The sequence below is a fragment of the Oncorhynchus keta genome, unplaced genomic scaffold (assembly GCF_023373465.1).
Source record: "Oncorhynchus keta strain PuntledgeMale-10-30-2019 unplaced genomic scaffold, Oket_V2 Un_contig_2918_pilon_pilon, whole genome shotgun sequence".
Classification (NCBI taxonomy): Eukaryota; Metazoa; Chordata; class Actinopteri; order Salmoniformes; family Salmonidae; genus Oncorhynchus; species Oncorhynchus keta.
The window spans coordinates 82,632-154,720 of record NW_026286426.1 but is presented as its reverse complement, the minus strand read 5'-3'; the positions used below and the strand labels follow the sequence as shown (position 1 = coordinate 154,720).

At 44.5% G+C, this 72,089-nt stretch overlaps 2 protein-coding genes across 4 annotated transcripts; one reads left to right on the top strand and one right to left on the bottom strand.

Moving 5' to 3' along the window:
• The first annotated feature begins 3,984 nt into the window (after window positions 1-3,984).
• Window positions 3,985-14,175, top strand: LOC127923291 (zinc finger and SCAN domain-containing protein 21-like). Its single transcript, XM_052507256.1, has 4 exons — window positions 3,985-4,315; window positions 4,651-4,748; window positions 4,874-5,051; window positions 12,029-14,175. Exons 1-4 carry the CDS (start codon window positions 3,985-3,987, stop codon window positions 12,268-12,270), a joined length of 849 nt encoding a protein of 282 aa, XP_052363216.1. The 3' UTR covers window positions 12,271-14,175.
• An 8,297-nt stretch (window positions 14,176-22,472) lies between these two features.
• On the bottom strand, window positions 22,473-54,211 carry LOC127923293 (zinc finger protein 436-like). Of its 3 annotated transcripts, none has more exons than XR_008113997.1 (4): window positions 53,673-54,211; window positions 53,209-53,337; window positions 52,911-53,088; window positions 22,473-24,073 (listed from the first exon to the last, which is right to left on the bottom strand). XR_008113997.1 is itself a non-coding variant. In XM_052507257.1 (4 exons), exons 1-4 carry the CDS (start codon window positions 53,989-53,991, stop codon window positions 23,337-23,339), a joined length of 1,341 nt encoding a protein of 446 aa, XP_052363217.1. In that variant the 5' UTR covers window positions 53,992-54,208; the 3' UTR covers window positions 22,473-23,336. The 3 variants fall into 3 exon arrangements, 1 of the variants encoding a protein (XP_052363217.1); XR_008113996.1 differs by having other exon boundaries at window positions 53,241-53,337; XM_052507257.1 differs by having other exon boundaries at window positions 53,231-53,337; window positions 53,673-54,208.
• Window positions 54,212-72,089: the final 17,878 nt, after the last annotated feature.

Genomic DNA, 72,089 nt, shown 5'->3' with positions numbered 1-72,089 from the left:
ACTTTAAACCATATGGTCAGGTCAATGGAATCACTTTAAACCATATGGTCAGAATGGAGATGACTTTAAACCATATGGTCACAGAATGGAGATGACTTTAAACCATATGGTCACATCAGAATGGAGTCACTTTAAACCATATGGTCAGAATGGAGATCACTTTACTATATGGTGCAGATCTGGAGAGTGGCTTTACTAGTCTGGTCACATCTAACATAGTGACTTTACCAGTCTGGTCATTCACTGTTAAACAGAGTGACTTCTACCTCTGGTCACATCTAACCTCTTCACTGTTAAACCACTATGGTGCATGAGTCTGGTCAAACCATCTAAACAGGAGATGACTTTACTAGTCTGGTCACTCTAATAGAGTGACTTTACTAGTCTGGTCACATGCCAGAATGCAGAGTGACTTTTAAACTAGTCTGGTCACATTAAACAGAGTGGCTTTAACTAGTCTGGTCTCACATTCCCTATAACAGAGTCCTCTTTATTCTGATAGTTCTGGTCCTCATTCCAACAGAGTGCCTTTACCCCTCCAAACTGGTCACATCTAACAGAGTGGCTTTACTAGTCTGGTCACATCTAACAGAGTGACTTTACTAGTCTGGTCACATCTAACAGAGTGACTTTACTAGTCTGGTCACATCCTCCAGAGTGGCTTTACCATAGTCTGGTCACATCTAACAGAGTGACTTTCCTAGTCTTCACATCTAACAGAGTGATCCCTTACTAACGGTCACATCTAACATAGTGACTCCTTCTTCTTTCCCTATAACAGCCTCATCTTCCTCATTTTCATTCTAACAGAGTGGCTCTAGTCTGGTCACTTTCTAACAGAGTGGCTCCTCCACATCCCTTTACTAGTCATCTGGGACAGCTTTACTAGTCTGGTCCATCTAACAGAGTGGCTTTACTAGTCCCCTCACATCTAACAGAGATGGCTCTTCTTTCTGGTCACATCTCAGAGTGGCTTCTTTCAGTCTGGTTCAGCCCCAGAGTGGCTTTCTCCGTCTGTAGATCTCATCTTCTTTACAGAGGGGCTTTACTAGTCTGGTCACTCATGGTCAGAGGATGTTAGTCTGGTCATCTAACAGACTGACCTTGCTAGGCTCAGTATCAATCTAACAGAGTTTGCTAATCTGGTCAAATTTACAGTAGATGGTAAACAGTTGTGTTTGAAACACTGCGATTCGCGAATGTAAATAAAACAGAGTGACTTTAAAGTCTGCACATCAAAGAGTGGTTTTACTTAGTCTGGTCAAGCATCTAAAAGAGTGGTTTAAAGAGTCTGTTGTTTGTTCTTGAACAGAGTGACCATTTACGTCACGTCTGAAGCCCCTTTCAGTCCATCTAACAGAGTGACTGACTGACTGGAGTGGGTAACGCAGTTTGGAAAATATTTACAACAGTGTTTACATTAGTAAAAAAAAAAGGTCATTTTTAAACAGAGATATGTTTTCTGGTCACATCTAACAGAGTAATTTACCTTCATATCACAGAGTGAACCCTTTACTAGTCTGGTCACATTTTTTTAACAGGTAGTTTTCACTTTCGACTAGTCTTTTATATTTTATTGTACAGAGTGGCTTTACTAGAAAGGTCACATCTACTAGAACAGTGGCTTTACTAGTCTGGTCACATGGTAACAGACTGCATCTTTACTAGTCTGGTCACAGACAACAGAGTGGCTGTACTCTTGCAGTCTGGTCACATCTAACAGAGTACTTTACTAGTCTGTACATAGGTATAGTGGCTACAGTCTGGTACAGCCAGGTACAGCCAGTTACAGCCAGGTACAGCTAACAGAGTTACAGCCAGGTACAGCCAGGTAGGTACAGCCAGGTACAGCCAGGTACAGCCAGGTACAGCCAGGTACAGATAGGTACAGCCAGGGTACAGATAGGTACAGATAGGTACAGATAGGTACAGCCAGGTACAGATAGGTACAGCCAAGAACCCTTTTTGATTGGCAATTGCAAGAAGACATCCAACAGTTCCCTGGAGAGGAAACTGGGAATGGACAACATACAGTGGGGCAAAAAAGTATTTAGTCAGCCACCAATTGTGCAAGTTCTCCCACTTAAAAAGATGAGAGAGGCCTGTAATTTTCATCATAGGTACACTTCAACTATGACAGATAAAATGAGAAAAAAAATCCAGATAATCACATTGTAGGAAATTATGGTGGAAGATACGTATTTGGTCACCTAGTTCTGGGACACTGTAAAGTCCATGGAGAATTAAGAGCACCTCCTCCCAGCTGCCCACTACTCTGAGGCTAGGAAACACTGTCACCACTGATAAATCCACTATAATTGAGAATTTCAATAAGCATTTACGGCTGGCCATGCTTTCCACTTGGCTACCCCTACCCCGGTCAACTGCCTGGCACCCTCCACAGCAACCCGCCAAAGCCCCCACCATTTCTCCTTTACCCAAATCCAGATAGCTGATGTTCTGAAAGAGCTGCAAAATCTGGACCCCTACAAATCAGCCGGGCTAGACAATCTGGACCCTCTTTCTAAAATGATCTGCCGAAATTGTTGCAACCCCTATTTACTAGCCTGTTCAACCTCTCTTTCGTATCGTCTGAGATTCCCAAAGATTGGAAAGCTGCCGCGGTCATCCCCCTCTTCAAATGGGGTGACACTCTAGACCCAAACTGCTACAGACCTATATCACCTGTCTTTCTAAGGTCTTCGAAAACGAAGTTAACAAACAGATTACTGACCATTTCGAATCCCACCATAATTTCTCCGCTATGCAATCTGGTTTCAGAGCCGGTCATGGGTGCACCTCAGCCAAGCTCAAGATTGTAAACTACATCATAACCGCCATCGATAAGAGACATTACTGTGCAGCCGTATTCATCGACCTGGCCAAGGCTTTCGACTCTGTCAATCACAACATTCTTATTGGCAGACAATTTCTCAAATGATTGCCTCGCCTGGTTTACCAACTACTTCTCTGATAGAGTTCAGTGTGTCAAATCGTAGGGACTGTTGTCCGGACCTCTGCCAGTCTCTAAGGGTGTGCCACAGGGTTCAATTCTCGGGCCGACTCTCTTTTCTGTATACATCAATGATGTTGCTCTTGCTGCTGGTGATTCTCTGATCCACCTCTACGCAGACAACATTAGCATCATTGCTAACAGCTACACATAGTGGTAGACAAATGCACTCAGACAGGGGCATTTCCTGGCTGTTTCCTCTTCAGAAAGTTGAAGGAAACTACAAATCACTGAGGCTAATTTAAAGATGGCTTGCAGACAATGAATATAGAATAACTATAACAAAAAATGGATCCAAACTATACCACCACCCAAAATCACACTTTAGAGACAGGAAGGGCAAAGGGGCATCTTTCTCTACACAGGTAGAGTCCTATCTGTCCATGTTGCCTTTTGCAAAGTGGGCACTGCTTCATGTGGCAACATCAACACTCACCTAAATAGCCCATATGCCACTGGGTGAGAGAAGATTTCATTGTTTTTGGGCAGCATTATGTGAGGTGTTGTTATTTGTTGTTAGCGATGAGCCTTGGTCAATTTAGCTTGAATATGCCACCTAATCCTGTCTAATGGGCAGGTCAGCCCTGGAGTAAAGTATTGGCTGTGAGAAGTAAGAGAAAACAACATCTGGTTGTTTTTAAATGACTACTTATGGTATTGCTTGCCAGAATAAACATTGTAATTAATACGTTTCCAATCTGCGTTACCCACTCCAGTCAGCAGGAGGCTGATGTGAGTCTTTCACGTGATGCTTCTTGCGTGACGTATAATCTAGTGGACGGAACTGGAAGCGTCTTCAACAGCGACAAAGGGCTTTCTGATTCACCCACCGCGGTGGTTTGCTAGCGAACCTAAAACATTGATGTGTATATTACTCTTGGTGTTTAGAACATAATTCTGTTTACGTGTTTACGTTTCTACTAGTTCATTTAAACGTGATTTGATACGGCACGAGGCTAATCGCTCGGAACATGAGCTCACTAAGCTCGACGGAGAAAGAAGCTCTGGTGAAAGGAGAGGAAGAAGCTTTCAGGATGAAAAGAGAGGAAGAGGAGGCTATCACATTGAAAGAAGAAGAGGATGAAAGAAGAAGGGGTATTACAGTTAAAGAGGAAGATGGGAAAGAGGTTGTCAAAGTGGAAGGGGAGGAGGTAGAAGCTTTCAGAATCAAAAAGGAGGAAGATGCCATAACATTGAAAGAAGAGAATGAAGTGAAAGAAGAGGAAGAACCATTTGGAGTAAAAGAGGAAGAGGAGGATATCTCAATAAAACAGGAGGAGACTGAAGTTCCGATTTCCACCAGTGAGTACTGTCTTAAAAACAGGGGCACAAACTACCCAGTTGTTGAACTGATGTGTGGTTTTAAAGGGCCATTCTGCTGAATATCTCCTCTTGAATATGTTGTTCAGTACTGTAGGAATTGTTGAAGGGGCGATCTGCCTTTGGTACATATGTTATGGGACTTCGATGTATTTTATTCTCATTCTCCATGTGGTCTATATTAAAGTTCCCCTCATCTAATATAACAGGCTTTTAAAACATTTACATTTTTAAAATTCAATGTTGGTGCATCATTTCTACTTAAAATATCATAAGATCATAAGTTCACCATCTGTTTGATGTTCTCGTTCACACAGGAGAGAGACATGACTATCCTGGATCCTCTGGGGGGCCTCAACAACATCCTGATGTTGACGAGGCAGAGAAGAGTCTCTCCAGATCAGAACACCAGATGGTACAGCTTGGTCTGGTCTATCAGGGGTCTGGGCTGGGTTTGGGTTTCTGTAAAGCACTTTAGGACAACAGTGACATCAGCATCCATAATGATATGTGTCTGTGTCCCCTCTTTATCGTTACCAGGACAAAGCTAGCCCTTCCTCCCTCCCAGAGTCCCCGTGTCATGCCTCTCCCGGTAGCACTTTACTGCTGGGTATGAAGAGGTTGTCTGTGCTGCTGGTGGACTGCAGGAAAACAACGGAGCTGACTGGAACTGTGAGAGGAGGAGAAGAGAAGGAAGGATCAGATTTGACACATCAAAGTAAGTGCTGTAGTTTAGTTTGAACAAATAAATAGATCTTTCGCTGGTATCTGTTCCCAGTAGGGCTGTCCCCGACTAATACAAATACAGCTTTGCAGACTCTTGGCATTCTCTCAACCAGCTTCACCTGGAATTCTTTTCCAACAGTCTTCAAACCAAACTTTATTTGCCACATGCGCCGAATACAACAAGTGTAGACTTTACAGTGAAATGCTTACTTACAAGCCCTCCAGTACCGCTTGCCGTGGGGTAGCAAAGAAAACAGTCTATAACTTGGGTGACTGGAGTCTCAGTCGATTTTAGGAGGAGTTCCCACATATGCTGGGCACTTGTTGGCTGCTTTTCCTTCACTCTGCCATCCAACTCATCCAAAACCATCTCAATTGTCAGGACACCGTTAAACGGGTGTCCTGACTCTCTGCGGTCATTAAAGATCCCATGGCACTTATCGTAAGAGTAGGGGTGTTAACCCCGGTGTCCTGGCTAAATTCCCAATCTGGCCATCAAACCATCACGGTCACCTAATAATCCCCAGTTTACAATTGGCTCATTCATCCCCCTCCTCTCCCCTGTAACTATTCCCCAGGTCGTTGCTGCAAATGAGAATGTGTTCTCAGTCAACTTACCTGGTAAAATAACGGATACATTAAAAAACGTAAAAATTAAATTGGGTTGAGGCCGGTTGATTTGTGGAGGCCCGGTCATCTGATGCAGCTCTCTCCAAAAATCTCAAATTTGGACTCAGACCCAAGGACAGATATCCACCGGTCTAATGTCCAATGCTCGTGTTTCTTGGCCCAAGCAAGTCTCTTCTTCTTATTGCTGTCCTTTAGTAGTGGTTTCTGTGCAGCAATTCGACCATGAAGGCCTGATTCACGCAGTCTCCTCTGAACAGTCTCCTCTGAACAGTCTCCCCTAACCAGTCTCCCCTAACCAGTCTCCCCTAACCAGTCTCCCCTAACCAGTCTCCCCTAACCAGTCTCCCTAAACAGTCTCCTCTAAACAGTCTCCTCTAAACAGTCTCCCTAAACAGTCTCCTCTAAACAGTCTCCCTAAACAGTCTCCTCTGACCAGTCTCCCTAACCAGTCTCCCTAACCAGTCTCCCTAACCAGTCTCCCTAAACAGTCTCCCTAAACAGTCTCTTCTAAACAGTCTCCCTAACCAGTAACCAGTCTCCGTAAACAGTCACCAAACAGTCTACGAAACAGTCTCCGAAACAGTCTCAAACAGTTCCTGAATCCCCCCATCCTTTGTCTCCCTAACCCCCAAACAGTCTTAAACTGAAACAGTTCCAGACAGCTGATCCAAAAAAGTGCAGGTGGAAACAGTCTACTCTAAACAGTCTTCTAAACAGTCTGACTCAGGAAACAGTGCCCACCACCCCTACCAGTCTTCCCTGACCAGTCTCCCTAATAAGTAATATAATATATGCCATTTAAACAGTCTCCTCTAAACAGTCTTTTAAACAGTCTCCTCTAAACAGTCTCTTCTAGTATAAACAGTTACTTAAACAGTCTCCTGGAAGAACAGTCTCCTCTAAACAGTACTCTAAACAGGCTTCTAGTCTGACTCAGGAGGCGTGCACACCACCCACCTCTTCTGAAGTATTTATTTGTGGAAGAGGTGCTGTAACTCTGAGTAACTGGGCTTCTTTCTGACTCAGGAGACGTATCATCACATCTTCTCCCACTCTTGTCACAACACAACTGATTGGCTCAAATGCATTAAAAAGGAAAGAAATTAACTTGTTTAACAAGGAACCTGTTAATTGAAATGCATTCCAGGTGACTACTGAAGTGGTTGAGAGAATGCTAGAGTCTGAGCTGTCAGGCAAACGGGAGGAGTGCACACCACCCACCTCTTCTGAGTATATTACTTGTGGAAGAGAGGTACTCCGAGTAGGCTTCTAGTCTGACTCAGGAGGCATGCACACCACCCACCTCTTCTGAGTATATTACTTGTGGAAGAGAGGTACTCAGAGTAGGCTTCTAGTCTGACTCAGGAGGCGTGCACACCACCCACCTCTTCTGAGTATATTACTTGCAGATGTTCAGTCTCTGGATAGTAAAGTTGACGAGCTCATGGTGAGGATTCCCTTCCAGAGAGACATTGGGGATTGTAGCATACTCTTTTTCAAGGAAACATGGCATAGTGTAGTTATTCCCTCTGTAAGGCAATCAAACAGGCAAGACGTCAGTATAGAGACAAAGTGGAGTCACAATTCAACGGCTCAGACACGAGACGTATGTGACAGGGTCTACAGACAATCACGGACTACAAAGGGAAAACCAGCCACGTCGCGGATACCGGCGTCTTGCTTCCGGACAAGCTAAACACCTTCTTCGCCCGCTATGAGGATAACACAGTGCCACCGACGCGGCCCGCTACCAAGGACTGTGGAGATCTCCTTCTCCGTGGCTGACATGAGTAAGACATTGAAGCGTCTTAACCTTTGCAAAGCTGTCGGCTCAGACGGCATCCCAAGCCGCATCCTCAGAGCAGACCAACTGGCTGAACATATTCAACATATTCAATCTCTCCCTATCCCAGTCTGCTGTCCCCACATGCTTCAAGATGTCCACCATTGTTCCCATACCCAAGAAATCAAAGGTAACTATCGTCCTGTAGCACTCACTTCTGTCGTCATGAAGAGCTTTGAGAGACTAGTCAAGGATCATATCACCTCTACCTGACATCCTAGACCCATTTCAATTTGCTTACCGCACCAATAGATCCACAGACGATGCAATCACCATCACACTGCCCTGTCCCATCTGGACAAGAGGAATACCTATGTAAGAATACTGTTCATTGACTGTAGCTCAGCATTCAACACCATAGTACCCTTCAAGCTCATCATTAAGCCTGGGTCTGAACCCCGCCCTGTGCAACTGGGTCCTGGACTTCCTGACGGGCCGCCCCAGGTGGTGAAGGTAGGAAACAACACCTCCACTTCGCTGATCCTCATCACTGGGGCCCCATAAGGATGCGTGCTCAGCCCCTCCTGTACTCCCTGTTCACCCATGAACTCAATCATTAAGTTTGCAGACGACACAACAGTAGTGGGCCTGATTACCAACAATGACGAGGCAGCCTACAGGGAGAAGGTGAGGGCCCTGGGAGTGTGGTGCCAGGAAATTAACCTCACACCCAACGTCAACAAAACAGTTGATTGTGGACTTCAGGAAACAGCAGAGGGAGCACGCCCCCATCCATATCGATGGGACCGCAGTGGAGAAGGTGGAAAGCTTTAAGTTCCTCAGCCTACACATCACTGACAATCTGAAATGGTCCACCCACACAGACAGTGTGGTGAAGAAGGCACAACAGCACCTTAAACCCTCACAAACCTTTACAGATGCACAATTGAGAGCATCCTGTCGGGCTGGTATGGCACCGCCCGCAACCGCAAGGCTCTCCAGAGGGTGGTGTGGTCTGCCCAACGCATCACCGGGGGCAAACTACCTGCCCTCCAGGACACCTACACCACCCGATGTTACAGGAAGGCCAAAAAGATCATCATGGACAACAACCACCCGAGCCACTGCCTGTTCACCCCGCTATCATCCAGAAGGCGAGGTCAGTACAGGTGCATCAAAGCTGGGACCGAGAGACTGAAAAACAGCTTATATCTCAAGGCCATCAGACTGTTAAACAGCTTCTATCTCAAGGCCATCAGACTGTTAAACAGCCATCACTAACATTAGAGGCTGCTGCCCTATAGGCATAAATACATAGACTATTAATATCTATCATAGACTAGGAATCACTGGCCACTTTAAGGAATGAAACACTAGTCACTTTAATAATGTTTACATATCTGGCATTACTCTTCTCATATGTACATACTGTATTCTATACTATTCTACTGTATCTTAGTCTATGCATTACTCATCTCATATGTATATACTGTATTCTATACTATTCTACTGTATCTTAGTCTATGCATTACTCATCTCATGTGTATATACTGTATTCTATACTATTCTACTGTATCTTAGTCTATGCATTACTCATCTCATGTGTATATACTGTATTCTATACTATTCTACTGTATCTTAGTCTATGCATTACTCATCTCATATGTATATACTGTATTCTATACTATTCTACTGTATCTTAGTCTATGCATTACTCATCTCATATGTATATACTGTATTCTATACTATTCTACTGTATCTTAGTCTATGCATTACTCATCTCATATGTATATACTGTATTCTATACTATTCTACTGTATCTTAGTCTATGCATTACTCATCTCATATGTATATACTGTATTCTATACTATTCTACTGTATCTTAGTCTATGCATTACTCATCTCATATGTATATACTGTATTCTATACTATTCTACTGTATCTTAGTCTATGCATTACTCATCTCATATGTATATACTGTATTCTATACTATTCTACTGTATCTTAGTCTATGCATTACTCATCTCATATGTATATACTGTATTCTATACTATTCTACTGTATCTTAGTCTATGCATTACTCATCTCATATGTATATACTGTATTCTATACTATTCTACTGTATCTTAGTCTATGCATTACTCATCTCATATGTATATACTGTATTCTATACTATTCTACTGTATCTTAGTCTATGCATTACTCATCTCATATGTATATACTGTATTCTATACTATTCTACTGTATCTTAGTCTATGCATTACTCATCTCATATGTATATACTGTATTCTATACTATTCTACTGTATCTTAGTCTATGCATTACTCATCTCATATGTATATACTGTATTCTATACTATTCTACTGTATCTTAGTCTATGCATTACTCATCTCATATGTATATACTGTATTCTATACTATTCTACTGTATCTTAGTCTATGCATTACTCATCTCATATGTATATACTGTATTCTATACTATTCTACTGTATCTTAGTCTATGCATTACTCATCTCATATGTATATACTGTATTCTATACTATTCTACTGTATCTTAGCCTATGCATTACTCATCTCATATGTACATACTGTATTCTATACTATATCTTAGTCTATGCATTACTCATCTCATATGTATATACTGTATTCTATACTATTCTACTGTATCTTAGCCTATGCATTACTCATCTCATATGTATATACTGTATTCTATACTATTCTACTGTATCTTAGTCTATGCCACTCTGACATCGCTCGTCCAAATATTTATATATTATTAATTCCATTCCTTTACTTTAGATGTGTGTGTATTGTTGTGAAATTGTTAGATATTACTTGTTAGTTATTACTACACTGTTGGAGCTAGAGAAACAAGCATTAAGCCGCAATAACATCTGCTAAACATGTTTAACATTTGATTTGACCTCGTGAAGATGGCTGAGTGAATGCCAAGAGTGTGCAAAGCTGTCATCAAGGCAAAAGGGAGGCTACTTTGAAGAATCTCAAATATAAAATATATATTTAGTTACTACATGTGTTATTTCATAGTTTTGATGTCTTCATTGTAGAATAATAATGTAGAAAATAGTAAAAAATAAAGAAAAACCTTGGAATGAGTCGGTGTGTCCAAACGTTTGTCTGGTACAAAAGTAGAAACGCAGATGACCAGCATAAGATGACCTGGCCTCCACAATCACTCGACCTCAACCCAATTGAGATGGTTTGGGATGAGTTGGACCGCAGAGTGAAGGAAAAGCAGCCAACAAATGCTCAGCATATGTGGGGACTCCTTCAAGACTGTTGGAAAAGCATTCCAGGTGAAGCTGGTTGAGAGAATGCCAAGCTGTCATCAAGGCAAAGGGTGGCTACTTTGAAGAATCTAATATATATTTAGATTTGTTTAACACTTTTTGGTTACTACATGATTCCATATTGTTTTTTCCTAGTCTCGATGTCTTCACTATTGTTCCACAATGTAGAAAAAGGTAAAAATAATGAAAAACCCTTGAATGTGTAGGTGAGTCCAAACTTGACTGGTACTGTACATTAAATTCCCTGGCAACAGCTCCAGTGGACATTCCTGCAGTCAGCATGCCAATTACACGCTCCCTCTGAGACATCTGTTGCATTGTGTGACAAAACGGCACATTTTAGAGTGGCCTTTTATTGGCCCCAGCGCAAGGTGTACCCGTGTAATGAGCATGCTGTTTGATCAGGTTCTTGAAATGCCACACCTGTCAGGTGGATGGATTATCTTGGCAAAGGAGAAATGTTCACTAACGGATGTAAACAAATGTGTACATCAAATTTGAGGTAAATAACCTTTCATGCATGTGGAAAAATTCGGGGATATTTTGTTTCAGCTCATGAAACATGGGACCAACACTTTACATAGTTTTATTTTTAATCTTCCCAAAATATTTCACATTCTTTTTTTACTTTACCCAAAATATCGTGACATTAATGAAAGTCAAAATGTTAGAAATGTGTGAATTTCCCTTTATTTCTTATATGTTTAAGGAAGTGTTTAGGTCACATCCTGTATCAACCCTTTCAACAACGGGGAGATGTTACTGATGTGCTTTGTGTCTTCGACGTAAAAACAAGTTTTGGACTTCCACTTTAAATGACTTATTATATGTTTAAGGAAGTGTGTAGGTCACATCCTGTATCATACAGCTATGAAGGTTATATATTTAGAACCACCTGCTTGATAGGAATCTAGCGATGTCTGTGTCTTCAGTGTCTTCAGTGTCCTAGAACTGTTTAGTTAACTGAAGGTTGTATATTTAGAACCGCCTGCTCGGTTGGAACCCAGTGATGTCATAAAACAGAATTAAAAATAAGTAATGTAAACATATCAGTAATTACCAGGATGCTCTCCAACATTTGTTTTCAAATCACACCAAGATTGTTTTAAATGATGAAATGTTTGAAAACTGGCCTCGGTTATTGAGGGATCTGATTAAACCTCATAAGGCAGTTTTATCATGTGGAGATTTCATTCATGATAATAATAATTCTGTTCTCTCTTTAAATAAACACTGTCTTTGGCAGGAGGAAAACCAGACTCTGCGGAACCAGGGACTTCCAAACCAGCAAGACAACACCTCTGCTCCCAGATTGGAAAGAGTTTTACCAAGTTAGGAAGCCTGAAAAGACATGAGAGGACACAACCAGCAGAGAAGCCACACAATTGCACACAGTGTGGAAAGAGTTTTAACCAGTTAGGAAAGCTGAAAGTTCATGAGCGAATACACAGGGGAGAAGCCTTACCACTGCTCCCAGTGTGGAACTAGGTTTACCAAGTTAGGAAGCCTGAACAGACATCAGAGGACACACACAGGGGAGAAGCCACACCATTGCTCCCAGTGTGGAAAGAGTTTTAACCAGTTAGGAAACATGAGATCTCATGAGCGAATACACACAGGGGAGAAGCCTTACCACTGTTCCCAGTGTGGAAAGCGTTTTAACCAGTTAGGAAAGCTGAAAGAACACATGAGACTGCACTCAGGGGAGAAGCCTTACAAATGCTCAGACTGTGGGAAGACATATTACTCATCACAGTCACTTAAAAGTCATATGAAAATCCACACATGTATAATAATTACTTCTATTGTGTAAATTGATATTTCACATCTCATTGACTTAAAATTCATCAGGGGACATACACAGTGCTCCTGTTGTCTTATATTGTTGACTGACAATGTGTTTACCTGTCTTTACCAGATGAAATTAAATGGTACAGGGTATACTCAAACATATATTTGTATGTTTTTATTAGAAAACATGAAGTGAATATGGAGTCTGTCAGCTTGAATATAGAGTAGATCAGATTCCAACTGTTTAAATGGTCCTTTTTTAAACTCTGTGTTTATCTGACTGTGTGTGTTTATCTGGGTGTGTCATTCCTCCAGCACTACAGATAATACAGTGATATTTGGATGTGATGCATTAGTTCCATTGTTTACATTTTCATTGTGGCCCACTGATGATTTAATGACATGAAAATATTCACTGACTCGCTCCTGGATTGACCCAAGCCTCCCACTGTATGAATAAATGTTGTTTCCACGTCATTTCAACTAAATAATTCCATGTGATGTTTGATCAATGATATGAAATGAAAATGATTCCATGTGATGTTTGATCAATGATATGAAATGAACATGATTCCATGTGATGTTTGATCAATGATATGAAATGAACATGATTCCATGTGATGTTTGATCAATGATATGAAATGAACATGATTCCATGTGATGTTTGATCAATGATATGAAATGAAAATGATTCCATGTGATGTTTGATCAATGATATGAAATGAACATGATTCCATGTGATGTTTGATCAATGATATGAAATTAAAATGATTCCATGTGATGTTTGATCAATGATATGAAATTAAAATGATTCCATGTGATGTTTGATCAATGATATGAAATGGAAATGATTCCATGTGATGTTTGATCAATGTAGAAAACTGATTGGATTTGTAAAAAGCGTCAACATAAGGTTATTCACTGAACTTGCAATTTAAATCCAATGACAAGTGACATTTTGTGTTGATTTAATGTTAAATTCACTTTAGTTGACGAATCAAAGAAATGTAAATAGAAACTAGATATTGAACTGATGTCTGTGCACAGTGGGCTGGTTTGAATAAGCAGCAGGTTTTGGATCAATATCCACCTTAGTAGCTAAATTTCCGTGCAATTTGCGACAGATTTTCATGTGAATATTCTCAAATCTGCATAAAACAATATATACATTTTCCCACCAGAAATGTTTCTATCAAACAGGTTTATTGCAGATTAAAGGCTTTGCGTGACAAATAAATCACTTTTGCTGTTGAATTCCCAATGGTTTCCATCACATTTTCAACTCTACTGATGGTTTAACAAAACTGTTGTGTGAAATAGAAAACGTGCTCTTGTCCCGTGCACTGTAGTCAGCAGCTCACAGATACAGTGCGGGTAGGCTACCTACAGTGGGGAGAACAAGTATTTGATACACTGCCGATTTGTCAGGTTTCCCTACTTACAAAGCATGTAGAGGTCTGTCATGTTTTATCATAGATACACTTCAACTGTGAGAGACGGAATCTAAAACAATAATCCAGAAAATCACATTGTATCATTTTTAAGTAATTCATTTGCATAACTGTACAGGTGGGAATGCAGGTAAGGCTGTACAGTCCTATTCTACTCTCTAGTAACTGTACAGGTGGGGATGCAGGTAAGGCTGTACAGTCCTATTCTACTCTCTAGTAACTGTACAGGTGGGGATGCAGGTAAGGCTGTACAGTCCTATTCTACTCTCTAGTAACTGTACAGTTACTAGAGAGTAGAATAGGACTGTACAGCCTTACCTAGAGAGTAGACCTGTACAGTTACTAGATCCGACCTGTACAGTTACTAGAGAGTAGAATAGGACTGTACAGCCTTACCTGCATCCCCACCTGTACAGTTACTAGAGAGTAGAATAGGACTGTACAGCCTTACCTGCATCCCCACCTGTACAGTTACTAGAGAGTAGAATAGGACTGTACAGCCTTACCTGCATCCCCACCTGTACAGTTACTAGAGAGTAGAATAGGACTGTACAGCCTTACCTGCATCCCCACCTGTACAGTTACTAGAGTGTAGAATAGGACTGTACAGCCTTACCTGCATCCCCACCTGTACAGTTACTAGAGAGTAGAATAGGACTGTACAGCCTTACCTGCATCCCCACCTGTACAGTTACTAGAGAGTAGAATAGGACTGTACAGCCTTACCTGCATCCCCACCTGTACAGTTACTAGAGAGTAGAATAGGACTGTACAGCCTTACCTGCATCCCCACCTGTACAGTTACTAGAGAGTAGAATAGGACTGTACAGCCTTACCTGCATCCCCACCTTACAGTTACTAGAGAGTAGAATAGGACTGTACAGCCTTACCTGCATCCCCACCTGTACAGTTACTAGAGAGTAGAATATGACTGTACAGCCTTACCTGCATTCACACCTGTACAGTTACTAGAGAGTAGAATAGGACTGTACAGCCTTACCTGCATTCCCACCTGTACAGTTACTAGAGAGTAGAATAGGACTGTACAGCCTTACCTGCATCCCCACCTGTACAGTTACTAGAGAGTAGAATAGGACTGTACAGCCTTACCTGCATCCCCACCTGTACAGTTACTAGAGAGTAGAATAGGACTGTACAGCCTTACCTGCATCCCCACCTGTACAGTTACTAGAGAGTAGAATAGGACTGTACAGCCTTACCTGCATCCCCACCTGTACAGTTACTAGAGTGTAGAATAGGACTGTACAGCCTTACCTGCATCCCCACCTGTACAGTTACTAGAGAGTAGAATAGGACTGTACAGCCTTACCTGCATCCCCACCTGTACAGTTACTAGAGAGTAGAATAGGACTGTACAGCCTTACCTGCATCCCCACCTGTACAGTTACTAGAGAGTAGAATAGGACTGTACAGCCTTACCTGCATCCCCACCTTACAGTTACTAGAGAGTAGAATAGGACTGTACAGCCTTACCTGCATCCCCACCTGTACAGTTACTAGAGAGTAGAATATGACTGTACAGCCTTACCTGCATTCACACCTGTACAGTTACTAGAGAGAGAATAGGACTGTACAGCCTTACCTGCATTCCCACCTGTACAGTTACTAGAGAGTAGAATAGGACTGTACAGCCTTACCTGCATCCCCACCTGTACAGTTACTAGAGTAGAATAGGACTGTACAGCCTTACCTGCATCCCCACCTGTACAGTTACTAGAGAGTAGAATAGGACTGTACAGCCTTACCTGCATCCCCACCTGTACAGTTACTAGAGAGTAGAATAGGACTGTACAGCCTTACCTGCATCCCCACCTGTACAGTTAATAGAGAGTAGAATAGGACTGTACAGCCTTACCTGCATCCCCACCTGTACAGTTAATAGAGAGTAGAATAGGACTGTACAGCCTTACCTGCATTCCCACCTGTACAGTTAATAGAGAGTAGAATAGGACTGTACAGCCTTACCTGCATCCCCACCTGTACAGTTAATAGAGAGTAGAATAGGACTGTACAGCCTTACCTGCATTCCCACCTGTACAGTTAATAGAGAGTAGAATAGGACTGTACAGCCTTACCTGCATTCCCACCTGTACAGTTAATAGAGAGTAGAATAGGACTGTACAGCCTTACCTGCATCCGCACCTGTACAGTTACTAGAGAGTAGAATAGGACTGTACAGCCTTACCTGCATCCCCACCTGTACAGTTACTAGAGAGTAGAATAGGACTGTACAGCCTTACCTGCATCCCCACCTGTACAGTTACTAGAGAGTAGAATAGGACTGTACAGCCTTACCTGCATCCCCACCTGTACAGTTACTAGAGAGTAGAATAGGACTGTACAGCCTTACCTGCATCCCCACCTGTACAGTTACTAGAGAGTAGAATAGGACTGTACAGCCTTACCTGCATCCCCACCTGTACAGTTACTAGAGAGTAGAATAGGACTGTACAGCCTTACCTGCATCCCCACCTGTACAGTTACTAGAGAGTAGAATAGGACTGTACAGCCTTACCTGCATCCCCACCTGTACAGTTAATAGAGAGTAGAATAGGACTGTACAGCCTTACCTGCATTCCCACCTGTAGTTACTAGAGAGTAGAATAGGACTGTACAGCCTTACCTGCATCCCCACCTGTACAGTTACTAGAGAGTAGAATAGGACTGTACAGCCTTACCTGCATCCCCACCTGTACAGTTACTAGAGAGTAGAATATGACTGTACAGCCTTACCTGCATCCCCACCTGTACAAATCAAATCAAATCAAATTTATTTATATAGCCCTTCGTACATCAGCTGATATCTCAAAGTGCTGTACAGAAACCCAGCCTAAAACCCCAAACAGCAAACAATGCAGGTGTAAAAGCACGGTGGCTAGGAAAAACTACCTAGAAAGGCCAAAACCTAGGAAGAAACCTAGAGAGGAACCGGGCTATGTGGGGTGGCCAGTCCTCTTCTGGCTGTGCCGGGTAGAGATTATAACAGAACATGACCAAGATGTTCAAATGTTCATAAATGACCAGCATGGTCGAATAATAATAAGGCAGAACAGTTGAAACTGGAGCAGCAGCACAGTCAGGTGGACTGGGGACAGCAAGGAGCCATCATGTCAGGTAGTCCTGGGGCACTGTCCTAGGGCTCAGGTCCTCCGAGAGAGAGAGAGAAAGAAAGAGAGAATTAGAGAGAGCATATGTGGGGTGGCCAGTCCTCTTCTGGCTGTGCCGGGTGGAGATTATAACAGAACGTGGCCAAGATGTTCAAATGTTCATAAATGACCAGCATGGTTGAATAATAGTAAGGCAGAACAGTTGAAACTGGAGCAGTAGCATGGCCAGGTGGACTGGGGACAGCAAGGAGTCCTCATGTCAGGTAGTCCTGGGACATGGTCCTAGGGCCCAGGCCAGTTGAAACTGGAGCAGCAGCATGGCCAGGTGGACTGGGGACAGCAAGGAGTCATCATGTCAGGTAGTCCTGGGGCATGGTCCTAGGGCTCAGGTCCTCCGAGAGAGAGAAAGAAAGAGAGAAGGAGAGAATTAGAGAACGCACACTTAGATTCACACAGGACACCGAATAGGACAGGAGAAGTACTCCAGATATAACAAACTGACCCTAGCCCCCGACACATAAACTACTGCAGCATAAATACTGGAGGCTGAGACAGGAGGGGTCAGGAGACACTGTGGCCCCATCCGAGGACACCCCGGACAGGGCCAAACAGGAAGGATATAACCCCACCCACTTTGCCAAAGCACAGCCCCCACACCACTAGAGGGATATCTTCAACCACCAACTTACCATCCTGAGACAAGGCCGAGTATAGCCCACAAAGATCTCCGCCACGGCACAACCCAAGGGGAGGCGCCAACCCAGACAGGATGACCACAACAGTGAATCAACCCACCCAGGTGACGCACCCCCCAGGGACGGCACGAGAGAGCCCCAGCAAGCCAGTGACTCAGCCCCGTAACAGGGTTAGAGGCAGAGAATCCCAGTGGAAAGAGGGGAACCGGCCAGGCAAAGACAGCAAGGGCGGTTCGTTGCTCCAGAGCCTTTCCGTTCACCTTCCCACTCCTGGGCCAGACTACACTCAATCATATGACCCACTGAAGAGATGAGTCTTCAGTAAAGACTTAAAGGTTGAGACCGAGTTTGCGTCTCTGACATGGGTAGGCAGACCGTTCCATAAAAATGGAGCTCTATAGGAGAAAGCCCTGCCTCCAGCTGTTTGCTTAGAAATTCTAGGGACAATTAGGAGGCCTGCGTCTTGTGACCGTAGCGTACGTGTAGGTATGTACGGCAGGACCAAATCAGAGAGGTAGGTAGGAGCAAGCCCATGTAATGCTTTGTAGGTTAGCAGTAAAACCTTGAAATCAGCCCTTGCTTTGACAGGAAGCCAGTGTAGAGAGGCTAGCACTGGAGTAATATGATCAAATTTTTGGTTCTAGTCAGGATTCTAGCAGCCGTATTTAGCACTAACTGAAGTTTATTTAGTGCTTTATCCGGGTAGCCGGAAAATAGAGCATTGCAGTAGTCTAACCTAGAAGTGACAAAAGCATGGATTAATTTTTCTGCATCATTTTTGGACAGAAAGTTTCTGATTTTTGCAATGTTACGTAGATGGAAAAAGCTGTCCTCGAAATGGTCTTGATATGTTCTTCAAAAGAGAGATCAGGGTCCAGAGTAACGCCGAGGTCCTTCACAGTTTTATTTGAGACGACTGTACAACCATTAAGATTAATTGTCAGATTCAACAGAAGATCTCTTTGTTTCTTGGGACCTAGAACAAGCATCTCTGTTTTGTCCGAGTTTAATAGTAGAAAGTTTGCAGCCATCCACTTCCTTATGTCTGAAACACATGCTTCTAGCGAGGGCAATTTTGGGGCTTCACCATGTTTCATTGAAATGTACAGCTGTGTGTCATCCGCATAGCAGTGAAAGTTTACATTATGTTTTCGAATAACATCCCCAAGAGGTAAAATATATAGTGAAAACAATAGTGGTCCTAAAACAGAACCTTGAGGAACACCGAAATGTACAGTTGATTTGTCAGAGGACAAACCATTCACAGAGACAAACTGATATCTTTCCGACAGATAAGACCTAAACCAGGCCAGAACATGTCCGTGTAGACCAATTTGGGTTTCCAATCTCTCCAAAAGAATGTGGTGATCGATGGTATCAAAAGCAGCACTAAGGTCTAGGAGCACGAGGACAGATGCAGAGCCTCGGTCCGATGCCATTAAAATGTCATTTACCACCTTCACAAGTGCCGTCTCAGTGCTATGATGGGGTCTAAAACCAGACTGAAGCATTTCGTATACATTGTTTGTCTTCAGGAAGGCAGTGAGTTGCTGCGCAACAGCCTTCTCTAAAATCTTTGAGAGGAATGGAAGATTCGATATAGGCCGATAGTTTTTATATTTTCTGGGTCAAGGTTTGGCTTTTTCAAGAGAGGCTTTATTACTGCCACTTTTAGTGAGTTTGGTACACATCCAGTGGATAGAGAGCCGTTTATTATGTTCAACATAGGAGGGCCAAGCACAGGAAGCAGCTCTTTCAGTAGTTTAGTTGGAATAGGGTCCAGTATACAGCTTGAAGGTTTAGAGGCCATGATTATTTTCATCATTGTGTCAAGAGATATAGTACTAAAACACTTGAGCGTCTCTCTTGATCCTAGGTCCTGGCAGAGTTGTGCAGACTCAGGACAACTGAGGTTTGGAGGAATACGCAGGTTTAAAGAGGAGTCCGTAATTTGCTTTCTAATAATCATAATCTTTTCCTCAAAGAAGTTCATGAATTTATCACTGCTAAAGTGAAAGTCATCCTCTCTTGGGGAATGCTGCTTTTTAGTTAGCTTTGCCACAGTATCAAAAAGGAATTTCGGATTGTTCTTATTTTCCTCAATTAAGTTAGAAAAATAGGACGATCGAGCAGCAGTAAGGGCTCTTCGGTACTGTACGGTACCGTCCTTCCAAGCTAGTCGGAAGACTTCCAGTTTGGTGTGGCGCCATTTCCGTTCCAATCTTCTGGAAGCTTGCTTCAGAGCTCGGGTATTTTCTGTGTACCAGGGAGCTAGTTTCTTATGAGACATTTTTTTAGTTTTTAGGGGTGCAACTGCATCTAGGGTATTGCGCAAGGTTAAATTGAGATCCTCAGTTAGGTGGTTAACAGATTTTTGTCCTCTGGCGTCCTTGGGTAGGCAGAGGGAGTCTGGAAGGGCATCAAGGAATCTTTGTGTTGTCTGTGAATTTATAACACGACTTTTGATGTTCCTTGGTTGGGGTCTGAGCAGATTATTTGTTGCAATTGCAAACGTAATAAAATGGTGGTCCGATAGTCCAGGATTATGAGGAAAAACATTAAGATCCACAACATTTATTCCATGGGACAAAACTAGGTCCAGCGTATGACTGTGACAGTGAGTGGGTCCAGAGACATGTTGGACAAAACCCACTGAATCGATGATGGCTCCAAAAGCCTTTTGGAGTGGGTCTGTGGACTTTTCCATGTGAATATTAAAGTCACCAAAGATTAGAATATTATCTGCAATGACTACAAGGTCTGATAGGAATTCAGGGAACTCAGTGAGAAACGCTGTATATGGCCCAGGAGGCCTGTAAACAGTAGCTATAAAAAGTGATTGAGTAGGCTGCATAGATTTCATGACTAGAAGCTCAAAAGACGAAAACGTCATTTTTTTTTTTGTAAATTGAAATTTGCTATCGTAAATGTTAGCAACACCTCCGCCTTTGCGGGATGCACGGGGATATGGTCACTAGTGTAGCCAGGAGGTGAGGCCTCATTTAACACAGTAAATTCATCAGGCTTAAGCCATGTTTCAGTCAGGCCAATCACATCAAGATTATGATCAGTGATTAGTTCATTGACTATAATTGCCTTTGAAGTAAGGGATCTAACATTAAGTAGCCCTATTTTGAGATGTGAGGTATCATGATCTCTTTCAGTAATGACAGGAATGGAGGTGGTCTTTATCCTAGTGAGATTGCTAAGGCGAACACCGCCATGTTTAGTTTTGCCCAACCTAGGTCGAGGCACAGACACGGTCTCAATGGTGATAGCTGAGCTGACTACACTGACTATGCTAGTGGCAGACTCCACTATGCTGGCAGGCTGGCTAATAGCCTGCTGCCTGGCCTGCACCCTATTTCATTGTGGAGCTAGAGGAGTTAGAGCCCTGTCTATGTTGGCAGATAAGATGAGAGCACCCCTCCAGCTAGGATGGAGTCCGTCACTCCTCAGCAGGTCAGGCTTGGTCCTGTTTGTGGGTGAGTCCCAGAAAGAGGGCCAATTATCTACAAATTCTATCTTTTGGGAGGGGCAGAAAACAGTTTTCAACCAGCGATTGAGTTGTGAGACTCTGCTGTAGAGCTCATCACTCCCCCTAACTGGGAGGGGGCCAGAGACAATTACTCGATGCCGACACATCTTTCTAGCTGATATGCACGCAGAAGCTATGTTGCGCTTGGTGATCTCTGACTGTTTCATCCTAACATCGTTGGTGCCGACGTGGATAACAATATCTCTATACACTCGCCAGTTTTAGCTTTAGCCAGCACCATCTTCAGATTAGCCTTAACGTCGGTAGCCCTGCCCCCGGGTAAACAGTGTATGATCGCTGGATGATTCGCTTTAAGTCTAATACTGCGGGTAATGGAGTCGCCAATGACTAGAGTTTTCAATTTGTCAGAGCTAATGGTGGGAAGCTTCGGCGTCTCAGACCCCGTAACCGGAGGAGTAGAGACCAGAGAAGACTCGGCCTCTGACACCGACCCGCTGCTTAATGGGGAGAACCGGTTGAAAGTTTCTGTCTGCTGAATGAGCGACACCGGTTGAGCTTTCCTACAGCATTTCCTTCCAGAAACCGTGAGAAAGTTGTCCGGCTGCGGGGACTGTGCCAGGGGATTTATACTACTATCTGTACTTACTGGTGGCACAGACGCTGTTTCATCCTTTCCTACACTGAAATTACCCTTGCCTAACGATTGCGTCTGAAGCTGGGCTTGCAGTACAGCTATCCTCGCCGTAAGGCGAGCACAGCGGCTGCAATTAGAAGGCATCATGTTAATGTTACTACTTAGCTTCGGCTGTTGGAGGTCCTGACGAATCGTGTCCAGATAAAGCGTCCGGAGTGAAAAAGTTGAGGAAAAAATAAATAAATATATGAACGGTAATTAAAAAGTGAAACCCGTAAAGTTGTCAGGTAGCAAAATACGTTGGCAACAAAACGCACAGCAATTCGAAAACAAGCCTGCAAGTTGTGACCGGAAATGACGCAATTACTAGAGAGTTACAGTTACTAGAGAGTAGAATAGGACTGTACAGCCTTACCTGCATCCCCACCTTTACAGTAATGCAAATTAATTACTTAAAAATGATACAACAAAAGTGATTTATTTGTCACGCAAAGCCTTTAATCTGCAATAAACCTGTTTGATAGAAACATTTCTGGTGGGAAAATGTATATATTGTTTTATGCAGATTTGAGAATATTCACATGAAAATCTGTCGCAAATTGCACGGAAATTTAGCTACTAAGGTGGATATTGATCCAAAACCTGCTGCTTATTCAAACCAGCCCACTGTGCACAGACATCAGTTCAATATCTAGTTTCTATTTACATTTCTTTGATTCGTCAACTAAAGTAAATTTAACATTAAATCAACACAAAATGTCACTTGTCATTGGATTTAAATTGCAAGTTCAGTGAATAACCTTATGTTGATGCTTTTTACAAATCCAATCAGTTTTCTACATTGATCAAACATCACATGGAATCATTTTAATTTCATATCATTGATCAAACATCACATGGATTTATTTAGTTGAAATGACGTGGAAACAACATTTATTCATACAGTGGGAGGCTTGGGTCAATCCAGGAGCGAGTCAGTGAACATTTTCATGTCATTAAATCATCAGTGGGCTACAATGCAAATGTCAACAATGGAACTAATGCATCACATCCAAATATCACTGTATTATCTGTAGTGCTGGAGGAATGACACACCCAGATAAACACACAGTTTAAAAAAAAGGACCATTTAAACAGTTGGAATCTGATCTACTCTATATTCAAACTGACATAACTCCATATTCACTTTATGTTTTCTAATAAAAACATACAAATATATGTTTAAGAATACTTTGTACAATTTAATTTCATCTGGTTTTAACAGGTAAACACATTGTCAGTCAACAATATAAGATAATGGGAGCACAGTGTATGTCCCCTGATGAATTTTAAGTCAATGAGATGTGAAATATCAATTTACACAATAGAAGTAATTATTATACATTTGTGGATTTTCATATGACTTTTAAGTGACTGTGATGAGTAATATGTCTTCCCACAGTCTGAGCATTTGTAAGGCTTCTCCCCTGAGTGCAGTCTCATGTGTTCTTTCAGCTTTCCTAACCGGTTAAAACGCTTTCCACACTGGGAACAGTGGTAAGGTTTCTCCCCTGTGTGTATTCGCTCATGGGTTTTCAGGCTTCCTAACTGGCTAAAACTCTTTCCACACTGGGAGCAATGGAAAGGCTTCTCCCCTGTGTGTATTCGCTCATGAGATCTCATGTTTCCTAACTGGTTAAAACTCTTTCCACACTGGGAGCAATGGTGTGGCTTCGACCCTGTGTGTGTCCTCTGATGTCTGTTCAGGCTTCCTAACTTGGTAAACCTAGTTCCACACTGGGAGCAGTGGTAAGGCTTCTCACCTGTGTGTATTCGCTCATGAGATTTCATGTTTCCTAACTTGTTAAAACTCTTTCCACACTCGGCGCAATGGAAAAGCTTCTCCCCTGTGTGTATTCGCTCATGAACTTTCAGCTTTCCTAACTGGTTAAAACTCTTTCCACACTGTGCGCAATTGTGTGGCTTCTCTGCTGGTTGTGTCCTCTCATGTCTTTTCAGGCTTCCTAACTTGGTAAAACTCTTTCCAATCTGGGAGCAGAGGTGTTGTCTTGCTGGTTTGGAAGTCCCTGGTTCCGCAGAGTTTGGTTTTCCTCCTGCCAAAGACAGTGTTTATTTAAAGAGAGAACAGAATTATTATTATCATGAATGAAATCTCCACATGATAAAACTGCCTTATGAGGTTTAATCAGATCCCTCAATAACCCGAGGCCAGTTTTCAAACATTTCATCATTTAAAACAATCTTGGTGTGATTTGAAAACAAATGTTGGAGAGCATCCTGGTAATTACTGATATGTTTACATTACTTATTTTTAATTCTGTTTTATGACATCACTGGGTTCCAACCGAGCAGGCGGTTCTAAATATACAACCTTCAGTTAACTAAACAGTTCTAGGACACTGAAGACACTGAAGACACAGACATCGCTAGATTCCTATCAAGCAGGTGGTTCTAAATATATAACCTTCATAGCTGTATGATACAGGATGTGACCTACACACTTCCTTAAACATATAATAAGTCATTTAAAGTGGAAGTCCAAAACTTGTTTTTACGTCGAAGACACAAAGCACATCAGTAACATCTCCCCGTTGTTGAAAGGGTTGATACAGGATGTGACCTACACACTTCCTTAAACATAAAATAAGAAATAAAGGGAAGTTCACACATTTCTAACATTTTGACTTTCATTAATGTCACGATATTTTGGGTAAAGTAAAAAAAGATTGTGAAATATTTTGGGAAGATTAAAAATAAAACTATGTAAAGTGTTGGTCCCATGTTTCATGAGCTGAAACAAAATATCCCCGAATTTTCCACATGCATGAAAGGTTATTTACCTCAAATTTGATGTACACATTTGTTTACATCCGTTAGTGAACATTTCTCCTTTGCCAAGATAATCCATCCACCTGACAGGTGTGGCATTCCAAGAACCTGATCAAACAGCATGCTCATTACACCTTGCGCTGGGGCCAATAAAAGGCCACTCTAAAATGTGCCGTTTTGTCACACAATGCAACAGATGTCTCAGAGGGAGCGTGTAATTGGCATGCTGACTGCAGGAATGTCCACTGGAGCTGCTGCCAGGGAATTTAATGTACAGCACCAATCAAAAGTTTGGACTCACCTACACATTCAAGGGTTTTTCATTATTTTTACTATTTTCTACATTGTGGAACAATAGTGAAGACATCGAGACTAGGAAAAAACAATATGGAATCATGTAGTAACCAAAAAGTGTTAAACAAATCTAAATATATATTAGATTCTTCAAAGTAGCCACCCTTTGCCTTGATGACAGCTTGGCATTCTCTCAACCAGCTTCACCTGGAATGCTTTTCCAACAGTCTTTCAGGAGTTCTCACATATGCTGAGCATTTGTTGGCTGCTTTTCCTTCACTCTGCGGTCCAACTCATCCCAAACCATCTCAATTGGGTTGAGGTCGAGTGATTGTGGAGGCCAGGTCATCTTATGCTGGTCATCTGCGTTTCTACTTTTGTACCAGACAAACGTTTGGACACACCGACTCATTCCAAGGTTTTTCTTTATTTTTTACTATTTTCTACATTATTATTCTACAATGAAGACATCAACACTATGAAATAACACATGTAGTAACTAAATATATATTTTATATTTGAGATTCTTCAAAGTAGCCTCCCTTTTGCCTTGATTACAGCTTTGCACACTCTTGGCATTCACTCAGCCATCTTCATGAGGTCAAATCAAATGTTAAACATGTTTAGCAGATGTTATTGCGGCTTAATGCTTGTTTCTCTAGCTCCAAGAATGTATGCACACATGACTGTAAGTCGCTTTGGATAAAAGCGTCAGCTAAATGGCATATATTATTATTATTATTATTAGTAATAACTAACAGGTAATATCTAACAATTTCACAACAATACACACACATCTAAAGTAAAGGAATGGAATTAATAATATATAAATATTTGGACGAGCGATGTCAGAGTGGCATAGACTAAGATACAGTAGAATAGTATAGAATACAGTATATACACATGAGATGAGTAATGCATAGACTAAGATACAGTAGAATAGTATAGAATACAGTATATACACATGAGATGAGTAATGCATAGACTAAGATACAGTAGAATAGTATAGAATACAGTATATACACATGAGATTAGTAATGCATAGACTAAGATACAGTGGAATAGTATAGAATACAGTATATACATATGAGATGAGTAATGCATAGACTAAGATACAGTAGAATAGTATAGAATACAGTATATACATATGAGAAGAGTAATGCATAGACTAAGATACAGTAGAATAGTATAGAATACAGTATATACATATGAGATGAGTAATGCATAGACTAAGATACAGTAGAATAGTATAGAATACAGTATGTACATATGAGATGAGTAATGCATAGACTAAGATACAGTAGAATAGTATAGAATACAGTATGTACATATGAGATGAGTAATGCATAGACTAAGATACAGTGGAATAGTATAGAATACAGTATATACATATGAGAAGAGTAATGCATAGACTAAGATACAGTGGAATAGTATAGAATACAGTATATACATATGAGATGAGTAATGCATAGACTAAGATACAGTGGAATAGTATATAATACAGTATATACATATGAGATGAGTAATGCATAGACTAAGATACTGTAGAATAGTATAGAATACAGTATATACATATGAGATGAGTAATGCATAGACTAAGATACAGTAGAATAGTATAGAATACAGTATATACATATGAGAAGAGTAATGCATAGACTAAGATACAGTAGAATAGTATAGAATACAGTATGTACATATGAGATGAGTAATGCATAGACTAAGATACAGTAGAATAGTATAGAATACAGTATGTACATATGAGATGAGTAATGCATAGACTAAGATACAGTAGAATAGTATAGAATACAGTATATACATATGAGATGAGTAATGCATAGACTAAGATACAGTAGAATAGTATAGAATACAGTATATACATATGAGATGAGTAATGCATAGACTAAGATACAGTAGAATAGTATAGAATACAGTATATACATATGAGATGAGTAATGCATAGACTAAGATACAGTAGAATAGTATAGAATACAGTATATACATATGAGATGAGTAATGCATAGACTAAGATACAGTAGAATAGTATAGAATACAGTATGTACATATGAGAAGAGTAATGCATAGACTAAGATACAGTAGAATAGTATAGAATACAGTATGTACATATGAGATGAGTAATGCATAGACTAAGATACAGTAGAATAGTATAGAATACAGTATGTACATATGAGATGAGTAATGCATAGACTAAGATACAGTAGAATAGTATAGAATACAGTATATACATATGAGATGAGTAATGCATAGACTAAGATACAGTAGAATAGTATAGAATACAGTATATACATATGAGATGAGTAATGCATAGACTAAGATACAGTAGAATAGTATAGAATACAGTATTTACATATGAGAAGAGTAATGCATAGACTAAGATACAGTAGAATAGTATAGAATACAGTATGTACATATGAGATGAGTAATGCATAGACTAAGATACAGTAGAATAGTATAGAATACAGTATGTACATATGAGATGAGTAATGCATAGACTAAGATACAGTAGAATAGTATAGAATACAGTATGTACATATGAGATGAGTAATGCATAGACTAAGATACAGTGGAATAGTATATAATACAGTATATACATATGAGATGAGTAATGCATAGACTAAGATACAGTGGAATAGTATATAATACAGTATATACATATGAGATGAGTAATGCATAGACTAAGATACAGTGGAATAGTATAGAATACAGTATATACATATGAGATGAGTAATGCATAGACTAAGATACTGTAGAATAGTATAGAATACAGTATATACATATGAGATGAGTAATGCATAGACTAAGATACAGTAGAATAGTATAGAATACAGTATATACATATGAGAAGAGTAATGCATAGACTAAGATACAGTAGAATAGTATAGAATACAGTATGTACATATGAGATGAGTAATGCATAGACTAAGATACAGTAGAATAGTATAGAATACAGTATATACATATGAGATGAGTAATGCATAGACTAAGATACAGTAGAATAGTATAGAATACAGTATATACATATGAGATGAGTAATGCATAGACTAAGATACAGTAGAATAGTATAGAATACAGTATATACATATGAGATGAGTAATGCATAGACTAAGATACAGTAGAATAGTATAGAATACAGTATATACATATGAGATGAGTAATGCATAGACTAAGATACAGTAGAATAGTATAGAATACAGTATATACATATGAGAAGAGTAATGCATAGACTAAGATACAGTAGAATAGTATAGAATACAGTATATACATATGAGATGAGTAATGCATAGACTAAGATACAGTAGAATAGTATAGAATACAGTATGTACATATGAGATGAGTAATGCATAGACTAAGATACAGTAGAATAGTATAGAATACAGTATATACATATGAGATGAGTAATGCATAGACTAAGATACAGTAGAATAGTATAGAATACAGTATATACATATGAGATGAGTAATGCATAGACTAAGATACAGTAGAATAGTATAGAATACAGTATATACATATGAGATTAGTAATGCATAGACTAAGATACAGTAGAATAGTATAGAATACAGTATTTACATATGAGAAGAGTAATGCATAGACTAAGATACAGTAGAATAGTATAGAATACAGTATGTACATATGAGATGAGTAATGCATAGACTAAGATACAGTAGAATAGTATAGAATACAGTATTTACATATGAGAAGAGTAATGCATAGACTAAGATACAGTAGAATAGTATAGAATACAGTATGTACATATGAGATGAGTAATGCATAGACTAAGATACAGTAGAATAGTATAGAATACAGTATATACATATGAGATGAGTAATGCATAGACTAAGATACAGTGGAATAGTATATAATACAGTATATACATATGAGATGAGTAATGCATAGACTAAGATACTGTAGAATAGTATAGAATACAGTATATACATATGAGATGAGTAATGCATAGACTAAGATACAGTAGAATAGTATAGAATACAGTATGTACATATGAGATGAGTAATGCATAGACTAAGATACAGTAGAATAGTATAGAATACAGTATATACATATGAGATGAGTAATGCATAGACTAAGATACAGTAGAATAGTATAGAATACAGTATATACATATGAGATGAGTAATGCATAGACTAAGATACAGTAGAATAGTATAGAATACAGTATATACATATGAGATGAGTAATGCATAGACTAAGATACAGTAGAATAGTATAGAATACAGTATATACATATGAGATGAGTAATGCATAGACTAAGATACAGTAGAATAGTATAGAATACAGTATATACATATGAGATGAGTAATGCATAGACTAAGATACAGTAGAATAGTATAGAATACAGTATGTACATATGAGATGAGTAATGCATAGACTAAGATACAGTAGAATAGTATAGAATACAGTATATACATATGAGATGAGTAATGCATAGACTAAGATACAGTAGAATAGTATAGAATACAGTATATACATATGAGATGAGTAATGCATAGACTAAGATACAGTAGAATAGTATAGAATACAGTATATACATATGAGATGAGTAATGCATAGACTAAGATACAGTAGAATAGTATAGAATACAGTATATACATATGAGATGAGTAATGCATAGACTAAGATACAGTAGAATATTATAGAATACAGTATGTACATATGAGATGAGTAATGCATAGACTAAGATACAGTAGAATAGTATAGAATACAGTATATACACATGAGATGAGTAATGCATAGACTAAGATACAGTAGAATAGTATAGAATACAGTATATACATATGAGATGAGTAATGCATAGACTCAGATACAGTAGAATAGTATAGAATACAGTATGTACATATGAGATGAGTAATGCATAGACTAAGATACAGTAGAATAGTATAGAATACAGTATGTACATATGAGAAGAGTAATGCCAGATATGTAAACATTATTAAAGTGACTAGTGTTTCATTCCTTAAAGTGGCCAGTGATTCCTAGTCTATGATAGATATTAATAGTCTATGTATTTATGCCTATAGGGCAGCAGCCTCTAATGTTAGTGATGGCTGTTTAACAGTCTGATGGCCTTGAGATAGAAGCTGTTTAACAGTCTGATGGCCTTGAGATATAAGCTGTTTTTCAGTCTCTCGGTCCCAGCTTTGATGCACCTGTACTGACCTCGCCTTCTGGATGATAGCGGGGTGAACAGGCAGTGGCTCGGGTGGTTGTTGTCCATGATGATCTTTTTTGGCCTTCCTGTAACATCGGGTGGTGTAGGTGTCCTGGAGGGCAGGTAGTTTGCCCCGGTGATGCGTTGGGCAGACCACACCACCCTCTGGAGAGCCTTGCGGTTGCGGGCGGTGCCATACCAGCCCGACAGGATGCTCTCAATTGTGCATCTGTAAAGGTTTGTGAGGGTTTAAGGTGCTGTTGTGCCTTCTTCACCACACTGTCTGTGTGGGTGGACCATTTCAGATTGTCAGTGATGTGTAGGCTGAGGAACTTAAAGCTTTCCACCTTCTCCACTGCGGTCCCATCGATATGGATGGGGGCGTGCTCCCTCTGCTGTTTCCTGAAGTCCACAATCAACTGTTTTGTTGACGTTGGGTGTGAGGTTAATTTCCTGGCACCACACTCCCAGGGCCCTCACCTTCTCCCTGTAGGCTGCCTCGTCATTGTTGGTAATCAGGCCCACTACTGTTGTGTCGTCTGCAAACTTAATGATTGAGTTCATGGGTGAACAGGGAGTACAGGAGGGGGCTGAGCACGCATCCTTATGGGGCCCCAGTGATGAGGATCAGCGAAGTGGAGGTGTTGTTTCCTACCTTCACCACCTGGGGGCGGCCCGTCAGGAAGTCCAGGACCCAGTTGCACAGGGCGGGGTTCAGACCCAGGCTTAATGATGAGCTTGAAGGGTACTATGGTGTTGAATGCTGAGCTACAGTCAATGAACAGTATTCTTACATAGGTATTCCTCTTGTCCAGATGGGACAGGGCAGTGTGCAGTGTGATGGTGATTGCATCGTCTGTGGATCTATTGGTGCGGTAAGCAAATTGAAATGGGTCTAGGATGTCAGGTAGAGGTGATATGATCCTTGACTAGTCTCTCAAAGCTCTTCATGACGACAGAAGTGAGTGCTACAGGACGATAGTTACCTTTGATTTCTTGGGTATGGGAACAATGGTGGACATCTTGAAGCATGTGGGGACAGCAGACTGGGATAGGGAGAGATTGAATATGTTGAATATGTTCAGCCAGTTGGTCTGCACATGCTCTGAGGATGCGGCTTGGGATGCCGTCTGAGCCGACAGCTTTGCAAAGGTTAAGACGCTTAAATGTCTTACTCATGTCAGCCACGGAGAAGGAGATCTCCACAGTCCTTGGTAGCGGGCCGCGTCGGTGGCACTGTGTTATCCTCATAGCGGGCGAAGAAGGTGTTTAGCTTGTCCGGAAGCAAGACGCCGGTATCCGCGACGTGGCTGGTTTTCCCTTTGTAGTCCGTGATTGTCTGTAGACCCTGTCACATACGTCTCGTGTCTGAGCCGTTGAATTGTGACTCCACTTTGTCTCTATACTGACGTTTTGCCTGTTTGATTGCCTTACAGAGGGAATAACTACACTATGCCATGTTTCCTTGAAAAAGAGTATGCTACAATCCCCAATGTCTCTCTGGAAGGGAATCCTCACCATGAGCTCGTCAACTTTACTATCCAGAGACTGAACATCTGCAAGTAATATACTCAGAAGAGGTGGGTGGTGTGCGTGCCTCCTGAGTCAGACTAGAAGCCCACTCGGAGTACCTCTCTTCCACAAGTAATATACTCAGAAGAGGTGGGTGGTGTGCGTGCCTCCTGAGTCAGACTAGAAGCCCACTCGGAGTACCTCTCTTCCACAAGTAATATACTCAGAAGAGGTGGGTGGTGTGCACGCCTCCTGAGTCAGACTAGAAGCCCACTCCGAGTACCTCTCTTCCACAAGTAATATTCTCAGAAGAGGTGGGTGGTGTGCATGCCTCCTGAGTCAGACTAGAAGCCCACTCCGAGTACCTCTCTTCCACAAGTAATATACTCAGAAGAGGTGGGTGGTGTGCGTGCCTCCTGAGTCAGACTAGAAGCCTACTCCGAGTACCTCTCTTCCACAAGTAATATAATCAGAAGAGGTGGGTGGTGTGCACGCCTCCTGAGTCAGACTAGAAGCCCACTCGGAGTACCTCTCTTCCACAAGTAATATACTCAGAAGAGGTGGGTGGTGTGCGTGCCTCCTGAGTCAGACTAGAAGCCTACTCCGAGTACCTCTCTTCCACAAGTAATATTCTTAGAAGAGGTGGGTGGTGTGCGTGCCTCCTGAGTCAGACTAGAAGCCCACTCGGAGTACCTCTCTTCCACAAGTAATATAATCAGAAGAGGTGGGTGGTGTGCACGCCTCCTGAGTCAGACTAGAAGCCCACTCGGAGTACCTCTCTTCCACAAGTAATATTCTCAGAAGAGGTGGGTGGTGTGCGTGCCTCCTGAGTCAGACTAGAAGCCCACTCCGAATACCTCTCTTCCACAAGTAATATACTCAGAAGAGGTGGGTGGTGTGCACGCCTCCTGAGTCAGACTAGCCTACTCAGTACCTCTCTTCCACAAGTACCTCTCTTCCACACAGTAATATACTCAGAAGAGGTGGGTGGTGTGCACGCCTCCTGAGTCAGACTAGAAGCCCACTCCGAGTACCTCTCTTCCACAAGTAATATACTCAGAAGAGGTGGGTGGTGTGCGTGCCTCCTGAGTCAGACTAGAAGCCCACTCGGAGTACCTCTCTTCCACAAGTAATATAATCAGAAGAGGTGGGTGGTGTGCACGCCTCCTGAGTCAGACTAGAAGCCCACTCGAGTACCTCTCTTCCACAAGTAATATACTCAGAAGAGGTGGGTGGTGTGCGTGCCTCCTGAGTCAGACTAGAAGCCCACTCCGAGTACCTCTCTTCCACAAGTAATATACTCAGAAGAGGTGGGTGGTGTGCACGCCTCCTGAGTCAGACTAGAAGCCCACTCCGAGTACCTCTCTTCCACAAGTAATATACTCAGAAGAGGTGGGTGGTGTGCACGCCTCCTGAGTCAGACTAGAAGCCCACTCCGAGTACCTCTCTTCCACAAGTAATATACTCAGAAGAGGTGGGTGGTGTGCATGCCTCCTGAGTCAGACTAGAAGCCTACTCCGAGTACCTCTCTTCCACAAGTAATATACTCAGAAGAGGTGGGTGGTGTGCGTGCCTCCTGAGTCAGACTAGAAGCCTACTCCGAGTACCTCTCTTCCACAAGTAATATACTCAGAAGAGGTGGGTGGTGTGCGTGCCTCCTGAGTCAGACTAGAAGCCTACTCGAGTACCTCTCTTCCACAAGTAATATAATCAGAAGAGGTGGGTGGTGTGCGTGCCTCCTGAGTCAGACTAGAAGCCCACTCGGAGTACCTCTCTTCCACAAGTAATATTCTCAGAAGAGGTGGGTGGTGTGCGTGCCTCCTGAGTCAGACTAGAAGCCCACTCCTGAGTACCTCTCTTCCACAAGTAATATACTCAGAAGAGGTGGGTGGTGTGCACGCCTCCTGAGTCAGACTAGAAGCCCACTCGGAGTACCTCTCTTCCACAAGTAATATACTCAGAAGGGTGGGTGGTGTGCACGCCTCCTGAGTCAGACTAGAAGCCCACTCCGAGTACCTCTCTTCCACAAGTAATATTCTCAGAAGAGGTGGGTGGTGTGCATGCCTCCTGAGTCAGACTAGAAGCCCACTCCGAGTACCTCTCTTCCACAAGTAATATACTCAGAAGAGGTGGGTGGTGTGCGTGCCTCCTGAGTCAGACTAGAAGCCTACTCCGAGTACCTCTCTTCCACAAGTAATATACTCAGAAGAGGTGGGTGGTGTGCATGCCTCCTGAGTCAGACTAGAAGCCTACTCCGAGTACCTCTCTTCCACAAGTAATATACTCAGAAGAGGTGGGTGGTGTGCGTGCCTCCTGAGTCAGACTAGAAGCCCACTCGAGTACCTCTCTTCCACAAGTAATATAATCAGAAGAGGTGGGTGGTGTGCACGCCTCCTGAGTCAGACTAGAAGCCCACTCGGAGTACCTCTCTTCCACAAGTAATATTCTCAGAAGAGGTGGGTGGTGTGCGTGCCTCCTGAGTCAGACTAGAAGCCCACTCCGAGTACCTCTCTTCCACAAGTAATATACTCAGAAGAGGTGGGTGGTGTGCACGCCTCCTGAGTCAGACTAGAAGCCCACTCGGAGTACCTCTCTTCCACAAGTAATATACTCAGAAGAGGTGGATGGTGTGCATGCCTCCTGAGTCAGACTAGAAGCCTACTCGGAGTACCTCTCTCCCACAAGTAATATACTCAGAAGAGGTGGGTGGTGTGCGTGCCTCCTGAGTCAGACTAGAAGCCCACTCGGAGTACCTCTCTTCCACAAGTAATATACTCAGAAGAAGTGGGTGGTGTGCACGCCTCCTGAGTCAGACTAGAAGCCCACTCGGAGTACCTCTCTTCCACAAGTAATATACTCAGAAGAGGTGGGTGGTGTGCACGCCTCCTGAGTCAGACTAGAAGCCTACTCCGAGTACCTCTCTTCCACAAGTAATATACTCAGAAGAGGTGGGTGGTGTGCGTGCCTCCTGAGTCAGACTAGAAGCCCACTCGGAGTACCTCTCTTCCACAAGTAATATAATCAGAAGAGGTGGGTGGTGTGCACGCCTCCTGAGTCAGACTAGAAGCCCACTCGGAGTACCTCTCTTCCACAAGTAATATTCCCAGAAGAGGTGGGTGGTGTGCGTGCCTCCTGAGTCAGACTAGAAGCCCACTCCGAATACCTCTCTTCCACAAGTAATATACTCAGAAGAGGTGGGTGGTGTGCACGCCTCCTGAGTCAGACTAGAAGCCCACTCGGAGTACCTCTCTTCCACAAGTAATATACTCAGAAGAGGTGGGTGGTGTGCACGCCTCCTGAGTCAGACTAGAAGCCCACTCCGAGTACCTCTCTTCCACAAGTAATATTCTCAGAAGAGGTGGGTGGTGTGCATGCCTCCTGAGTCAGACTAGAAGCCCACTCCAGTACCTCTCTTCCACAAGTAATATACTCAGAAGAGGTGGGTGGTGTGCGTGCCTCCTGAGTCAGACTAGAAGCCTACTCCGAGTACCTCTCTTCCACAAGTAATATACTCAGAAGAGGTGGGTGGTGTGCATGCCTCCTGAGTCAGACTAGAAGCCTACTCCGAGTACCTCTCTTCCACAAGTAATATACTCAGAAGAGGTGGGTGGTGTGCGTGCCTCCTGAGTCAGACTAGAAGCCTACTCCGAGTACCTCTCTTCCACAAGTAATATTCTTAGAAGAGGTGGGTGGTGTGCGTGCCTCCTGAGTCAGACTAGAAGCCCACTCGGAGTACCTCTCTTCCACAAGTAATATAATCAGAAGAGGTGGGTGGTGTGCACGCCTCCTGAGTCAGACTAGAAGCCCACTCGGAGTACCTCTCTTCCACAAGTAATATTCTCAGAAGAGGTGGGTGGTGTGCGTGCCTCCTGAGTCAGACTAGAAGCCCACTCCGAATACCTCTCTTCCACAAGTAATATACTCAGAAGAGGTGGGTGGTGTGCACGCCTCCTGAGTCAGACTAGAAGCCCACTCGGAGTACCTCTCTTCCACAAGTAATATACTCAGAAGAGGTGGGTGGTGTGCACGCCTCCTGAGTCAGACTAGAAGCCCACTCCGAGTACCTCTCTTCCACAAGTAATATTCTCAGAAGAGGTGGGTGGTGTGCATGCCTCCTGAGTCAGACTAGAAGCCCACTCCGAGTACCTCTCTTCCACAAGTAATATACTCAGAAGAGGTGGGTGGTGTGCGTGCCTCCTGAGTCAGACTAGAAGCCTACTCCGAGTACCTCTCTTCCACAAGTAATATACTCAGAAGAGGTGGGTGGTGTGCATGCCTCCTGAGTCAGACTAGAAGCCTACTCCGAGTACCTCTCTTCCACAAGTAATATACTCAGAAGAGGTGGGTGGTGTGCGTGCCTCCTGAGTCAGACTAGAAGCCCACTCGGAGTACCTCTCTTCCACAAGTAATATAATCAGAAGAGGTGGGTGGTGTGCACGCCTCCTGAGTCAGACTAGAAGCCCACTCGGAGTACCTCTCTTCCACAAGTAATATTCTCAGAAGAGGTGGGTGGTGTGCGTGCCTCCTGAGTCAGACTAGAAGCCCACTCCGAGTACCTCTCTTCCACAAGTAATATACTCAGAAGAGGTGGGTGGTGTGCACGCCTCCTGAGTCAGACTAGAAGCCCACTCGGAGTACCTCTCTTCCACAAGTAATATACTCAGAAGAGGTGGGTGGTGTGCGTGCCTCCTGAGTCAGACTAGAAGCCCACTCCGAGTACCTCTCTTCCACAAGTAATATACTCAGAAGAGGTGGGTGGTGTGCACGCCTCCTGAGTCAGACTAGAAGCCCACTCGGAGTACCTCTCTTCCACAAGTAATATACTCAGAAGAGGTGGGTGGTGTGCACGCCTCCTGAGTCAGACTAGAAGCCCACTCCGAGTACCTCTCTTCCACAAGTAATATTCTCAGAAGAGGTGGGTGGTGTGCATGCCTCCTGAGTCAGACTAGAAGCCTACTCCGAGTACCTCTCTTCCACAAGTAATATTCTCAGAAGAGGTGGGTGGTGTGCGTGCCTCCTGAGTCAGACTAGAAGCCCACTCCAGTACCTCTCTTCCACAAGTAATATACTCAGAAGAGGTGGGTGGTGTGCATGCCTCCTGAGTCAGACTAGAAGCCTACTCGGAGTACCTCTCTTCCACAAGTAATATTCTCAGAAGAGGTGGGTGGTGTGCCTGCCTCCTGAGTCAGACTAGAAGCCCACTCGGAGTACCTCTCTTCCACAAGTAATATACTCAGAAGAGGTGGGTGGTGTGCACGCCTCCTGAGTCAGACTAGAAGCCCACTCTGAGTACCTCTCTTCCACAAGTAATATACTCAGAAGAGGTGGGTGGTGTGCACGCCTCCTGAGTCAGACTAGAAGCCCACTCGGAGTACCTCTCTTCCACAAGTAATATACTCAGAAGAGGTGGGTGGTGTGCACGCCTCCTGAGTCAGACTAGAAGCCCACTCGGAGTACCTCTCTTCCACAAGTAATATACTCAGAAGAGGTGGGTGGTGTGCACGCCTCCTGAGTCAGACTAGAAGCCCACTCGGAGTACCTCTCTTCCACAAGTAATATACTCAGAAGAGGTGGGTGGTGTGCACGCCTCCTGAGTCAGACTAGAAGCCCACTCCGAGTACCTCTCTTCCACAAGTAATATTCTCAGAAGAGGTGGGTGGTGTGCATGCCTCCTGAGTCAGACTAGAAGCCTACTCCGAGTACCTCTCTTCCACAAGTAATATTCTTAGAAGAGGTGGGTGGTGTGCGTGCCTCCTGAGTCAGACTAGAAGCCCACTCGGAGTACCTCTCTTCCACAAGTAATATAATCAGAAGAGGTGGGTGGTGTGCACGCCTCCTGAGTCAGACTAGAAGCCCACTCGGAGTACCTCTCTTCCACAAGTAATATTCTCAGAAGAGGTGGGTGGTGTGCACGCCTCCTGAGTCAGACTAGAAGCCCACTCCGAGTACCTCTCTTCCACAAGTAATATACTCAGAAGAGGTGGGTGGTGTGCACGCCTCCTGAGTCAGACTAGAAGCCCACTCGGAGTACCTCTCTTCCACAAGTAATATACTCAGAAGAGGTGGGTGGTGTGCACGCCTCCTGAGTCAGACTAGAAGCCCACTCCGAGTACCTCTCTTCCACAAGTAATATACTCAGAAGAGGTGGGTGGTGTGCATGCCTCCTGAGTCAGACTAGAAGCCCACTCCGAGTACCTCTCTTCCACAAGTAATATACTCAGAAGAGGTGGGTGGTGTGCGTGCCTCCTGAGTCAGACTAGAAGCCTACTCCGAGTACCTCTCTTCCACAAGTAATATACTCAGAAGAGGTGGGTGGTGTGCATGCCTCCTGAGTCAGACTAGAAGCCTACTCCGAGTACCTCTCTTCCACAAGTAATATACTCAGAAGAGGTGGGTGGTGTGCGTGCCTCCTGAGTCAGACTAGAAGCCCACTCGGAGTACCTCTCTTCCACAAGTAATATACTCAGAAGAGGTGGGTGGTGTGCACGCCTCCTGAGTCAGACTAGAAGCCCACTCCGGAGTACCTCTCTTCCACAAGTAATATTCTCAGAAGAGGTGGGTGGTGTGCACGCCTCCTGAGTCAGACTAGAAGCCCACTCCGAGTACCTCTCTTCCACAAGTAATATACTCAGAAGAGGTGGGTGGTGTGCACGCCTCCTGAGTCAGACTAGAAGCCTACTCTGAGTACCTCTCTTCCACAAGTAATATACTCAGAAGAGGTGGGTGGTGTGCATGCCTCCTGAGTCAGACTAGAAGCCTACTCGGAGTACCTCTCTTCCACAAGTAATATACTCAGAAGAGGTGGGTGGTGTGCGTGCCTCCTGAGTCAGACTAGAAGCCTACTCAGAGTACCTCTCTTCCACAAGTAATATACTCAGAAGAGGTGGGTGGTGTGCACGCCTCCTGAGTCAGACTAGAAGCCCACTCAGAGTACCTCTCTTCCACAAGTAATATACTCAGAAGAGGTGGGTGGTGTGCACGCCTCCTGAGTCAGACTAGAAGCCCACTCGGAGTACCTCTCTTCCACAAGTAATATTCTCAGAAGAGGTGGGTGGTGTGCGTGCCTCCTGAGTCAGACTAGAAGCCCACTCCGAGTACCTCTCTTCCACAAGTAATATACTCAGAAGAGGTGGGTGGTGTGCACGCCTCCTGAGTCAGACTAGAAGCCCACTCCGAGTACCTCTCTTCCACAAGTAATATACTCAGAAGAGGTGGGTGGTGTGCACGCCTCCTGAGTCAGACTAGAAGCCCACTCGAGTACCTCTCTCCCACAAGTAATATTCTCAGAAGAGGTGGGTGGTGTGCATGCCTCCTGAGTCAGACTAGAAGCCCACTCGAGTACCTCTCTTCCACAAGTAATATACTCAGAAGAAGTGGGTGGTGTGCACGCCTCCTGAGTCAGACTAGAAGCCCACTCTGAGTACCTCTCTTCCACAAGTAATATACTCAGAAGAGGTGGGTGGTGTGCACGCCTCCTGAGTCAGACTAGAAGCCCACTCCAGTACCTCTCTTCCACAAGTAATATTCTCAGAAGAGGTGGGTGGTGTGCATGCCTCCTGAGTCAGACTAGAAGCCTACTCCGAGTACCTCTCTTCCACAAGTAATATTCTCAGAAGAGGTGGGTGGTGTGCGTGCCTCCTGAGTCAGACTAGAAGCCCACTCCGAGTACCTCTCTTCCACAAGTAATATACTCAGAAGAGGTGGGTGGTGTGCATGCCTCCTGAGTCAGACTAGAAGCCCACTCGGAGTACCTCTCTTCCACAAGTAATATTCTCAGAAGAGGTGGGTGGTGTGCCTGCCTCCTGAGTCAGACTAGAAGCCCACTCGGAGTACCTCTCTTCCACAAGTAATATACTCAGAAGAAGTGGGTGGTGTGCACGCCTCCTGAGTCAGACTAGAAGCCCACTCTGAGTACCTCTCTTCCACAAGTAATATACTCAGAAGAGGTGGGTGGTGTGCACGCCTCCTGAGTCAGACTAGAAGCCCACTCGAGTACCTCTCTTCCACAAGTAATATACTCAGAAGAGGTGGGTGGTGTGCACGCCTCCTGAGTCAGACTAGAAGCCCACTCGGAGTACCTCTCTTCCACAAGTAATATACTCAGAAGAGGTGGGTGGTGTGCACGCCTCCTGAGTCAGACTAGAAGCCCACTCGGAGTACCTCTCTTCCACAAGTAATATACTCAGAAGAGGTGGGTGGTGTGCACGCCTCCTGAGTCAGACTAGAAGCCCACTCGAGTACCTCTCTTCCACAAGTAATATACTCAGAAGAGGTGGGTGGTGTGCATGCCTCCTGAGTCAGACTAGAAGCCTACTCTGAGTACCTCTCTTCCACAAGTAATATTCTCAGAAGAGGTGGGTGGTGTGCGTGCCTCCTGAGTCAGACTAAAGCCCACTCGGAGTACCTCTCTTCCACAAGTAATATAATCAGAAGAGGTGGGTGGTGTGCACGCCTCCTGAGTCAGACTAGAAGCCCACTCGGAGTACCTCTCTTCCACAAGTAATATTCTCAGAAGAGGTGGGTGGTGTGCGTGCCTCCTGAGTCAGACTAGAAGCCCACTCCGAGTACCTCTCTTCCACAAGTAATATACTCAGAAGAGGTGGGTGGTGTGCACGCCTCCTGAGTCAGACTAGAAGCCCACTCGGAGTACCTCTCTTCCACAAGTAATATACTCAGAAGAGGTGGGTGGTGTGCACGCCTCCTGAGTCAGACTAGAAGCCCACTCCGAGTACCTCTCTTCCACAAGTAATATTCTCAGAAGAGGTGGGTGGTGTGCATGCCTCCTGAGTCAGACTAGAAGCCCACTCCGAGTACCTCTCTTCCACAAGTAATATACTCAGAAGAGGTGGGTGGTGTGCGTGCCTCCTGAGTCAGACTAGAAGCCTACTCCGAGTACCTCTCTTCCACAAGTAATATACTCAGAAGAGGTGGGTGGTGTGCATGCCTCCTGAGTCAGACTAGAAGCCTACTCCGAGTACCTCTCTTCCACAAGTAATATTCTCAGAAGAGGTGGGTGGTGTGCACGCCTCCTGAGTCAGACTAGAAGCCCACTCGGAGTACCTCTCTTCCACAAGTAATATAATCAGAAGAGGTGGGTGGTGTGCGTGCCTCCTGAGTCAGACTAGAAGCCCACTCCGAGTACCTCTCTTCCACAAGTAATATTCTCAGAAGAGGTGGGTGGTGTGCATGCCTCCTGAGTCAGACTAGAAGCCCACTCCGAGTACCTCTCTTCCACAAGTAATATTCTCAGAAGAGGTGGGTGGTGTGCACGCCTCCTGAGTCAGACTAGAAGCCCACTCCGAGTACCTCTCTTCCACAAGTAATATACTCAGAAGAGGTGGGTGGTGTGCATGCCTCCTGAGTCAGACTAGAAGCCCACTCCTGAGTACCTCTCTTCCACAAGTAATATACTCAGAAGAGGTGGGTGGTGTGCACGCCTCCTGAGTCAGACTAGAAGCCCACTCGAGTACCTCTCTTCCACAAGTAATATACTCAGAAGAGGTGGGTGGTGTGCACGCCTCCTGAGTCAGACTAGAAGCCCACTGAGTACCTCTCTTCCACAAGTAATATACTCAGAAGAGGTGGGTGGTGTGCATGCCTCCTGAGTCAGACTAGAAGCCCACTCCTGAGTCAGACTACCCACTCTTCCACAAGTAATATACTCAGAAGAGGTGGGTGGTGTGCATGCCTCCTGAGTCAGACTAGAAGCCCACTCCGAGTACCTCTCTTCCACAAGTAATATACTCAGAAGAGGTGGGTGGTGTGCACGCCTCCTGAGTCAGACTAGAAGCCCACTCGAGTACCTCTCTTCCACAAGTTAATCAGAAGAGGTGGGTGGTGTGCACGCCTCCTGAGTCAGACTAGAAGCCCACTCGAGTACCTCTCTTCCACAAGTAATATTCTCAGAAGAGGTGGGTGGTGTGCCGCCTCCTGAGTCAGACTAGAAGCCCACTCCGAGTACCTCTTTCCACAAGTAATATACTCAGAAGAGGTGGGTGGTGTGCATGCCTCCTGAGTCAGACTAGAAGCCTACTCGGAGTACCTCTCTTCCACAAGTAATATACTCAGAAGAGGTGGGTGGTGTGCATGCCTCCTGAGTCAGACTAGAAGCCTACTCCGAGTACCTCTCTTCCACAAGTAATATACTCAGAAGAGGTGGGTGGTGTGCATGCCTCCTGAGTCAGACTAGAAGCCTACTCAGAGTACCTCTCTTCCACAAGTAATATACTCAGAAGGGGTGGGTGGTGTGCATGCCTCCTGAGTCAGACTAGAAGCCTACTCCGAGTACCTCTCTTCCACAAGTAATATTCTTAGAAGAGGTGGGTGGTGTGCACTCCTCCTGAGTCAGACTAGAAGCCTACTCGGAGTACCTCTCTTCCACAAGTAATATACTCAGAAGAGGTGGGTGGTGTGCGTGCCTCCTGAGTCAGACTAGAAGCCCACTCCGAATACCTCTCTTCCACAAGTAATATACTCAGAAGAGGTGGGTGGTGTGCACGCCTCCTGAGTCAGACTAGAAGCCCACTCGGAGTACCTCTCTTCCACAAGTAATATACTCAGAAGAGGTGGGTGGTGTGCACGCCTCCTGAGTCAGACTAGAAGCCCACTCCGAGTACCTCTCTTCCACAAGTAATATTCTCAGAAGAGGTGGGTGGTGTGCATGCCTCCTGAGTCAGACTAGAAGCCCACTCCGAGTACCTCTCTTCCACAAGTAATATACTCAGAAGAGGTGGGTGGTGTGCGTGCCTCCTGAGTCAGACTAGAAGCCTACTCCGAGTACCTCTCTTCCACAAGTAATATACTCAGAAGAGGTGGGTGGTGTGCATGCCTCCTGAGTCAGACTAGAAGCCTACTCCGAGTACCTCTCTTCCACAAGTAATATACTCAGAAGAGGTGGGTGGTGTGCACGCCTCCTGAGTCAGACTAGAAGCCCACTCGAGTACCTCTCTTCCACAAGTAATATAATCAGAAGAGGTGGGTGGTGTGCACGCCTCCTGAGTCAGACTAGAAGCCCACTCCGAGTACCTCTCTTCCACAAGTAATATTCTCAGAAGAGGTGGGTGGTGTGCGTGCCTCCTGAGTCAGACTAGAAGCCCACTCGAGTACCTCTCTTCCACAAGTAATATACTCAGAAGAGGTGGGTGGTGTGCACGCCTCCTGAGTCAGACTAGAAGCCCACTCGAGTACCTCTCCCACAAGTAATATACTCAGAAGAGGTGGGTGGTGTGCATGCCTCCTGAGTCAGACTAGAAGCCCACTCGAGTACCTCTCTTCCACAAGTAATATACTCAGAAGAGGTGGGTGGTGTGCGTTCCTCCTGAGTCAGACTAGAAGCCCACTCGGAGTACCTCTCTTCCACAAGTAATATAATCAGAAGAGGTGGGTGGTGTGCACGCCTCCTGAGTCAGACTAGAAGCCCACTCCGAGTACCTCTCTTCCACAAGTAATATTCTCAGAAGAGGTGGGTGGTGTGCATGCCTCCTGAGTCAGACTAGAAGCCTACTCCGAGTACCTCTCTTCCACAAGTAATATTCTCAGAAGAGGTGGGTGGTGTGCGTGCCTCCTGAGTCAGACTAGAAGCCCACTCCGAGTACCTCTCTTCCACAAGTAATATACTCAGAAGAGGTGGGTGGTGTGCATGCCTCCTGAGTCAGACTAGAAGCCTACTCGGAGTACCTCTCTCCCACAAGTAATATTCTCAGAAGAGGTGGGTGGTGTGCCTGCCTCCTGAGTCAGACTAGAAGCCCACTCGGAGTACCTCTCTTCCACAAGTAATATACTCAGAAGAAGTGGGTGGTGTGCACGCCTCCTGAGTCAGACTAGAAGCCCACTCTGAGTACCTCTCTTCCACAAGTAATATACTCAGAAGAGGTGGGTGGTGTGCACGCCTCCTGAGTCAGACTAGAAGCCCACTCGAGTACCTCTCTTCCACAAGTAATATACTCAGAATAGGTGGGTGGTGTGCACGCCTCCTGAGTCAGACTAGAAGCCCACTCGTACCTCTCTTCCACAAGTAATATACTCAGAAGAGGTGGGTGGTGTGCACGCCTCCTGAGTCAGACTAGAAGCCCACTCCGAGTACCTCTCTTCCACAAGTAATATACTCAGAAGAGGTGGGTGGTGTGCACGCCTCCTGAGTCAGACTAGAAGCCCACTCCGAGTACCTCTCTTCCACAAGTAATATTCTCAGAAGAGGTGGGTGGTGTGCATGCCTCCTGAGTCAGACTAGAAGCCTACTCCGAGTACCTCTCTTCCACAAGTAATATTCTCAGAAGAGGTGGGTGGTGTGCGTGCCTCCTGAGTCAGACTAGAAGCCCACTCCGAGTACCTCTCTTCCACAAGTAATATAATCAGAAGAGGTGGGTGGTGTGCACGCCTCCTGAGTCAGACTAGAAGCCCACTCCGAGTACCTCTCTTCCACAAGTAATATTCTCAGAAGAGGTGGGTGGTGTGCATGCCTCCTGAGTCAGACTAGAAGCCTACTCCGAGTACCTCTCTTCCACAAGTAATATACTCAGAAGAGGTGGGTGGTGTGCACGCCTCCTGAGTCAGACTAGAAGCCCACTCGAGTACCTCTCTTCCACAAGTAATATACTCAGAAGAGGTGGGTGGTGTGCACGCCTCCTGAGTCAGACTAGAAGCCCACTCCGAGTACCTCTCTTCCACAAGTAATATTCTCAGAAGAGGTGGGTGGTGTGCATGCCTCCTGAGTCAGACTAGAAGCCCACTCCGAGTACCTCTCTTCCACAAGTAATATTCTCAGAAGAGGTGGGTGGTGTGCGTGCCTCCTGAGTCAGACTAGAAGCCCACTCCGAGTACCTCTCTTCCACAAGTAATATACTCAGAAGAGGTGGGTGGTGTGCATGCCTCCTGAGTCAGACTAGAAGCCTACTCGAGTACCTCTCTCCCACAAGTAATATTCTCAGAAGAGGTGGGTGGTGTGCACTCTCCTGAGTCAGACTAGAAGCCCACTCGAGTACCTCTCTTCCACAAGTAATATACTCAGAAGAGGTGGGTGGTGTGCATGCCTCCTGAGTCAGACTAGAAGCCCACTCTGAGTACCTCTCTTCCACAAGTAATATACTCAGAAGAGGTGGGTGGTGTGCACGCCTCCTGAGTCAGACTAGAAGCCCACTCGGAGTACCTCTCTTCCACAAGTAATATACTCAGAAGAGGTGGGTGGTGTGCACGCCTCCTGAGTCAGACTAGAAGCCCACTCCGAGTACCTCTCTTCCACAAGTAATATTCTCAGAAGAGGTGGGTGGTGTGCATGCCTCCTGAGTCAGACTAGAAGCCCACTCCGAGTACGAGTACTCTCTTCCACAAGTAATATACTCAGAAGAGGTGGGTGGTGTGCGTGCCTCCTGAGTCAGACTAGAAGCCCACTCCGAGTACCTCTCTTCCACAAGTAATATACTCAGAAGAGGTGGGTGGTGTGCATGCCTCCTGAGTCAGACTAGAAGCCTACTCCGAGTACCTCTCTTCCACAAGTAATATTCTCAGAAGAGGTGGGTGGTGTGCGTGCCTCCTGAGTCAGACTAGAAGCCCACTCGAGTACCTCTCTTCCACAAGTAATATACTCAGAAGAGGTGGGTGGTGTGCACGCCTCCTGAGTCAGACTAGAAGCCCACTCTACCTCTCTTCCACAAGTAATATTCTCAGAAGAGGTGGGTGGTGTGCACGCCTCCTGAGTCAGACTAGAAGCCCACTCCGAGTACCTCTCTTCCACAAGTAATATTCTCAGAAGAGGTGGGTGGTGTGCGTGCCTCCTGAGTCAGACTAGAAGCCCACTCCGAGTACCTCTCTCTTCCACAAGTAATATACTCAGAAGAGGTGGGTGGTGTGCGTGCCTCCTGAGTCAGACTAGAAGCCCACTCCGAGTACCTCTCTTCCACAAGTAATATACTCAGAAGAGGTGGGTGGTGTGCACGCCTCCTGAGTCAGACTAGAAGCCCACTCGAGTACCTCTCTTCCACAAGTAATATACTCAGAAGAGGTGGGTGGTGTGCACGCCTCCTGAGTCAGACTAGAAGCCCACTCCGAGTACCTCTCTTCCACAAGTAATATACTCAGAAGAGGTGGGTGGTGTGCATGCCTCCTGAGTCAGACTAGAAGCCTACTCCGAGTACCTCTCTTCCACAAGTAATATACTCAGAAGAGGTGGGTGGTGTGCGTTCCTCCTGAGTCAGACTAGAAGCCCACTCGGAGTACCTCTCTTCCACAAGTAATATAATCAGAAGAGGTGGGTGGTGTGCATGCCTCCTGAGTCAGACTAGAAGCCCACTCCGAGTACCTCTCTTCCACAAGTAATATTCTCAGAAGAGGTGGGTGGTGTGCATGCCTCCTGAGTCAGACTAGAAGCCTACTCCGAGTACCTCTCTTCCACAAGTAATATACTCAGAAGAGGTGGGTGGTGTGCATGCCTCCTGAGTCAGACTAGAAGCCCACTCCGAGTACCTCTCTTCCACAAGTAATATACTCAGAAGAGGTGGGTGGTGTGCATGCCTCCTGAGTCAGACTAGAAGCCCACTCCGAGTACCTCTCTTCCACAAGTAATATTCTCAGAAGAGGTGGGTGGTGTGCATGCCTCCTGAGTCAGACTAGAAGCCCACTGAGTACCTCTCTTCCACAAGTAATATACTCAGAAGAGGTGGGTGGTGTGCATGCCTCCTGAGTCAGACTAGAAGCCCACTCCGAGTACCTCTCTTCCACAAGTAATATACTCAGAAGAGGTGGGTGGTGTGCATGCCTCCTGAGTCAGACTAGAAGCCCACTCGGAGTACCTCTCTTCCACAAGTAATATTCTCAGAAGAGGTGGGTGGTGTGCGTGCCTCCTGAGTCAGACTAGAAGCCCACTCGAGTACCTCTCTTCCACAAGTAATATACTCAGAAGAGGTGGGTGGTGTGCACGCCTCCTGAGTCAGACTAGAAGCCCACTCGGAGTACCTCTCTTCCACAAGTAATATACTCAGAAGAGGTGGGTGGTGTGCACGCCTCCTGAGTCAGACTAGAAGCCTACTCTGAGTACCTCTCTTCCACAAGTAATATACTCAGAAGAGGTGGGTGGTGTGCACGCCTCCTGAGTCAGACTAGAAGCCCACTCCGAGTACCTCTCTTCCACAAGTAATATACTCAGAAGAGGTGGGTGGTGTGCACGCCTCCTGAGTCAGACTAGAAGCCCACTCGAGTACCTCTCTTCCACAAGTAATATACTCAGAAGAGGTGGGTGGTGTGCACCTCCTGAGTCAGACTAGAAGCCTTCCACTCTACCTCCTTCCACAAGTAATATACTCAGAAGAGGTGGGTGGTGTGCACGCCTCCTGAGTCAGACTAGAAGCCCACTCGAGTACCTCTCTTCCACAAGTAATATACTCAGAAGAGGTGGGTGGTGTGCACGCCTCCTGAGTCAGACTAGAAGCCCACTCCGAGTACCTCTCTTCCACAAGTAATATACTCAGAAGAGGTGGGTGGTGTGCATGCCTCCTGAGTCAGACTAGAAGCCTACTCCGAGTACCTCTCTTCCACAAGTAATATTCTCAGAAGAGGTGGGTGGTGTGCGTGCCTCCTGAGTCAGACTAGAAGCCCACTCCGAGTACCTCTCTTCCACAAGTAATATACTCAGAAGAGGTGGGTGGTGTGCATGCCTCCTGAGTCAGACTAGAAGCCTACTCCGAGTACCTCTCTTCCACAAGTAATATTCTCAGAAGAGGTGGGTGGTGTGCCTGCCTCCTGAGTCAGACTAGAAGCCCACTCGAGTACCTCTCTTCCACAAGTAATATACTCAGAAGAGGTGGGTGGTGTGCACGCCTCCTGAGTCAGACTAGAAGCCCACTCTGAATACCTCTCTTCCACAAGTAATATACTCAGAAGAGGTGGGTGGTGTGCACGCCTCCTGAGTCAGACTAGAAGCCCACTCGGAGTACCTCTCTTCCACAAGTAATATACTCAGAAGAGGTGGGTGGTGTGCACGCCTCCTGAGTCAGACTAGAAGCCCACTCCGAGTACCTCTCTTCCACAAGTAATATTCTCAGAAGAGGTGGGTGGTGTGCATGCCTCCTGAGTCAGACTAGAAGCCCACTCCGAGTACCTCTCTTCCACAAGTAATATACTCAGAAGAGGTGGGTGGTGTGCGTGCCTCCTGAGTCAGACTAGAAGCCCACTCCGAGTACCTCTCTTCCACAAGTAATATTCTCAGAAGAGGTGGGTGGTGTGCATGCCTCCTGAGTCAGACTAGAAGCCTACTCCGAGTACCTCTCTTCCACAAGTAATATACTCAGAAGAGGTGGGTGGTGTGCGTGCCTCCTGAGTCAGACTAGAAGCCCACTCGAGTACCTCTCTTCCACAAGTAATATAATCAGAAGAGGTGGGTGGTGTGCACGCCTCCTGAGTCAGACTAGAAGCCCACTCGAGTACCTCTCTTCCACAAGTAATATTCTCAGAAGAGGTGGGTGGTGTGCGTGCCTCCTGAGTCAGACTAGAAGCCCACTCCGAGTACCTCTCTTCCACAAGTAATATACTCAGAAGAGGTGGGTGGTGTGCACGCCTCCTGAGTCAGACTAGAAGCCCACTCGGAGTACCTCTCTCCCACAAGTAATATACTCAGAAGAGGTGGGTGGTGTGCGTGCCTCCTGAGTCAGACTAGAAGCCCACTCGGAGTACCTCTCTTCCACAAGTAATATACTCAGAAGAAGTGGGTGGTGTGCACGCCTCCTGAGTCAGACTAGAAGCCCACTCGGAGTACCTCTCTTCCACAAGTAATATACTCAGAAGAGGTGGGTGGTGTGCACGCCTCCTGAGTCAGACTAGAAGCCCACTCCGAGTACCTCTCTTCCACAAGTAATATTCTCAGAAGAGGTGGGTGGTGTGCATGCCTCCTGAGTCAGACTAGAAGCCTACTCCGAGTACCTCTCTTCCACAAGTAATATTCTCAGAAGAGGTGGGTGGTGTGCGTGCCTCCTGAGTCAGACTAGAAGCCCACTCCGAGTACCTCTCTTCCACAAGTAATATACTCAGAAGAGGTGGGTGGTGTGCATGCCTCCTGAGTCAGACTAGAAGCCTACTCGGAGTACCTCTCTCCCACAAGTAATATTCTCAGAAGAGGTGGGTGGTGTGCCTGCCTCCTGAGTCAGACTAGAAGCCCACTCGGAGTACCTCTCTTCCACAAGTAATATACTCAGAAGAAGTGGGTGGTGTGCACGCCTCCTGAGTCAGACTAGAAGCCCACTCTGAGTACCTCTCTTCCACAAGTAATATACTCAGAAGAGGTGGGTGGTGTGCACGCCTCCTGAGTCAGACTAGAAGCCCACTCGGAGTACCTCTCTTCCACAAGTAATATACTCAGAATAGGTGGGTGGTGTGCACGCCTCCTGAGTCAGACTAGAAGCCCACTCGGAGTACCTCTCTTCCACAAGTAATATACTCAGAAGAGGTGGGTGGTGTGCACGCCTCCTGAGTCAGACTAGAAGCCCACTCGGAGTACCTCTCTTCCACAAGTAATATACTCAGAAGAGGTGGGTGGTGTGCACGCCTCCTGAGTCAGACTAGAAGCCCACTCCGAGTACCTCTCTTCCACAAGTAATATTCTCAGAAGAGGTGGGTGGTGTGCATGCCTCCTGAGTCAGACTAGAAGCCTACTCCGAGTACCTCTCTTCCACAAGTAATATTCTTAGAAGAGGTGGGTGGTGTGCGTGCCTCCTGAGTCAGACTAGAAGCCCACTCGGAGTACCTCTCTTCCACAAGTAATATAATCAGAAGAGGTAGGTGGTGTGCACGCCTCCTGAGTCAGACTAGAAGCCCACTCGGAGTACCTCTCTTCCACAAGTAATATTCTCAGAAGAGGTGGGTGGTGTGCGTGCCTCCTGAGTCAGACTAGAAGCCCACTCCGAGTACCTCTCTTCCACAAGTAATATACTCAGAAGAGGTGGGTGGTGTGCACGCCTCCTGAGTCAGACTAGAAGCCCACTCGGAGTACCTCTCTTCCACAAGTAATATACTCAGAAGAGGTGGGTGGTGTGCACGCCTCCTGAGTCAGACTAGAAGCCCACTCCGAGTACCTCTCTTCCACAAGTAATATTCTCAGAAGAGGTGGGTGGTGTGCATGCCTCCTGAGTCAGACTAGAAGCCCACTCCGAGTACCTCTCTTCCACAAGTAATATACTCAGAAGAGGTGGGTGGTGTGCGTGCCTCCTGAGTCAGACTAGAAGCCTACTCCGAGTACCTCTCTTCCACAAGTAATATACTCAGAAGAGGTGGGTGGTGTGCATGCCTCCTGAGTCAGACTAGAAGCCTACTCCGAGTACCTCTCTTCCACAAGTAATATTCTCAGAAGAGGTGGGTGGTGTGCACGCCTCCTGAGTCAGACTAGAAGCCCACTCGGAGTACCTCTCTTCCACAAGTAATATTCTCAGAAGAGGTGGGTGGTGTGCGTGCCTCCTGAGTCAGACTAGAAGCCCACTCCGAGTACCTCTCTTCCACAAGTAATATACTCAGAAGAGGTGGGTGGTGTGCGTGCCTCCTGAGTCAGACTAGAAGCCTACTCCGAGTACCTCTCTTCCACAAGTAATATACTCAGAAGAGGTGGGTGGTGTGCGTGCCTCCTGAGTCAGACTAGAAGCCTACTCCGAGTACCTCTCTTCCACAAGTAATATACTCAGAAGGGGTGGGTGGTGTGCATGCCTCCTGAGTCAGACTAGAAGCCTACTCCGAGTACCTCTCTTCCACAAGTAATATTCTTAGAAGAGGTGGGTGGTGTGCACTCCTCCTGAGTCAGACTAGAAGCCTACTCGGAGTACCTCTCTTCCACAAGTAATATACTCAGAAGAGGTGGGTGGTGTGCGTGCCTCCTGAGTCAGACTAGAAGCCTACTCCGAGTACCTCTCTTCCACAAGTAATATACTCAGAAGAGGTGGGTGGTGATTTGAGCCAATCAGTTGTGTTGTGACAAGGTAGAGTTGGTTTAGAGAAGATGTGATGAAACTGTCTCATGAGGACCGCCACAGGAAAGGAAGACCCAGTTATCCCTGCTGCAGAGGACGAGTTAACGGCACCTCAGATTGCAGCCCAAATAAATGCTTCAGTTCCAGTAACAGGCACATCTCAACATCAACTGTTCAGAGGAGACTGTTTAGAGGAGACTGTTTAGAGGAGACTGTTTAGAAGAGACTGTTTAGAAGAGACTGTTTAGAAGACATTTAAGACATCATTTACATTTAAGTCATTTAGCAGACGCTCTTATCCAGAGCGACTTACAAATTGGTGCATTCACCTTATGACATCCAGTGGAACAGCCACTTTACAATAGTGCATCTAAATCTTTTAAGGGGGGTGAGAAGGATTACTTTATCCTATCCTAGGTATTCCTTAAAGAGGTGGGGTTTCAGGTGTCTCCGGAAGGTGGTGATTGACTCCGCTGTCCTGGCGTCGTGAGGAAGTTTGTTCCACCATTGGGGGCCAGAGCAGCGAACAGTTTTGACTGGGCTGAGCGGGAACTGTACTTCCTCAGTGGTAGGGAGGCGAGCAGGCCAGAGGTGGATGAACGCAGTGCCCTTGTTTGGGTGTAGGGCCTGATCAGAGCCTGGAGGTACTGAGGTGCCGTTCCCCTCACAGCTCCGTAGGCAAGCACCATGGTCTTGTAGCGGATGCGAGCTTCAACTGGAAGCCAGTGGAGAGAGCGGAGGAGCGGGGTGACGTGAGAGAACTTGGGAAGGTTGAACACCAGACGGGCTGCGGCGTTCTGGATGAGTTGTAGGGGTTTAATGGCACAGGCAGGGAGCCCAGCCAACAGCGAGTTGCAGTAATCCAGACGGGAGATGACAAGTGCCTGGATTAGGACCTGCGCCGCTTCCTGTGTGAGGCAGGGTCGTACTCTGCGGATGTTGTAGAGCATGAACCTACAGGAACGGGCCACCGCCTTGATGTTAGTTGAGAACGACAGGGTGTTGTCCAGGATCACGCCAAGGTTCTTAGCGCTCTGGGAGGAGGACACAATGGAGTTGTCAACCGTGATGGCGAGATCAAGAGACTGTTTAGAAGAGACTGTTTAGAGGAGACTGTTTAGAGGAGACTGTTTAGAGGAGACTGTTTAGAGGAGACTGTTTAGAGGAGACTGGTTAGGGGAGACTGGTTAGGGGAGACTGGTTAGGGGAGACTGGTTAGGGGAGACTGGTTAGGGGAGACTGGTTAGGGGAGACTGGTTAGGGGAGACTGTTCAGAGGAGACTGTTCAGAGGAGACTGCGTGAATCAGGCCTTCATGGTCGAATTGCTGCACAGAAACCACTACTAAAGGACAGCAATAAGAAGAAGAGACTTGCTTGGGCCAAGAAACATGAGCAATGGACATTAGACTGGTGGATATCTGTCCTTGGGTCTGATGAGTCCAAATGTGAGATTTTTGGAGAGAGCTGCATCAGGTGACCGGGCCTCCACAAATCAACCGGCCTCAACCCAATTTAATTTTTACGTTTTTTAATGTATCCGTTATTTTACCAGGTAAGTTGACTGAGAACACATTCTCATTTGCAGCAACGACCTGGGGAATAGTTACAGGGGAGAGGAGGGGGATGAATGAGCCAATTGTAAACTGGGGATTATTAGGTGACCGTGATGGTTTGATGGCCAGATTGGGAATTTAGCCAGGACACCGGGGTTAACACCCCTACTCTTACGATAAGTGCCATGGGATCTTTAATGACCGCAGAGAGTCAGGACACCCGTTTAACGGTGTCCTGACAATTGAGATGGTTTTGGATGAGTTGGATGGCAGAGTGAAGTAAAAGCAGCCAACAAGTGCCCAGCATATGTGGGAACTCCTCCTAAAATCGACTGAGACTCCAGTCACCCAAGTTATAGACTGTTTTCTTTGCTACCCCACGGCAAGCGGTACTGGAGGGCTTGTAAGTAAGCATTTCACTGTAAAGTCTACACTTGTTGTATTCGGCGCATGTGGCAAATAAAGTTTGGTTTGAAGACTGTTGGAAAATAATTCCAGGTGAAGCTGGTTGAGAGAATGCCAAGAGTCTGCAAAGCTGTATTTGTATTAGTCGGGGACAGCCCTACTGGGAACAGATACCAGCGAAAGATCTATTTATTTGTTCAAACTAAACTACAGCACTTACTTTGATGTGTCAAATCTGATCCTTCCTTCTCTTCTCCTCCTCTCACAGTTCCAGTCAGCTCCGTTGTTTTCCTGCAGTCCACCAGCAGCACAGACAACCTCTTCATACCCAGCAGTAAAGTGCTACCGGGAGAGGCATGACACAGGGACTCTGGGAGGGAGGAAGGGCTAGCTTTGTCCTGGTAACGATAAAGAGGGGACACAGACACATATCATTATGGATGCTGATGTCACTGTTGTCCTAAAGTGCTTTACAGAAACCCAGACCCAGATAGAGCAAGCTGTATGCTAGACCAGACCAAGCTGTATGCTAGACCAGACCAAGCTGTACATCTGGTGTTCTGATCTGGAGAGACTCTTCTCTGCCTCGTCAACATCAGGATGTTGTTGAGGCTCCCCAGAGGATCCAGGATAGTCATGTCTCTCTCCTGTGTGAACGAGAACATCAAACAGATGGTGAACTTATGATCTTATGATATTTTAAGTAGAAATGATGCACCAACATTGAATTTTAAAAATGTTAATTTTTTAAAAGCCTGTTATATTAGATGAGGGGAACTTTAATATAGACCACATGGAGAATGAGAATAAAATACATCGAAGTCCCATAACATATGTACCAAAGGCAGATCGCCCCTTCAACAATTCCTACAGTACTGAACAACATATTCAAGAGGAGATATTCAGCAGAATGGCCCTTTAAAACCACACATTAGTTCAACAACTGGGTAGTTTGTGCCCCTGTTTTTAAGACAGTACTCACTGGTGGGAATCGGAACTTCAGTCTCCTCCTGTTTTATTGAGATATCCTCCTCTTCCTCTTTTACTCCAAATGGTTCTTCCTCTTCTTTCACTTCATTCTCTTCTTTCAATGTTATGGCATCTTCCTCCTTTTTGATTCTGAAAGCTTCTACCTCCTCCCCTTCCACTTTGACAACCTCTTTCCCATCTTCCTCTTTAACTGTAATATCATCCTCTTCTTCTTTCAATGTGATAGCCTCCTCTTCCTCTCTTTTCATCCTGAAAGCTTCTTCCTCTCCTTTCACCAGAGCTTCTTTCTCCGTCGAGCTTAGTGAGCTCATGTTCCGAGCGATTAGCCTCGTGCCGTATCAAATCACGTTTAAATGAACTAGTAGAAACGTAAACACGTAAACAGAATTATGTTCTAAACACCAAGAGTAATATACACATCAATGTTTTAGGTTCGCTAGCAAACCACCGCGGTGGGTGAATCAGAAAGCCCTTTGTCGCTGTTGAAGACGCTTCCAGTTCCGTCCACTAGATTATACGTCACGCAAGAAGCATCACGTGAAAGACTCACATCAGCCTCCTGCTGACTGGAGTGGGTAACGCAGATTGGAAACGTATTAATTACAATGTTTATTCTGGCAAGCAATACCATAAGTAGTCATTTAAAAACAACCAGATGTTGTTTTCTCTTACTTCTCACAGCCAATACTTTACTCCAGGGCTGACCTGCCCATTAGACAGGATTAGGTGGCATATTCAAGCTAAATTGACCACGGCTCATCGCTAACAACACCTCACATAATGCTGCCCAAAAACAATGAAATCTTCTCTCACCCAGTGGCATATGGACTGTTTAGGTGAGTGTTGATGTTGCCACATGAAGCAGTGCCCACTTTGGAAAAGGCAACATGGACAGATAGGATTCTACCTGTGTAGAGAAAGATGCCCCTTTGCCCTTGATTGTCTAGCCCGGCTGATTTGTAGGGGTCCAGATTTTGCAGCTCTTTCAGAACATCAGCTATCTGGATTTGGGTAAAGGAGAAATGGTGGGGGCTTTGGCGGGTTGCTGTGGCGGGTGCCGGGCAGTTGACCGGGGTAGGGGTAGCCAAGTGGAAAGCATGGCCAGCCGTAAATGCTTCTTGAAATTCTCAATTATAGTGGATTTATCAGTGGTGACAGTGTTTCCTAGCCTCAGAGTAGTGGGCAGCTGGGAGGAGGTGCTCTTAATTCTCCATGGACTTTACAGTGTCCCAGAACTAGGTGACCAAATACGTATCTTCCACCACAATTTCCTACAATGTGATTTCCTGGATTTTTTTTCTCATTTTATCTGTCATAGTTGAAGTACATTTACATTTACATTTAAGTCATTTAGCAGACGCTCTTATCCAGAGCGACTTACAAATTGGTGCATTCACCTTATGACATCCAGTGGAACAGCCACTTTACAATAGTGCATCTAAATCTTTTAAGGGGGGGGGGGGTGAGAAGGATTACTTTATCCTATCCTAGGTATTCCTTAAAGAGGTGGGGTTTCAGGTGTCTCCGGAAGGTGGTGATTGACTCCGCTGTCCTGGCGTCGTGAGGGAGTTTGTTCCACCGGATGAGAGCAGAGGAGAGAGAGTTAGCTTTAGCAGTGCGGAGCGCCTCCGTGATACAGAGAAGAGCAGTCTCAGTTGAATGACTAGTCTTGAAACCTGACTGATTTGGATCAAGAAGGTCATTCTGAGAGAGATAGCGGGAGAGCTGGCCAAGGACGGCACGTTCAAGAGTTTTGGAGAGAAAAGAAAGAAGGGATACTGGTCTGTAGTTGTTGACATCGGAGGGATCGAGTGTAGGTTTTTTCAGAAGGGGTGCAACTCTCGCTCTCTTGAAGACGGAAGGGAGTAGCCAGCGGTCAGGGATGAGTTGATGAGCGAGGTGAGGTAAGGGAGAAGGTCTCCGGAAATGGTCTGGAGAAGAGAGGAGGGGATAGGGTCAAGCGGGCAGGTTGTTGGGCGGCCGGCCGTCACAAGACGCAAGATTTCATCTGGAGAGAGAGGGGAGAAAGAGGTCAGAGCACAGGGTAGGGCAGTGTGAACAGAACCAGCGGTGTTGTTTGACTTAGCAAACGAGGATCGGATGTCGTCGACCTTCTTTTCAAAATGGTTGACGAAGTCATCTGCAGAGAGGGAGGAGGGGGGAGGATTCAGGAGGGAGGAGAAGGTGGCAAAGAGCTTCCTAGGGTTAGAGGCAGATGCTTGGAATTTAGAGTGGTAGAAAGTGGCTTTAGCAGCAGAGACAGAGGAGGAAAATGTAGAGAGGAGGGAGTGAAAGGATGCCAGGTCCGCAGGGAGGCGAGTTTTCCTCCATTTCCGCTCGGCTGCCCGGAGCCCTGTTCTGTGAGCTCGCAATGAGTCGTCGAGCCACGGAGCGGGAGGGGAGGACCGAGCCGGCCTGGAGGATAGGGGACATAGAGAGTCAAAGGATGCAGTAAGGGAGGAGAGGAGGGTTGAGGAGGCAGAATCAGGAGATAGGTTGGAGAAAGTTTGAGCAGAGGGAAGAGATGATAGGATGGAAGAGGAGAGAGTAGCGGGGGAGAGAGAGCGAAGGTTGGGACGGCGCGATACCATCCGAGTAGGGGCAGTGTGGGAAGTGTTACATTTAACATTTAAGTCATTTAGCAGACACTCTTATCCAGAGCGACTTACAAATTGGTGCATTCACCTTATGACATCCAGTAGAACAGTCACTTTACAATAGTGCATCTAAATCTTAAAGGGGGGTGAGAAGGATTACTTATCCTATCCTAGGTATTAGATGAGAGCGAGAGGGAAAAGGATACAAGGTAGTGGTTGGAGACTTGGAGGGGAGTTGCAATGAGGTTAGTGGAAGAACAGCATCTAGTAAAGATGATGTCGAGCGTATTGCCTGCCTTGTGAGTAGGGGGGGAGGGTGAGGTCAAAAGAGGAGAGGAGTGGAAAGAAGGAGGCAGAGAGGAATGAGTCAAAGGTAGACGTGGGGAGGTTAAAGTCACCCAGAACTGTGAGAGGTGAGCCGTCCTCAGGAAAGGAGCTTATCAAGGCATCAAGCTCATTGATGAACTCTCCGAGGGGACCTGGAGGGCGATAAATGATAAGGATGTTAAGCTTGAAAGGGCTGGTAACTGTGACAGCATGGAATTCAAAGGAGGCGATAGACAGATGGGTAAGGGGAGAAAGAGAGAATGACCACTTGGGAGAGATGAGGATCCCGGTGCCACCACCCCGCTGACCAGAAGCTCTCGGGGTGTGCGAGAACACGTGGGCGGACGAAGAGAGAGCAGTAGGAGTAGCAGTGTTATCTGTGGTGATCCATGTTTCCGTCAGTGCCAAGAAGTCGAGGGACTGGAGGGAGGCATAGGCTGAGATGAACTCTGCCTTGTTGGCCGCAGATCGGCAGTTCCAGAGGCTACCGGAGACCTGGAACTCCACGTGGGTCGTGCGCGCTGGGACCACCAGATTAGGGTGGCCGCGGCCACGCGGTGTGGAGCGTTTGTATGGTCTGTGCAGAGAGGAGAGAACAGGGATAGACAGACACATAGTTAACACGGGAGAAGTGTACCTATGATGAAAATTACAGGCCTCTCTCATCTTTTTAAGTGGGAGAACTTGCACAATTGGTGGCTGACTAAATACTTTTTTGCCCCACTGTATGTTGTCCATTCCCAGGGCGCCTCTCCAGGGAACTGTTAGATGTCTTCTTGCAATTGCCAATCAAAAAGGGGTCTTGGCTGTACCTATCTGTACCTGGCTGTACCTATCTGTACCTGGCTGTACCTGGCTGTACCTATCTGTACCTGGCTGTACCTGGCTGTAACTGGCTGTACCTGGCTGCACCTATATGTACCTGGCTGTAACTGGCTGTACCTATCTGTACCTACCTGTACCTAGCTATACCTAGCTATACCTAGCGGTACCTGGCTGTACCTACCTGTACCTGGCTGTACCTACCTGTACCTGGCATTCCCTGGCTGTACCTAGCGGTACCTAGCGGTACCTGGCTGTACCTAGCTGTACCTAGCGGTACCTGGCTGTACCTAGCTGTACCTGGCTGTACCTGGCTGTACCTGGCTGTACCTAGCCGTACCTAGCGGTACCTATCTGTACCTGGCTGTACCTGGCTGTACCTGTGCCAACTGACATGCAAGAGTTTGCGATACAGCCTGGATTCGAACCAGGGTTGTCTGTATTGACGCCTCTAGCGCTGAGATGCAGTGGCGTACCACCGCTGTGCCACTCGAGAGCCCATACTGTTCTTGTATGCATTTCTTCTTCTTTCTAGTGGCAGCCCATAGGTACAATAAAATATAAAATACGAAATTCGAATATGAAAACTACCTGTTAAAAAAAATGGGAATCCAATGGGAATTTTCCTTGAGGGTTCTACGTATGTGTATATGAAGGTATTATTTGCAAGACGTAAGAGAAAACATATCTTGTGTTTGAAAAATGACCTTTTTTTTTTACTAATGTAAACAATGTTGTAAATATTTTTCCAAACTGCGTTACCCACTCCTGTCAGTCAGCAGGTTTTTCTGGTGACGCTTCTTGCGTGACGTATAATGGACGGGACGGGACGCTTCTTCAAGAACAAACAACACCGCTACTCTTTCAACCAGTGTTTTTTTTAGCTTGCTAGCTAACTTAAAACCGAAGCATTTGATGCGCTTTACACCATGTTTTATTTACATTCGCGAATCGCAGTGTTTCAAACACAATTCTGTTTACGTATATCTACTGTAAACTTTAACCAAATTTGCAAACTTGTTAAGATTGATACTGAGCCTAGCACTAGGCTAGTCGCTAATGCTAACTAACGTCCCTGACCATGAGCTCACTAAACTTCTCCTCCCTTGGTAAAGAAGAGGAGGTCTACTGGACGGAGAAATAATCTCTGGGTCTGAACATTGTCGTGAAAGAAGAAGAAGAAGAGGGTGTTACAGTGAAAGAAGAGAAATCTCCGTTTGGAGTGGAAGAGGGGATAGAGGCTGTCCCAGTGGAAGAGGAGGAGATAGACACTTTCAGAATGAAAAATGAGGAAGAGGAGGCTGTGAAAGAAGAAGAGGATATATATATATATATATATATATATATGCCATTTATCAGACGCTTTTATCCAAAGCGACTTACAGTCATGTGTGCATACATTCTACGTATGGGTGGTCCCGGGGATCGAACCCACTACCCTGGCGTTACAAGCGCCATGCTCTACCAACTGAGCTACAGAAGGACGTGGCTGTGAAAAAATATAAAGAACCTTTAGGAGTGGGAGAGGGGATAGAGGCTGCCAGAGTGGAAGAGGAGGTAGAAGCTTTCAGAATGAAAGAGGATGATGTTATAGGGAAAGAAGAGGAGGAGGATATTACAGTGAAAGGAGAGGAAGAAGCTTTCAGAATGAAAAAGGAGGAAGATGAGGCTGTTATAGGGAAAGAAGAGGAGGAGGGTATTACAGTGAAAGAAGAGACATCTCCGTTTGGAGGGGATAGAGGCTGTCATAGTGGAAGAGGAGGGGGTAGAAGCTATCAGAATGAAAGAGGAGGCGGTTATAGGGGAAAAAGAGGAAGAGATCTCCATTCTGCACCATATGGTGTAACAGTGATCTCCATTCTGCACCATATGGTTTAACAGTGATCTCCATTCTGCACCATATGGTTTAATGGTGATCTCCATTCTGCACCATATGGTTTAACAGTGATCTCCATTCTGCACCATATGGTTTAACAGTGATCTCCATTCTGCCCATATGGTTTAACAGTGATCTCCATTCTGCACCATATGGTTTAATGGTGATCTCCATTCTGCACCATATGGTTTAACAGTGATCTCCCTTCTGCACCATATGGTTTAACAGTGATCTCCATGCTGCACCATATGGTTTAATGGTGATCTCCATTCTGCACCATATGGTTTAACAGTGATCTCCATTCTGCACCATATGGTTTAACAGTGATCTCCATTCTGCACCATATGGTTTAACAGTGATCTCCATTCTGCACCATATGGTTTAACAGTGATCTCCATTCTGCCCATATGGTTTAACAGTGATCTCCATTCTGCCCATATGGTTTAAAGGTGATCTCCATTCTGCACCATATGGTTTAACAGTGATCTCCATTCTGCGCCATATGGTTTAATGGTGATCTCCATTCTGCCCATATGGTTTAACTGTGATCTCCATTCTGCACCATATGGTTTAACAGTGATCTCCATTCTGCCCATATGGTTTAATGGTGATCTCCATTCTGCACCATATGGTTTAACAGTGATCTCCATTCTGCACCATATGGTTTAACTGTGATCTCCATTCTGCACCATATGGTTTAACAGTGATCTCCATTCTGCCCATATGGTTTAATGGTGATCTCCATTCTGCCCATATGGTTTAACAGTGATCTCCATTCTGCCCATATGGTTTAACAGTGATCTCCATTCTGCACCATTTGGTTTAAAGGTGATCTCCATTCTGCACCATATGGTTTAACAGTGATCTCCATTCTGCACCATATGGTTTAACAGTGATCTCCATTCTGCCCATATGGTTTAATGGTGATCTCCATTCTGCACCATTTGGTTTAACAGTCATCTCCATTCTGCACCATATGGTTTAATGGTGATCTCCATTCTGCACCATATGGTTTAATGGTGATCTCCATTCTGCACCATATGGTTTAACAGTGATCTCCATTCTGCACCATATGGTTTAACAGTGATCTCCATTCTGCACCATATGGTTTAACAGTGATCTCCATTCTACACCATATGGTTTAATGGTGATCTCCATTCTGCACCATATGGTTTAACAGTGATCTCCATTCTGCACCATATGGTTTAACAGTGATCTCCATTCTACACCATATGGTTTAATGGTGATCTCCATTCTGCACCATATGGTTTAACAGTGATCTCCATTCTACACCATATGGTTTAATGGTGATCTCCATTCTACACCATATGGTTTAATGGTGATCTCCATTCTGCACCATATGGTTTAACAGTGATCTCCATTCTGCCCATATGGTTTAACAGTGATCTCCATTCTGCCCATATGGTTTAACAGTGATCTCCATTCTGCCCATATGGTTTAACAGTGATCTCCATTCTGCCCATATGGTTTAACAGTGATCTCCATTCTGCACCATATGGTTTAATGGTGATCTCCATTCTGCCCATATGGTTTAATGGTGATCTCCATTCTGCCCATATGGTTTAATGGTGATCTCCATTCTGCCCATATGGTTTAACAGTGATCTCCATTCTGCACCATATGGTTTAACAGTGATCTCCATTCTGCACCATATGGTTTAACAGTGATCTCCATTCTGCACCATATGGTTTAACAGTGATCTCCATTCTACACGATATGGTTTAACAGTGATCTCCCTTCTGCACGATATGGTTTAACAGTGATCTCCCTTCTGCACGATATGGTTTAATGGTGATCTCCATGCTGCACAATATGGTTTAACGGTGATCTCCATGCTGCACCATATGGTTTAATGGTGATCTCCATTCTGCACCATATGGTTTAACAGTGATCTCCATGCTGCACCATATGGTTTAACAGTGATCTCCATTCTGCCCATATGGTTTAATGGTGATCTCCATTCTGCACCATATGGTTTAACAGTGATCTCCATTCTGCACCATATGGTTTAACTGTGATCTCCATTCTGCACCATATGGTTTAACAGTGATCTCCATTCTGCCCATATGGTTTAATGGTGATCTCCATTCTGCACCATATGGTTTAATGGTGATCTCCATTCTGCACCATATGGTTTAACAGTAATCCATTCGGCACCATATGGTTTAACAGTGATCTCTATTCTACACCATATGGTTTAATGGTGATCTCCATTCTGCACCATATGGTTTAACAGTGATCTCCATTCTGCACCATATGGTTTAACATTGATCTCCATTCTGCCCATATGGTTTAACAGTGATCTCCATTCTGCCCATATGGTTTAACAGTGATCTCCATTCTGCCCATATGGTTTAACAGTGATCTCCATTCTGCCCATATGGTTTAACAGTGATCTCCATTCTGCACCATATGGTTTAATGGTGATCTCCATTCTGCCCATATGGTTTAATGGTGATCTCCATTCTGCCCTTATGGTTTAAAAGTGATCTCCATTCTGCACCATATGGTTTAACAGTGATCTCCATTCTGCACCATATGGTTTAAAGGTGATCTCCATTCTGCCCATATGGTTTAACAGTGATCTCCATTCTGCACCATATGGTTTAACAGTGATCTCCATTCTGCACCATATGTTTTAATGGTGATCTCCATTCTGCACCATATGGTTTAACAGTGATCTCCATTCTGCACCATATGGTTTAACGGTGATCTCCTTGCTGCACCATATGGTTTAATGGTGATCTCCATTCTGCACCATATGGTTTAACAGTGATCTCCATTCTGCACCATATGGTTTAACAGTGATCTCCATGCTGCACCATATGGTTTAACGGTGATATCCATGCTGCACCATATGGTTTAATGGTGATCTCCATTCTGCACCATATGGTTTAACAGTGATCTCCATTCTGCACCATATGGTTTAACAGTGATCTCCATTCTGCACCATATGGTTTAACGGTGATCTCCTTGCTGCACCATATGGTTTAATGGTGATCTCCATTCTGCACCATATGGTTTAACAGTGATCTCCATTCTGCACCATATGGTTTAACATTGATCTCCATTCTGCCCATATGGTTTAACAGTGATCTCCATTCTGCCCATATGGTTTAACAGTGATCTCCATTCTGCCCATATGGTTTAACAGTGATCTCCATTCTGCACCATATGGTTTAACAGTGATCTCCATTCTACACCATATGGTTTAACAGTGATCTCCCTTCTGCACGATATGGTTTAACAGTGATCTCCCTTCTGCACGATATGGTTTAATGGTGATCTCCATGCTGCACAATATGGTTTAACGGTGATCTCCATGCTGCACCATATGGTTTAATGGTGATCTCCATTCTGCACCATATGGTTTAACAGTGATCTCCATGCTGCACCATATGGTTTAACAGTGATCTCCTTGCTGCACCATATGGTTTAATGGTGATCTCCATTCTGCACCATATGGTTTAACAGTGATCTCCATGCTGCACCATATGGTTTAACAGTGATCTCCATTCTGCACCATATGGTTTAACAGTGATCTCCATGCTGCACCATATGGTTTAACAGTGATCTCCATTCTGCACCATATGGTTTAATGGTGATCTCCATTCTGCACCATATGGTTTAACAGTGATCTCCATTCTGCCCATATGGTTTAACAGTGATCTCCATTCTGCCCATATGGTTTAACAGTGATCTCCATTCTGCCCATATGGTTTAACAGTGATCTCCATTCTGCCCATATGGTTTAACAGTGATCTCCATTCTGCACCATATGGTTTAATGGTGATCTCCATTCTGCCCATATGGTTTAATGGTGATCTCCATTCTGCCCATATGGTTTAATGGTGATCTCCATTCTGCCCATATGGTTTAACAGTGATCTCCATTCTGCACCATATGGTTTAACAGTGATCTCCATTCTGCACCATATGGTTTAACAGTGATCTCCATTCTGCACCATATGGTTTAACAGTGATCTCCATTCTACACGATATGGTTTAACAGTGATCTCCCTTCTGCACGATATGGTTTAACAGTGATCTCCCTTCTGCACGATATGGTTTAATGGTGATCTCCATGCTGCACAATATGGTTTAACGGTGATCTCCATGCTGCACCATATGGTTTAATGGTGATCTCCATTCTGCACCATATGGTTTAACAGTGATCTCCATGCTGCACCATATGGTTTAACAGTGATCTCCATTCTGCCCATATGGTTTAATGGTGATCTCCATTCTGCACCATATGGTTTAACAGTGATCTCCATTCTGCACCATATGGTTTAACTGTGATCTCCATTCTGCACCATATGGTTTAACAGTGATCTCCATTCTGCCCATATGGTTTAATGGTGATCTCCATTCTGCACCATATGGTTTAATGGTGATCTCCATTCTGCACCATATGGTTTAACAGTAATCCATTCGGCACCATATGGTTTAACAGTGATCTCTATTCTACACCATATGGTTTAATGGTGATCTCCATTCTGCACCATATGGTTTAACAGTGATCTCCATTCTGCACCATATGGTTTAACATTGATCTCCATTCTGCCCATATGGTTTAACAGTGATCTCCATTCTGCCCATATGGTTTAACAGTGATCTCCATTCTGCCCATATGGTTTAACAGTGATCTCCATTCTGCCCATATGGTTTAACAGTGATCTCCATTCTGCACCATATGGTTTAATGGTGATCTCCATTCTGCCCATATGGTTTAATGGTGATCTCCATTCTGCCCTTATGGTTTAACAGTGATCTCCATTCTGCACCATATGGTTTAACAGTGATCTCCATTCTGCACCATATGGTTTAAAGGTGATCTCCATTCTGCCCATATGGTTTAACAGTGATCTCCATTCTGCACCATATGGTTTAACAGTGATCTCCATTCTGCACCATATGTTTTAATGGTGATCTCCATTCTGCACCATATGGTTTAACAGTGATCTCCATTCTGCACCATATGGTTTAACGGTGATCTCCTTGCTGCACCATATGGTTTAATGGTGATCTCCATTCTGCACCATATGGTTTAACAGTGATCTCCATTCTGCACCATATGGTTTAACAGTGATCTCCATGCTGCACCATATGGTTTAACGGTGATATCCATGCTGCACCATATGGTTTAATGGTGATCTCCATTCTGCACCATATGGTTTAACAGTGATCTCCATTCTGCACCATATGGTTTAACAGTGATCTCCATTCTGCACCATATGGTTTAACGGTGATCTCCTTGCTGCACCATATGGTTTAATGGTGATCTCCATTCTGCACCATATGGTTTAACAGTGATCTCCATTCTGCACCATATGGTTTAACATTGATCTCCATTCTGCCCATATGGTTTAACAGTGATCTCCATTCTGCCCATATGGTTTAACAGTGATCTCCATTCTGCCCATATGGTTTAACAGTGATCTCCATTCTGCACCATATGGTTTAACAGTGATCTCCATTCTACACCATATGGTTTAACAGTGATCTCCCTTCTGCACGATATGGTTTAACAGTGATCTCCCTTCTGCACGATATGGTTTAATGGTGATCTCCATGCTGCACAATATGGTTTAACGGTGATCTCCATGCTGCACCATATGGTTTAATGGTGATCTCCATTCTGCACCATATGGTTTAACAGTGATCTCCATGCTGCACCATATGGTTTAACAGTGATCTCCTTGCTGCACCATATGGTTTAATGGTGATCTCCATTCTGCACCATATGGTTTAACAGTGATCTCCATGCTGCACCATATGGTTTAACAGTGATCTCCATTCTGCACCATATGGTTTAACAGTGATCTCCATGCTGCACCATATGGTTTAACAGTGATCTCCATTCTGCACCATATGGTTTAATGGTGATCTCCATTCCGCACCATATGGTTTAACAGTGATCTCCATTCTGCACCATATGGTTTAATGGTGATCTCCATTCTGCACCATATGGTTTAACAGTGATCTCCATTCTGCCCATATGGTTTAACTGTGATCTCCATTCTGCACCATATGGTTTAACAGTGATCTCCATTCTGCCCATATGGTTTAATGGTGATCTCCATTCTGCACCATATGGTTTAACAGTGATCTCCATTCTGCACCATATGGTTTAACTGTGATCTCCATTCTGCACCATATGGTTTAACAGTGATCTCCATTCTGCCCATATGGTTTAATGGTGATCTCCATTCTGCCCATATGGTTTAACAGTGATCTCCATTCTGCCCATATGGTTTAACAGTGATCTCCATTCTGCACCATTTGGTTTAAAGGTGATCTCCATTCTGCACCATATGGTTTAACAGTGATCTCCATTCTGCACCATATGGTTTAACAGTGATCTCCATTCTGCCCATATGTTTTAATGGTGATCTCCATTCTGCACCATATGGTTTAACAGTGATCTCCATTCTGCACCATATGGTTTAATGGTGATCTCCATTCTGCACCATATGGTTTAATGGTGATCTCCATTCTGCACCATATGGTTTAACAGTAATCCATTCGGCACCATATGGTTTAACAGTGATCTCTATTCTACACCATATGGTTTAATGGTGATCTCCATTCTGCACCATATGGTTTAACAGTGATCTCCATTCTGCACCATATGGTTTAACATTGATCTCCATTCTGCCCATATGGTTTAACAGTGATCTCCATTCTGCCCATATGGTTTAACAGTGATCTCCATTCTGCCCATATGGTTTAACAGTGATCTCCATTCTGCCCATATGGTTTAACAGTGATCTCCATTCTGCACCATATGGTTTAATGGTGATCTCCATTCTGCCCATATGGTTTAATGGTGATCTCCATTCTGCCCTTATGGTTTAACAGTGATCTCCATTCTGCACCATATGGTTTAACAGTGATCTCCATTCTGCACCATATGGTTTAAAGGTGATCTCCATTCTGCCCATATGGTTTAACAGTGATCTCCATTCTGCACCATATGGTTTAACAGTGATCTCCATTCTGCACCATATGTTTTAATGGTGATCTCCATTCTGCACCATATGGTTTAACAGTGATCTCCATTCTGCACCATATGGTTTAACGGTGATCTCCTTGCTGCACCATATGGTTTAATGGTGATCTCCATTCTGCACCATATGGTTTAACAGTGATCTCCATTCTGCACCATATGGTTTAACAGTGATCTCCATGCTGCACCATATGGTTTAACGGTGATATCCATGCTGCACCATATGGTTTAATGGTGATCTCCATTCTGCACCATATGGTTTAACAGTGATCTCCATTCTGCACCATATGGTTTAACAGTGATCTCCATTCTGCACCATATGGTTTAACGGTGATCTCCTTGCTGCACCATATGGTTTAATGGTGATCTCCATTCTGCACCATATGGTTTAACAGTGATCTCCATTCTGCACCATATGGTTTAACATTGATCTCCATTCTGCCCATATGGTTTAACAGTGATCTCCATTCTGCCCATATGGTTTAACAGTGATCTCCATTCTGCCCATATGGTTTAACAGTGATCTCCATTCTGCCCATATGCTTTAACAGTGATCTCCATTCTGCACCATATGGTTTAATGGTGATCTCCATTCTGCCCATATGGTTTAATGGTGATCTCCATTCTGCCCTTATGGTTTAACAGTGATCTCCATTCTGCACCATATGGTTTAACAGTGATCTCCATTCTGCACCATATGGTTTAAAGGTGATCTCCATTCTGCCCATATGGTTTAACAGTGATCTCCATTCTGCACCATATGGTTTAACAGTGATCTCCATTCTGCACCATATGTTTTAATGGTGATCTCCATTCTGCACCATATGGTTTAACAGTGATCTCCATTCTGCACCATATGGTTTAACGGTGATCTCCTTGCTGCACCATATGGTTTAATGGTGATCTCCATTCTGCACCATATGGTTTAACAGTGATCTCCATTCTGCACCATATGGTTTAACAGTGATCTCCATGCTGCACCATATGGTTTAACGGTGATCTCCATGCTGCACCATATGGTTTAATGGTGATCTCCATTCTGCACCATATGGTTTAACAGTGATCTCCATTCTGCACCATATGGTTTAACAGTGATCTCCATTCTGCACCATATGGTTTAACGGTGATCTCCATTCTGCACCATATGGTTTAATGGTGATCTCCATTCTGCACCATATGGTTTAACAGTGATCTCCATTCTGCACCATATGGTTTAACAGTGATCTCCATTCTGCACCATATGGTTTAACAGTGATCTCCTTGCTGCACCATATGGTTTAACAGTGATATCCATGCTGCACCATATGGTTTAATGGTGATCTCCATTCTGCACCATATGGTTTAACAGTGATCTCCATTCTGCACCATATGGTTTAACAGTGATCTCCATTCTGCACCATATGGTTTAACAGTGATCTCCATTCTGCACCATATGGTTTAATGGTGATCTCCATTCTGCCCATATGGTTTAATGGTGATCTCCATTCTACACCATATGGTTTAACAGTGATCTCCATTCTGCACCATATGGTTTAACAGTGATCTCCATGCTGCACCATATGGTTTAACAGTGATCTCCATTCTGCACCATATGGTTTAATGGTGATCTCCATTCTGCCCATATGGTTTAACAGTGATCTCCATTCTACACCATATGGTTTAACAGTGATCTCCATTCTGCACCATATGGTTTAATGGTGATCTCCATTCTGCCCATATGGTTTAATGGTGATCTCCATTCTGCACCATATGGTTTAACAGTGATCTCCATTCTGCACCATATGGTTTAATGGTGATCTCCATTCTGCCCATATGGTTTAATGGTGATCTCCATTCTGCACCATATGGTTTAACAGTGATCTCCATGCTGCACCATATGGTTTAACAGTGATCTCCATGCTGCACCATATGGTTTAACAGTGATCTCCATTCTGCCCATATGGTTTAACAGTGATCTCCATTCTGCGCCATATGGTTTAATGGTGATCTCCATTCTGCCCATATGGTTTAACAGTGATCTCCATTCTGCACCATATGGTTTAACAGTGATCTCCATTCTGCACCATATGTTTTAATGGTGATCTCCATTCTGCACCATATGGTTTAACAGTGATCTCCATTCTGCACCATATGGTTTAACGGTGATCTCCTTGCTGCACCATATGGTTTAACAGTGATCTCCATTCTGCACCATATGGTTTAACGGTGATCTCCTTGCTGCACCATATGGTTTAATGGTGATCTCCATTCTGCACCATATGGTTTAACAGTGATCTCCATTCTGCACCATATGGTTTAACAGTGATCTCCATGCTGCACCATATGGTTTAACGGTGATATCCATGCTGCACCATATGGTTTAATGGTGATCTCCATTCTGCACCATATGGTTTAACAGTGATCTCCATTCTGCACCATATGGTTTAACAGTGATCTCCATTCTGCACCATATGGTTTAACGGTGATCTCCTTGCTGCACCATATGGTTTAATGGTGATCTCCATTCTGCACCATATGGTTTAACAGTGATCTCCATTCTGCACCATATGGTTTAACATTGATCTCCATTCTGCCCATATGGTTTAACAGTGATCTCCATTCTGCCCATATGGTTTAACAGTGATCTCCATTCTGCCCATATGGTTTAACAGTGATCTCCATTCTGCACCATATGGTTTAATGGTGATCTCCATTCTGCCCATATGGTTTAATGGTGATCTCCATTCTGCCCTTATGGTTTAACAGTGATCTCCATTCTGCACCATATGGTTTAACAGTGATCTCCATTCTGCACCATATGGTTTAAAGGTGATCTCCATTCTGCCCATATGGTTTAACAGTGATCTCCATTCTGCACCATATGGTTTAACAGTGATCTCCATTCTGCACCATATGTTTTAATGGTGATCTCCATTCTGCACCATATGGTTTAACAGTGATCTCCATTCTGCACCATATGGTTTAACGGTGATCTCCTTGCTGCACCATATGGTTTAATGGTGATCTCCATTCTGCACCATATGGTTTAACAGTGATCTCCATTCTGCACCATATGGTTTAACAGTGATCTCCATGCTGCACCATATGGTTTAACGGTGATATCCATGCTGCACCATATGGTTTAATGGTGATCTCCATTCTGCACCATATGGTTTAACAGTGATCTCCATTCTGCACCATATGGTTTAACAGTGATCTCCATTCTGCACCATATGGTTTAACGGTGATCTCCTTGCTGCACCATATGGTTTAATGGTGATCTCCATTCTGCACCATATGGTTTAACAGTGATCTCCATTCTGCACCATATGGTTTAACAGTGATCTCCATTCTGCACCATATGGTTTAACAGTGATCTCCTTGCTGCACCATATGGTTTAACAGTGATATCCATGCTGCACCATATGGTTTAACAGTGATATCCATGCTGCACCATATGGTTTAATGGTGATCTCCATTCTGCACCATATGGTTTAACAGTGATCTCCATTCTGCACCATATGGTTTAACAGTGATCTCCATTCTGCACCATATGGTTTAACAGTGATCTCCATTCTGCACCATATGGTTTAATGGTGATCTCCATTCTGCCCATATGGTTTAATGGTGATCTCCATTCTACACCATATGGTTTAACAGTGATCTCCATTCTGCACCATATGGTTTAACAGTGATCTCCATGCTGCACCATATGGTTTAACAGTGATCTCCATTCTGCACCATATGGTTTAATGGTGATCTCCATTCTGCCCATATGGTTTAACAGTGATCTCCATTCTACACCATATGGTTTAACAGTGATCTCCATTCTGCACCATATGGTTTAATGGTGATCTCCATTCTGCCCATATGGTTTAATGGTGATCTCCATTCTGCACCATATGGTTTAACAGTGATCTCCATTCTGCACCATATGGTTTAATGGTGATCTCCATTCTGCCCATATGGTTTAATGGTGATCTCCATTCTGCACCATATGGTTTAACAGTGATCTCCATGCTGCACCATATGGTTTAACAGTGATCTCCATGCTGCACCATATGGTTTAACAGTGATCTCCATTCTGCCCATATGGTTTAACAGTGATCTCCATTCTGCGCCATATGGTTTAATGGTGATCTCCATTCTGCCCATATGGTTTAACTGTGATCTCCATTCTGCACCATATGTTTTAATGGTGATCTCCATTCTGCACCATATGGTTTAATGGTGATCTCCATGCTGCACCATATGGTTTAACAGTGATCTCCCTTCTGCACCATATGGTTTAATGGTGATCTCCATGCTGCACCATATGGTTTAATGGTGATCTCCATTCTGCCCATATGGTTTAACAGTGATCTCCATTCTGCACCATATGTTTTAATGGTGATCTCCATTCTGCACCATATGGTTTAATGGTGATCTCCATGCTGCACCATATGGTTTAACAGTGATCTCCCTTCTGCACCATATGGTTTAATGGTGATCTCCATTCTGCCCATATGGTTTAATGGTGATCTCCATTCTGCCCATATGGTTTAACAGTGATCTCCATTCTGCACCATATGGTTTAACAGTGATCTCCTTTCTGCACCATATGGTTTAACAGTGATCTCCATTCTGCACCATATGGTTTAACAGTGATCTCCATTCTACACCATATGGTTTAACAGTGATCTCCCTTCTGCACGATATGGTTTAACAGTGATCTCCCTTCTGCACGATATGGTTTAATGGTGATCTCCATGCTGCACAATATGGTTTAACGGTGATCTCCATGCTGCACCATATGGTTTAATGGTGATCTCCATTCTGCACCATATGGTTTAACAGTGATCTCCATGCTGCACCATATGGTTTAACAGTGATCTCCTTGCTGCACCATATGGTTTAACAGTGATCTCCATGCTGCACCATATGGTTTAACAGTGATCTCCATTCTGCACCATATGGTTTAACAGTGATCTCCATGCTGCACCATATGGTTTAACAGTGATCTCCATTCTGCACCATATGGTTTAATGGTGATCTCCATTCCGCACCATATGGTTTAACAGTGATCTCCATTCTGCACCATATGGTTTAATGGTGATCTCCATTCTGCACCATATGGTTTAACAGTGATCTCCATTCTGCCCATATGGTTTAACTGTGATCTCCATTCTGCACCATATGGTTTAACAGTGATCTCCATTCTGCCCATATGGTTTAATGGTGATCTCCATTCTGCACCATATGGTTTAACAGTGATCTCCATTCTGCACCATATGGTTTAACTGTGATCTCCATTCTGCACCATATGGTTTAACAGTGATCTCCATTCTGCCCATATGGTTTAATGGTGATCTCCATTCTGCCCATATGGTTTAACAGTGATCTCCATTCTGCCCATATGGTTTAACAGTGATCTCCATTCTGCACCATTTGGTTTAAAGGTGATCTCCATTCTGCACCATATGGTTTAACAGTGATCTCCATTCTGCACCATATGGTTTAACAGTGATCTCCATTCTGCCCATATGTTTTAATGGTGATCTCCATTCTGCACCATATGGTTTAACAGTGATCTCCATTCTGCACCATATGGTTTAATGGTGATCTCCATTCTGCACCATATGGTTTAATGGTGATCTCCATTCTGCACCATATGGTTTAACAGTGATCTCCATTCTGCACCATATGGTTTAACAGTGATCTCTATTCTACACCATATGGTTTAATGGTGATCTCCATTCTGCACCATATGGTTTAACAGTGATCTCCATTCTGCACC

Coding starts and splice junctions, on each gene's coding strand:
- LOC127923291 (XM_052507256.1), top strand. CDS start 3,985: ATGAGCTCACTAAGCTCGACGGAGAAAGAAGCTCTGGTGAAAGGAGAG. Junction 4,316..4,650: donor TGAAGTTCCGATTTCCACCA/GTGAGTACTGTC, acceptor TCGTTCACACAG/GAGAGAGACATGACTATCCT. Junction 4,749..4,873: donor CCAGATCAGAACACCAGATG/GTACAGCTTGGT, acceptor TATCGTTACCAG/GACAAAGCTAGCCCTTCCTC.
- LOC127923293 (XM_052507257.1), bottom strand. CDS start 53,991: ATGAGCTCACTAAGCTCGACGGAGAAAGAAGCTCTGGTGAAAGGAGAG. Junction 53,338..53,672: donor TGAAGTTCCGATTCCCACCA/GTGAGTACTGTC, acceptor TCGTTCACACAG/GAGAGAGACATGACTATCCT. Junction 53,089..53,230: donor AACACCAGATGTACAGCTTG/GTCTGGTCTAGC, acceptor TATCGTTACCAG/GACAAAGCTAGCCCTTCCTC.